Source organism: Bacillus rossius, chromosome 1 (genome assembly GCF_032445375.1).
Source record: "Bacillus rossius redtenbacheri isolate Brsri chromosome 1, Brsri_v3, whole genome shotgun sequence".
Lineage (NCBI taxonomy): Eukaryota > Metazoa > Arthropoda > Insecta > Phasmatodea > Bacillidae > Bacillus > Bacillus rossius.
In genome coordinates, this window is record NC_086330.1 from 292,869,920 (window position 1) to 292,942,008 (window position 72,089).

At 37.2% G+C, this 72,089-nt stretch overlaps 1 long non-coding RNA gene across 1 annotated transcript; it reads left to right on the plus strand.

Moving 5' to 3' along the window:
- Positions 1-38,526: 38,526 nt before the first annotated feature.
- Positions 38,527-43,608, plus strand: LOC134527750 (uncharacterized). The gene is made up of 2 exons (XR_010074264.1): positions 38,527-40,454; positions 42,691-43,608. It is a non-coding gene; the product is annotated as an uncharacterized LOC134527750 (long non-coding RNA).
- Positions 43,609-72,089: the final 28,481 nt, after the last annotated feature.

The window sequence follows — 72,089 nt, forward strand, 5'->3', positions numbered from 1 at the left end:
ACATATTATGTAGGCAAGTTCCCATAGTTTCTACACATATTTATTTTACTGTTCTTTCACTGTGTGCCATGTGAACGATGTATTACTAGTGACAATACAAATACTTGTTGTCAACACCCCTCCTCCCCCTCCCACCCGGAAAAATGTTTGAATACGTGAACACACTTCTGGTTATAACTTCTTGATTAAGTATAGAGGTGTAACGTGTGTACCTGCGTACACTTGCAAAGTATTGTACCCCGGACTTTTCACGGCATACCACCTGCAACACAGTGAGCTGGGCAGGCTTCCCCCTAATAGACGAGACTATTCTTCTTCCAGCTCGTCAGGGAAGCCTGCGAGTATAAAAGGGCATGCGCCCAGACTATCAATAAGCAGAACAACTTGGACATCCAGCCAGCAGGCTGCTTCGCTGCTCCGACACCGCTCGCCGGCCTACACCGTCAATCGCCGCGGAGTTGCTGCCGCCCGAGGACCGACAAGACATCGACTGGGTGAGACCTCTCCGAGTTGTAACCCAGGATATAGACAATTCAAGTGGAAGCGTCGCTGGAGTAAGCATAAAATCTTTCAGAACGAACATTAACTAAAAACGACGGTTCAGCCACAAGGGCAAAGAAGGCGGGCATTAGCAAAGTCCGTGAGGGCCGAGCGAGCGGAAGTATTGACACAATCACGACACTATCAGGACACTATCAGGACACTATCGCGACCAAATCGCTACACAGTTTGGACTCTAACTCTACCGCCGGTAACGAAGAAACGTAGCCGCAAGAGACAGTGAAATTACGCGTTACTACGGGAATGCGGAGAGAGCTTCACATGGTACCGGGGGAAGAGTAACGAAAACCTACCCATAAACATTGACAGCGTTACACGACTAGTTACGTGTATATATTTGTAACCTCTGGTATTAACTATCTGTATTTACATTACGTGTAACATTGAGTAATATTGAGATTAGGTATGTTCCTTGTAACTTTGTAAATGGTATAGCCTTAGTAGTTGAAATTGACGGCGTTTTTATCGTTAGCTGTGACGGGCGCACGGCTCGCCACAATTAAGGGTATTGTTTTGTTTTGTTTAAATGTTCAGGAATCAAGCACGTAGCGTTAATTCGTGCGTTTTGTGTTCTAGTGGGAACTTACCATAGCAGTTCATCTCCACGAGAACCCGACTTGTTTAAGTGTTATGTCAGTTTGACAATCAATGCAATTCCTTTTGGTGTTATTAAGTTTGTCAATAAATTGTTATTGGATCGAATTTAACTTAGCAACTAATTTCATAACCACCCGCAAACGTCCCTTTTTCCTCCTTGTTAGGGTTTTCCTTTGTCCTTAGTAAAACCCGCGACAGAGGAACAACCTTTATATTCCTATGAAGTCCACGGCTTCACTGAAGGGCTGGGCAATAAAATTGTTACTTAGAGGGTTTGAATTTTGTTTCACTACTCGTACTATTCAAATTGGTAAGTTTTTATCACTGTTCTAGATAAAACAAAATGAAGTATGCGCATATTTTAATAAGATTCAAGATGATGGCACCATATTTATTATCCTGTTAAGGCCAAATGAAGTAAAAATTTATGTATAGTATATCATAATATGTATTTGTTACTAAAATCTGACCAGTTTTTTTTTTTACAATTTCAATACATTGTTAAAACACAGGAAGGTTAATCAAATAAATAGTTCATATTGTTGAATTAGGCCTGCCTTATTAAGTTGCATTAGTATAATTTTACTCTGTTGTCATATACCTACTTAATATAAATTTTTATATGTGCTTTGGTTTTTGTGTAATGAACCATTAAAAACCAAAACATCGCAGTTGGCATAGTTTTAAATGTTTTGCAACGTCTGATGTGAACTACTTATTTGGTGATATGAGGTCTATTTTTGTGTTTGAAGTATAATTTTGTTCTGTAGATGTCTAACAATTAGCATTTGTATGTATTAAACAATGGTTTCAGCAATGGTTTTTACATACAATGCCAGTGAAAACAGAAATTGTGCTTTAGCATATAATTTTAAAAGTTGTGCAGTTTCCTATCATAGGAATTTGTGTAGCTATATATGAGGTCTTAATATACTTTTTTTTGTCATGAAATAGAATGTTTGCTTATTAAAATTAAATTATATTTTTCTAACATAACTTGTGTGATATATAAAATGTTCCGGAAGTCAGTAACCATCCAACATGCTGACTGATTCTGAGTGTGATTTATAGGGAAAACCTGAAAAACTGGGAAAAGTCAGGGAATTTTCAAATGGATCAGGAAAATAACAAAATATAGCCCATTTTAAAATCCATACAGTTGAATGATTTCAAAACGTAATTTTGAAGAGCAGTAATTAGATTTTGTTATGCACCGTCAACAGGTGCTGGGTAGCAACATTTGTGGTTTGCAGTACAGAAAAGTTATGTATCATATGTTTGGTTAAGTGATTCTTGTGATTGAATTCACAACTGGGAAAACGAAATTACTTCACAGATGTGTATTGAAATTTTTGTTACATCAAAAATTTCATCTTTTCATATTATAATCTATATTGTGTCCAGTGTTTATGAATGCTATTCCATTATTACAATTGCAAATGCACTTCATCTGTGTTTATGAAATAAAAAATGAATAAAATATACCTATTGAGTCTAGTATTTTTGGTGATGCCTAACATCTCTGGTCTTAAGAGGCAATCAGATGGTTTGGAGCAAGGCTGAAAATAAAGGAAGATGTCGGGAGGGGGGGGGGGGGAGTGGGTGTGGTGGAAGAAACGTCTTTGAGAAAACTTGCCAGCCTGTGATGTCCTGGCGCGATTCTCCAGAAGCAATAATCTTAGAGAGACAAACCATCAGGGATCCAACTGTGATTGCCTTGGTGTGAGTTAATCACTCTTGCTATTTGACCATCGAAATATTTTAAAAAAGACAGGGAATAGTCAGGGAATTTAAAAAAGGAATATAAGTTGACACCCTAACGTAGAACAGAAGATAGGTCAAAGCCACATAGTTGCCTACTTTCAACAGATACTGATACATTTTCTCATGATTAGCATTTGTATATATTGTTACCTGATGACTTCCAATGTGTTCACAGGTAAAGGAACTTACTAAAATTGGAGGTGGAGATATCAAAACCATTGTCAAGAAGCTACTTGAACTTACGTTGTCAAACGAGTTAGCTGACAAGTACAGTTATGTTGGAGGCAAGAAGAAGGAAATCTTTGCTGCACTACAAATTTGCAAAATCATGCAAGGTAAAAATGCTCAATTAAGTAGTGAAATCTTTATTTTGTAACGTTTGAGCAGGCCTACATCTCAACTCAAAATTTTTTTCTGTTCTTTTCATTTATCAAGTATAATTTGTTCAGTGATAAGAGTTATTAATATAGCTGTGCTTAGGATCTACTTTTCTACCACATATAATGCTAATGCTGCTGAGTGTGTCTTAATTTTGTGTTGCTCATGTGAAACGATAATGAAGACTCTTAAATTGTTTGCGGGTTTGTCTATTCTTCTTATGCACATTAACAAGATAAATGCTAATATTAACAATCTCAATTGTACGAACTTTTTCATTACATTTCCTGTTTGACGTCCAGAAGAATAATTTTTAGCCTGTTCATATACCAACAACCTGTAGGTCAGTTAAGAAAAGTTTATGATGCTTGGCCCCAGATATGTTGATTAAAAATGTGTTCATTTGTTTACTTATGCACACATCTTGTTCATTGACATTCACCGATATTTAAGTTATGTATCACATGATTTTTATTGATTAGAAGCTCAAATGTCAGAATACCGTAATCCCTTGCATAAATTAAATCACAATAATTTGTTAAACACTGGCATGCAAACTATGGATGGCAGAGTCTGATACAATTATTAGATGATTCAGTGGTTATGATATAATGCATAGGGCGACGTCTAAACTATGATCTGTGCCTAATGCCCACTAATTTCTTTTTTTCATACATTTGGTTACATTGTCAATATAGGTAGTATGGCAGAAAGCGTTTGTGACTGACATAACCTTAAAATAGTTAATGTTCACTTATGTAAAAGAACTTGCTTTATAGATAATAAGTGAAGTAGCTGATGTGCTGCAAATTATTCTTGGAAAAAAACAAATTTCTGAACTAAATTTAAGTAACTAATAAATATCCTCTGTTTAATGTTTCAAAATACTTTTAAGTGCAAAAATTACTGCCATTTGTGATTTAATTGGCATTTTAAAAATTATTTCATGGAGTGGACTGCACATGGAAATATATATTAACTTTTATTTTCAATCGGTCAGTTTTCCGACACGTCAATGTCAAATGGAATTGACACTTGCTAAAAGTTTCATGCTACGATGTGTTAAGGTTAGTTTTGCAGATGTTGTAGGTCCAGTAGGCCTATACTGGACATCTTTTTTGTGGAAGGGTTTGAACAAATGATACAATGAATTTTCACACCAGACATGTCTTAAACAGAGGCTTAGTGCAGAAATTGTGTTTTTTAATTTATGAGGTAAAGGTAAGTCAATAATAGCTTGAAATTTACAAAAATATATAATACACCCCTCTCCTCCTCCCTTCCACCCCTTTCAACCAATTTCCGGGAACAGTAAGGTGGTGTATCTCTGAACTTTTGATGTCAGTGTTAAACTGAGCAATCATACTTTGCACTGGGGGAACATGCGCATAAATCTCAAATTTTGAACAAACAGTTATTTGTAGTGTAATAAAGTAGCATATAGATATACTAGTATTCTATTAAATTACATTTCAATTACTATTAATTTTCAGTTGTCTGCATATTGATTTATTCTAAATTTGTTGATTACCTTATAATTTCATCGATGTCTTGTCAGTCATAACCCCACATTCACTTTAACATTAGTCTCTACTCAACATAGCTTTCATAAACCATTTCATGGCTTTCATAAAGTCTTTGATGTCTTTTAATATGGCTAAAAATTTTTTTTTAGATGTCACAATAAAACACATTGCCAGTGCAAAAGATGCTGAAATTGCTACATGCATTAAAGGGTGGCTTCGCCATACTAAATATAGAATGCTCAGAAGGCAAAGGCGAGTTTCTCTACTGTGTATAATTTGCATAAACCTTCATTAGTAACATGTGTACCATATTCTACCGAATAGAGGTCAAGGTTTCGTTCTTTGACTCTTGCCTCACCGAGTCGGCTCCTTCTCTTTTCCTCGCTCAAGTCTCTTGTCTTTCGCCGTACCAACTCATCGTCTCCGCTGTGCGTACATAATATGAGCTCTTGTAAGAGAAAAGGATAAATGTGGTTCTTATTGCGTGCTGGGTTTATGAGATAACACTGGAGTCATTTTACAAAATAAAAAGCAGATCTGCAGCGCTAGTTATATTAAGTTTTAGATTTTACCTAATTTTTACACCTGCTTTTTACCAGCTCACGATTCTTTACGATCACTGCCTTCATTTTTTTCTATAAATTTTTAGAAAGAGGCAGATGGATAGCGAAGAGCCATGAAACAGAATCACGGCTAATAAGTTGGGCTAGCGGGTGGTGGGGAGAGCGCAGTTGACATTTTGGGAGTAGAAGAATCGTGGAGAGCAAAGACGAGAAGAAAGAACCATGAACCATGAATCCGCGCCGCATGCAATAGCAGAGTTGGTTCGGCAATAAGAAGACAGGAGCGTTGGACAGGTCTTTTGTGGAGGGCTTGTTAGTAAAATTTTATCAAAAATACAATTATGGGAAATATAAATTATTTCGTATGTTTAAATATTTTCTCATGCCAAAATTTTAAAAATCAGACCACCAACAATTCCTATCCATATGTATTGTTAATGCACTAAGTTAATAGGGAACTTTGTACTCATGTAGAAATAATTTCAGACTAAATTAATTAATTATTTTTTTTAATTTACAGGAAATCACGTTTCATGATGACACGTCTGCAGCAAGTGAAAGCAAGCTTACTTGAAAATGTAAATATGAAAAAGGTTAAAAATTGTGCATATGAACGTATATGTAAATATGTGACAATATAAAAAAAACAATAAATTGCAACCTTACAACTTAATTATAGAATGTTCAATTAATGATGTTCTTGTTTGTATGTACCTCATTTGAATGGGCCCTTTTGTAAAACCATAACAAAAACAAATTTCAACTTGACCCGTTCCTACTTTTAACAAATTTGCAATCCATGTATACCTTGACAATTAATAAACCAAATTTGTAGCTGTAAGCAGTACAATACTGGTGAAACCCTGATCTGAAAAGAGCAGAAAAAATAAAAATGAAAAGGATAGTAAATTAGTGGTAATATTACATTTCGAGGAATGTTTTGCGATGTTATACATGTAAAGTGTGTTAAAAGTTGAATGTTACAAACAGGAATTGCAAAACACAGGCTAAATAACTTGGTGACTCAGAAAAAAGTGTCACTGGCAGACAATGGACATATATAAACTGAAGTTGCCAGAAACGACAGTGGGACGTATTGGAAACAGTAATCTGTTGTGTTCAGGCAAGTACATATAGGGTGTTTGGGCACAAGTGCGTTACGATTACCAATATATAGCTACTTTCAGCTGTGCAGAAATTTCACTAATTAACCAAAACAATCATTAATAAGTTTGATTTCTATAGTTTGTTGATATAATGCTTGGTTTAAAATTTTTTTTCTTGGTAATAACAAATGTACACAGTTTCTTCATCTATTGTTCCAACATCAATATAATTGCAATGTTAAAAATACTGTACCTTGAATCAAATTTAGAATTTCTATGACCTAAAGATTCCACTTAGAATTATGTGACAACCTCACACCTGCAAAGTTGTGGCTAGGTCCTGCTTGCAACGTTGCAGCAACATCCTGCTTGCAACGTTGCAGCAACATCCTGCTTGCAACGTTGCAGCAACATCCTGCTTGCAACGTTGCAGCAACATCCTGCTTGCAACGTTGCAGCAACATCCTGCTTGCAACGTTGCAGCAACATCCTGCTTGCAACGTTGCAGCAACATCCTGCTTGCAACGTTGCAGCAACATCCTGCTTGCAACGTTGCAGCAACATCCTGCTTGCAACGTTGCAGCAACATCCTGCTTGCAACGTTGCAGCAACATCCTGCTTGCAACGTTGCAGCAACATCCTGCTTGCAACGTTGCAGCAACATCCTGCTTGCAACGTTGCAGCAACATCCTGCTTGCAACGTTGCAGCAACATCCTGCTTGCAACGTTGCAGCAACATCCTGCTTGCAACGTTGCAGCAACATCCTGCTTGCAACGTTGCAGCAACATCCTGCTTGCAACGTTGCAGCAACATCCTGCTTGCAACGTTGCAGCAACATCCTGCTTGCAACGTTGCAGCAACATCCTGCTTACAACGTTGCAGCAACATCCTGCTTACATCGTTGCAGCAACATCCTGCTTACAACGTTGCAGCAACATCCTGCTTACAACGTTGCAGCAACATCCTGCTTACAACGTTGCAGCAACATCCTGCTTACAACGGCGCAGCAACGTACCTCTTGCAACGTTGCAGAAGTGGGACATTTAAATGTTGTATCAACGTTGCCACAACGTTCTCTGAACGGCACGTTGCAGCGACGTCGCAACTTTTAATGGCAACGTTGTTACAACGTTTCTGTGTTGTATGGGATATGCGTGGTAATCATTGAAACATTCTTAATGAAACATTCTTGATAATTTACAAATGCATCGGAAACAGTATGTAATAAACATATTTAATTTCCATCTGAATTGGTTTGGTTCTTCCGAGGACAACAAGGTAAATATCAGCGCAGCTCATGCTAGTGCAATTTCCGCCGGCCGGCCGTGCGGGGGCTGACAGGACCATGTGTTGTTCTAATGGGTCTACGTACTCACATTACGATCATCTAGAACATTTAGCTTGGTATTGACGTGACTTTCACCCCAAAAGTACGAAAATTATTAAAATTAGCTGTTTTCGCAATCAATCTACCCAAATGATTTTCCTTAGTTAAATGCATGCCTGCACAGTACGCAAAACACCCAACGGTCTGTAATTCTATTATAACAGTCGCCATATTACATTATGACAAACTGTACATATAGAAACATCAAACTACTTGTAGGGCCACTACACAGCATGTAGCTACCATCACCGCTAAATTTTCTTGATATCTGTTGGAGTGACCTTAACAATGATTAACATTCGATCGATTTTTTAAATAACATTTCAACAAATTAGCACTCCCCTTTCACAATTCTCACCAAATGAACTCAGTTAACTAATCACATACAAGGTCCATCATAATAACAGATGTCAACAAGCTGTTGTATCAATTAAAGAAAAGCCTGTTTTGACAAAACTTCGATTTTGTAACTTCACTATACTGTGTGTTTGTCTTCGTGTTAACATTTACATTACAATAAAAAAAGAAATGGCTTGTCAAGATATACATATACCACTATAATATGTAAACTGTACCGGTTTTATCCGACCTAATAATACAACATAGTTGTTTATGCGGAAAGGTACACGAATGAATACCAATTTAGGGTAAAATATGAAAACAGTATTAAGGATGCTGTACGGGGAAAATTTGATAACTATTCTGTTTTCGTAAGAAACACAATTCATCCTGTATATTATATTATCTTAAATATTTTTTCCTTTAAAGAAAAAGTTAGGATATAGTCTAAAACATATTTTTACCGATTTTACGGTTCCGGTAACCACCCTTAATAAAAATTAATTAAGAGATAAAAAAATATTTTACGGTCAAATATAACATATAGGTATTTAATGACACCAACAAATTCTCACAAAGACATATTTTTGCAGTTAAAAGAATCTGAAATAAGCAAATTTAGCGTATTTTCACTAGGTATATTTTTTTTTTGCAAATAATTTCTTTGTTCCGATTTAATACGGATAAAGGATAATGGTGTAGTATTTCATCCTAAAATATTACATTTTTGCAACTTTTTTTGTTTTAGTTAATCCTTACAACAGAAACAACCAACGAAATTGTGACATTTACTTGCTATTACGCAAAACCTATAAACCATAAAAAAAATTCTTGGCTGAAAACGTTATCACGGGTATAGACTAAAAATTTTAACAATCTAAAGTACAAAAATATTAAACAATGAATTATTGGCTATTAAACGCATTTGGGCCCTAAGGCAGGAACATAAAAATTTTATACAAAGCGTTTGGAAAGTATTTTAATTTAAATAATCAGAAATCCACTTAATGAATTTCAAAATAGTGCTTCGTTAAACGAAGTTAGTTGCTGCTAGACGTAGTTTTGCCAATATTTGTTTACATTCTGTTTCAGGAGTTTGCTGTTTTCTTTGCCCTCATGTGTCGGCAGACGGGAGAATCTTATACACGTGTTATACAGGAATTCATAACACTCACTCTGACATGGGATGTCCAAATCATAATAACTGATTATTAAAGGGCCTTAGTAAACGCAGTAACTACTGCATATCCCAACGCGTCGCACAGTGGATGCTGGTTCCACTTTTGCCAAGTAAGTTAGTATACACGTCAGAAAACATCACAATATATTTTGCTGGCCTGTAACGATTGTCCCATAACCACGATTAAATGACGTTAATCATATAATGATAATGACAAAACTATATACTCATACTCATTACGTGATGATATATTTCGGTTAATAATTATGTACAATTTACTATAGGCAGTACTTTATCTCGATTTGATTTAAGTAGAGTGCTGTTTACAATAAATGCGCATTCTCATGAATTTGTGACATCATAAGCTCGCCGTGTGGTAAAATAAGAATAATAGAGTGTCACATGCATTTTCTATTTTTATTTTTGCCCTGTATAACGTCAACTAAGAAGAGAATGTATTCTGCGAAAATAAACGTAAGCTTACATAAATAAAATTTAATTTTGTTTCAGGCTATCTGGAGAGCCGTAGGGAGATATGGCATGGTGGTAGAATGTCGCGCAAACGAGAGACTCAATCGCGTGGTCAAGATGATAATGTCTTTGCCACACCTACCGGCACATCGTGGAGAACCTTATGACATCTTGGTGCCTCCATACAATGTAGAGGATGGTCTACAGGCTATACGGCAATGTATAGCAAGAGCAAAATTTAAATAATTTGCCTGGTGTAGCAGATTTACTAGCATACATTTCAAGATTTTGGATGATACGAGTATCACCAAGAACCTTTTCTGTTTTCAATGCTCCGAGGTGGACCAACAACACCATGGAGTCATTCCACGCGGAATTGCTGAGGACAATGGGGCCACATATAAAAGTTTGGAAATTCCTGGTTCTTCTGACTGACATTGCCAACAACCAGAAGACCGAATATGAAGCCCTGAGAAGTAGACGTCACATCAGGAGAGCATGAAAACTGAACAAAAACACTAAAATTTTAAGACGTTCAATGGCATTACTAGTAAGGGAAGAATACAACGTCATAGATTTCCTGAGCCGAGTCTCACACACCATAGATGGATTACTTGACGGGTTTAACGCACATCAAGCCAGAATGAGTGATTACGCAATACCTATCCAAGACAATGCAAACGGCAACGCCCGAACGACGAAGAAAATGTTGCAGAAAATCGGGGCAATGAAATAAATAGTGTTAAAAGAAATGGTTGACGATCCACCTGTGCAAGCTCCAGATAAAGCAAACCCGGAACAGCAACAAAATAACCGAGCTAATGCTGCTGGTAGGGAAAATGTTGCAGAAAATCGGGGCAATGAACGAGTATTAGAATAATTGGTTGATGATCCACCTGAACAAGCTCCAGATCAAGCAAATCCGGTACAGCAACAAAATAACCGAGCTCATGCTGCTGGTAGGGAAAATGTTGCAGAAAATCGGGGCAATGAACGAGTATTAGAATAATTGGTTGACGATCCACCTGAACAAGCTCCAGATCAAGCAAATCCGGTACAGCAACAAAATAACCGAGCTCATGCTGCTGGTAGGGAAAATGTTGCAGGATGCAGCTACGAAAATGTCATCAACCATGCACCAAATGCTGAAAATCGGACGTGCCGTATATGTCTGTTGAATCATATAACACACATGACTTACCCGTTTTGCCATTTTGCCTTCGGTGGTGAATGTGTTGCGAGGCTACGGAACATGCATGGTGAAACATTTCGCTGTCCGATATGTCGAAGGGAATGTCAGGAAGTTCTTCAAGTATTTTACGGTTAGTTTTACACTGCACTGACTAAGGGCTCACAGCATATTGAGCTTTACACACACACACACACACACACACACACACACACACACACACACACACACACACACACACACACACACACACACACACACACACATATATATATATATATATAAGGTACCTGAGGGTATTATGGCCCGGCTGGTAATATGGTCTGTTTGTCATTGCGGACATAGTTTCCGTAGGAGCCGCTAGATAGCAGTCCAATATTGTTGGGGAGGCACCCAAGGACAGGTGTAGGCGGAAGGTGGCACCAGTGATTGCGCCTTCTCATTGTAAGCGGCCATTGTTTGACAGTTCTTCGTCGTGGGAATAAAACTGGTTATTTTTGGAACAGTAAGTAACATTAAATTAATGTAGCTAACCAACATATTACTTAAAATTAATTTTTATATTGCTTTACTATTAAATGAAGATTCGAATGGAAGTATAGTAGTTTTTGTAAATTTGATATTATACCATTACGAAGGGTTTTTGTCTATATCAACATTGTGGGTAATACGGCCACGTGTGGGCCATATTCCCTACACATGGGCCATATTTCCTACACTTACGGAAATAATTTCTATAATGCTTTATTTTTCATTTTACTCTTACGGAAATAATTGTTATAGTATTTTCTCTTTGATTTTACACTTATGGAATCGATTTTTATATTGCTTTCCTTTTTTCGTTTGACATTTATGGAAAATATCATAATAATGTTTTATCCTTCTTTTTAAACCTACGGAAATCATTGCTATAATATTTTGTCTGTTTAGACTTGCGAAAATAATTGCTATAAGGATTTCTCTTTCTTTTCAGACTTCAATATGGAAAAAAAAGATGGACTTAAGAAGCGTGGACTATGGAATCAAGAAGGCTTGTCTGAAGCTGTCTGTGGGGTAAAAGAAAATGGTTTGTCTGTTCGTGAAGCGAGTCGCAGGTATGGTCTACCCAGGCGAACCCTTCGCCGCTACATTTTTGAAGGAAAAAATTGTAAATCAAAATTGGGCTGCAAGCCAACCCTTTCAGCAGAGCAAGAACAAGAATTGTGCTCGCGTTTATTTCGTTTATGTGACGTTGGTTACCCATTAACTTCAAAGGTGCTTCAGCTGAATGTTTTTCGATAATGCAGTGATAATGGGATTCCCAACAAGTGTGTCAAAGGCAAAGCTGGTCGCTGGTGGTTGCAGGGTTTTTTTAAATAGGAACCCCGAAGTTGCAAAACGCAAGGCTCAGAGACTGAATCCTGTTCGTGCTGTAAAATTGAATAGGTTCATTGTAACATATCACTTTGAGAAATTGAAAGAAATACTTCTCTGCAACAATTTGTTGTATTTTCTTGAGAAAATTTATCATGTATATGAAAAAGGGTGTAGGTTGCAACTTCACAAAGAACCTACTGTGTTTACTAGAAAGAGGGTTAAACGTGTTCATGTGGTTGCTAAAGAACATGGCGAGAGTGTCACAGTTGTAGCATGTGGTAGTGCTACAGGGTCTGTCATCCCCCCAATGCTCCTATTAAAAGGAGTGAGGAAAAACCCGGTTTGGGAAAAATATTTGCCCACTGGATCAGTAATTGAGATGACTCCGAAAGGTAGCATGACGGCCGACAGATTTGTCCAGTTTTTGAAACACTTTACTCGATTCAAGCCAAGTGGAAAGTGTCTTTTAGTTTTTGACGGAGCCAAGTCTCACTTGGACTATAAAATTTGTGATTATGCTGAAGACAATGATATCCTGTTGTACTGTATGCCATCAAACACAACTCATGAATTGCAACCATTCGACAAAAGTTGTTTTCGAAGCTTCGAGATTTTCTGGGACCAGCATGCAATGCTCTATTTAGATTTACACAAAGAGGAAAGCGATATTTCAAAACTAAATTTTGGGGACGTTTTCACACCAACTTAAGAAAAGTCCATGTCTCGGGGAAATGAGAAAAGTGGTTTCAAAGTTAAGGCATGTTTCCCTTCAACCCAATGATAATATCTGAGGAGGCTTTTGCACCAAGCGCAGCAACTGCATTACCTCTCCAGGTTATCGCAGCTACCCCTCTGCCGAAGTACACCAGTGACATTGTCATTCGAATGCCGTAAACGTCATCGCACTCTATCGACATCATCAACTGACTCTGATTATATGTCTTCCCCAGCAGATTATTACGACATCGGGGATCATGGCAAATCCCTAACTCCAGATTCGTCAGCGAAGTCGTCTTCTCGTAGCTCCTTTAGCGAAATGTTACCAACGCCATTGAGGAAGAGGAAGACAGCTGGTAACAGGAAACCGGCTATGAACTCACGTGGGCTGCTGTTGAGCAAGCAACTTTTTCAAGATATCGAAACCAGCAAAAAGAAGAACGAGACCAAGAAGAACGTCAAGAGAGGCGAAAAACCAGTAACCAAGAATAAACACAATGATTTCAATAAAAATGGAGGAAAAATGAAGGGCAAACCGATTCCAAGACGAACTGAGAGCTGGTACTGTACTGTGTGCGACGAAGACGAGGTGAAATACATGAGGCGTTGTGCAGTCTGCAGTGAATACATTCACGAAGAGTATGTAGGTTTGACGGAGATGGACAGGGATGTGTTTGTTTGCCCTAAATGCCATTTGTGATGTGAATTATTTTTTTTTTTAAAGTCGTTAAGATTAGTGTAATGTAATGTGACTTGATTTTAAATTTGTATTCTTATTGAAATTTTGCATATTTTTATCTATTTTAATGAACTTTTTTATCGCGATATTTTGTTTTATACAATGCTACTTTAAAAACTTGGATCGTTTCGCCAACAAAGTGCGTCATGTTACGTAAAGTTTGAACAATTTTACTTTCTAAAGAAATATAAATAAGTGGGCCATATTATATACATATTTTGGGAATATGGCCCGGAGGTAGAGATTTGCAAAACTGTTATTTCCAAAAAAAAAGCATTATGATTGGAAAACATTGTAATATTTTTTTCTTCTGAGAATTAAGAAACTGTACTGTAATTTTGTACAGTTTTTGATTATTTAGTTTACAAAGATTTCTGTTGTTATAACTGCCAAATATCTTAAGTGGGCCATAATACCCTCAGGTACCTTATATATATATATATATATATATATATATATATATATATATATATATATATATATATATATATATATTTTCTAGCTTTACAAATTCAATTTAGGTAGGGGCTATACATTTGCAGACGTGATTTGTATTTAATGATAAATGTTACTGTATATGAAACCGTACAGTATTCACTGATAACGACCTTGCAAACTTATTTTTGTCGATAAATTGCCCTTGAATTTTTACACAACCCTCGCATGTTGCAGGAACAAACTACCGTACTATGTGCTTTGCATATCATAAGTTTTTACGATAGGGGTAGTATTTATTTAGTTTTAACCAATAAATGTCGGGTTGAGCAATATAAATACTTACGCACAATAGTCACAGCACTGAAATTGATTTCATAAAGTTGCAGTTTATGAAAATAATAGTAATAATAAACCGTATTTATTTGACACAGTTAAGGCATATTTGTTTTCTCTTTCACTTTAATATTTAAATAAGGCGCAAGTGGTAATTTTTTATATACCTACAAATCAAATACAAACGATTTAATTAAATTTAAAAAAACAGTATTTACCAAATAGTTTGCAGTATGCCCATTTAAATACTTCAAAACACTTAATTGCTAACGTCTACAATCCTACAAACCCTATAAAGTAGAGGGTACTGGTAAAAATCGTTTTAATAAAAACATAAGTAAAACTATTTAAAAAATACAACAGAGATAAAAAACGCTTCAGTTAAAATTGCACGTTTGACTTGTTGCCCGGATGAGTACACGTCGTTTTGCCTAAAGTCATTTAGACAAAATTAATTAGGCAAAACGACTTTAGGCAAACTAACTTTAGGCAAAACGAATTTTCGGCATTACTATTTTAGGCAAAACGAATTTTCGGCATTACGATTTTAGGCAAAACGACTTTAAGGAAACTTAAGCAGGCGATTATAATTTTAGGCACAACGACTTTAGGCAAAACGACTTTAGGCAAAACAACTTTAGGCAAAACGACTTTTAGGCGAAATGACTTTAGGCGAAATGACTTTAGGCGAAATGACTTTAGGCAAAACGACTTTAGGCAAAACGACTTTAGGTAAAACGACTTTTAGGCGAAATGACTTTAGGCAAAATGACTGTAGCTCAAGCTAAACAGAGGCTTAGAATTTTAGGCAAAACGACTTTAGGCAGAACGAATTTAGGCCAAATGACTGTAAGGTTTGATCACTGCCTGAGAATGCGGAGTGGTGCTCTGCGAGTTAAGGCAAAACGACTTTAGGCAAAACGACATTTGGATACATAAATTTAATCTCTAAAATATTCAGAATAATACTTCGTTCACATTTGGGGCATAGATGGCGTGACTAGTAGTACCTATATCTCGTAACAACATGTTCAGTACAAGTAAAGGATCATTTAGTTCAGTTTAAACAAAACAGGTGGCGCTACAAGTCATATTTAAAACAATGAGTATGCTGGTTTAATTTCCGGTCACAAGGCTGCGTATAAGTACAAAGGAAAGCAATTTTATGAATATGCGTAAAATGTAAATTGATTATATTATAATGTTTATAAGTAATAATTGTTTATAATACTAGTTCAGTTTAATATATTAGATTCACAGAACTAATTTTATTTTAAGACATGTGAGCTTTGTTTGAAGGTATACATTTTATTTTAATTTTCATATAGGTATATCCATGATTTTGCTGTAGCACATGATGCATATTTATTTAATAGAATGTGCTAGAAAAAACTGTTATCGCAACAGAGATTCGGCAATCCATGGAAATTGCAGACAGCATCGTACTGTGGCCGGCAGTTATCTTGGCGGGGACAGCGCGACCGGAGAAAGAAGAGGGGGTAAGCAGGCGACACGTAGCCGAGAGCCGTGTAGTAGCTGTTAAGAAAATATCGCCCTTCAGTGTATACCCGAAAATGGAAAGCGAAGGTGGCAGCTCGCAGAGGTGCGGTAAAGTGATAAATAGCGGAGAGCGGGAATTAATAAAAACCGTGATGCAGTTTTGTGATGAAGAAGCGAAAAATAAGTGTCGGCTCGAGTCTTTACAGAGACAGACGGCAAGAGCAGCGAAGTACACGGGTGTGAGTGAACGGTCCATAGTCAGGATTCGTAAAGTCAGCAAAGAACGCCACATGACCCACAGACTACGCCAGAAAAAAACAGGTATTTTAAGTATTTAATAAACAATGGAAATATATCTTTACTACGTTACTGTTACGTAGTGTATAGTGGAGTAAAATATTTTGGCAGTTAGGGTGTGTGAGAGTTGGGCGGCTATTAACAAGTAGGCCTAAGGTCTTGATAGCCTATTGTGGAGAAATGATGAGTATGAAGCGTTGACGAAATGACAGAACGGGGAAAACGGGAGTACCTAGAGAAAGTAATAAGAATAGTAATAATAGTAATCAAAGTAATCAATTTTAACTTAATTTTGTTTTTCGTCACCTAATACAATCAATTATCACGGAAAGAGAACTTCACACATACATTAAACAAATCATATAATTTATATGAGGTTTTGAAGGTTATTATATGTATTCTAAAGTGGAAGTACAATGCAAATTGTATTTACATTTATAATAAATAATCAATTATAGGTGCATTAAAATATAAAGCCACACATACACAAGCATTTTTTAAATGCCATTAACGTTGGTAGTCAGGTGTTTCCTAAACCACTGACATGAAGTTAAAGCAGCAAATATAACATAACAAGCTCCATGTTTACTTAAATGTACATCCAGCGCTAAATGGAACGTTTTAGGTACGGAAACCGGAGAACGATAAGGGCTAGACTGGCTCCTGCGTCATCAACTGTGAGATAGCTTTCGCGCGGAGACCTACAATTGCGTAATGTTTTGGTCGTTGGCTTTTTCTTGTAAGACTTTTGTTTAAATTAACTTTGAGAACACAATGAATTTAGAAGCATAGTTTTAAATTTATTTTACATACTAAGTAACCTAGTTTTCCAAAATAAATCGTTTCTGGCTTTCGCTAGTTACTGAGTTAACATTTCAATAAATTTTGGTTAGCATAATAATTAGCAGACACCGTAAGTATATTTAATGGGACAAAGTAAAACGTTGCAGGTTTAGATAATAATTTGTTACTTTTCCTGACAGATGAGTACAAATATTCGAGCACAACCACTGCAATTTACACAATGTTACACTTATGTAATACAAGTACAATTCAACGGATTTTTCACTTTTGGTTTGGTAACCCAGCGCTCTTAGCCAAAAGGCCTTACCGCCCTGGGGCCCCCACGGGCGTGGATACAGACTTACGTAGTGTAGGAAGTCACGCGCCGAATGTTTTCTGTTCTGCTAGTACAAACCTGGCCGCGGACCTTGACAGTAGGGTATCGCTTTCTCTTCGCCCTCCCCTACCCAAGAGACAGGACTAGGGAGCTCAGACGCCAAGATATCTGCCGGGCATAGTACAAAATAGCACGACACTATAACCAAACAAACACCAATTTTATTAATAATAAAATTTTATAGTATAAAGTTTCCCCGGACATGAATTACTTAAGTGAGTAGAAATTAACGTAAGTTAATTTAAAACCATGTTATAAACATAAATTCATTAATTTTCATAATTGAGTACTTATTGCACTAAAACGTTCATGTGAACAGCTGTATACACGCACTGAAACCTCGGACTGCATTTTTCTTGTTTTAGAAAATATCACTGTTATAAACCTGAACGGCCAGAAATTTGTGGTTAATGTGTTTTCCTAACTTAGTTAAATAAATTTTGCACTTGAAGAATAAAAAAAGAATATATATATATATATATATATATATATATATATATATATATATATATATATATATATATATATATATATATATAAAGCAGGCCGGCTGGCCTCATTATTTTACTTTGCGATACCACATGTGATTTATCGTAATGTAAAATAACCCCGAAGTATCTTACAATCTAAAAACTTATCGTTTTACTAATTACATTAATTCTGTTAGGATTATTAAATATTGTGAAATTATACATAATAGGCTTGTTACTATGATCATACTGCATGCCATAATTTAAATATAATACGAGACTGAGATAAGTGAATTATATGTGTGTTAAGGTATATAGTATGTTTGTGGTGTAGTCAACTTATTTATGTAACCCGTGATTTTTTTCTGAAACAGTTTGAGCTTACTGTATATTTCAATTCTATACGCACATACCAGCAGTGTATCTCTAGCCAATGGTTGGTGTCGCTCACGAAAATTTAATTTTTTCTCTGGCCCAATCAGAAATTGGTAACTTTTGCACCGAACTTTCGTGATTCGCTTTCAGACTTTTTACACGGTCAAAATCGTAATTCCATCAATCATGAATAAGAAATGTATTTTTTCGCGAAATATAACAGCCTTTGTTAATTTCAATTTACTATAGTGCTTAGAAATACGTATTCTGAAAATAATAATTTTTTAAATGATATTATACACTGGATTTTCTGTGGTATGTATTTTGTTTTTTTGGTAAATTTTTATATTCATAATTATACATGCCTAGTTGGAAATTTCGCTATTTTCTATTCGTACGTAGCCTACTAGAAGTGTTTTCGTTAAAATCTGGTAGGCTGAATACGCATTGAAAAATACATGTTTTATAAGTTCATTAAACGATAGGATTATTCATGGTTCTATCTTGCCTTATATAAAATACTATCAATGATTAAAATTACTTGTATATTGAATGTATATTACATATTTTACAATTGATATACCTGAGGCTAGCTATATAGTTAATTTCTGTGAATATGAGTAATTAACTAATAATAACAGGTTATAACTAGGTACGCGAAATATCATATATTAATTTTAGGGCAATCTATACTCTCAACGCATGTACAATTATGTTGAGTTTGCAAATGTAGTGGCGTATCTCAGTTTTTTCGCAGGCTGTGTAGACATATGAACAATTGCTAAATACCGCAACAGACAATTAGATAAAATCACATTTTGAGTGATTGTGTAAAAACGGAAATGCAGTTGTGCAACAACAGCTTAAAACTTGCAGAGCATTCATTGAACATAGTAAGGTAAAGTCTAGCCGACCTGTAATTGAACTTGCAAAATTTTCCAGTCTCTACCCATTACATAACTGGTGTATCTGTAAGCACAAATTTTCCATGTCTATATATTGCTAAAGTGAATCGCATGAATGTCATCACCATAGTACAGAGAGGAATGGACGAGGTAGTAAATGGGATTACAGGTCTTGGTAATTGAGATTGCCGAAGAGCAACTGTGGTTATAGTGGAGACAGACGAGCAAAATTCCACATACGTTATCAAGAACAAAATTTGGTGCTAGATTTAAGCTCATTTAATTTATTTATACTTTTTTACGATTTTCCTGATTTTTTTATCTACCCAGGCGCTTAGGACATCCGCTGGCCTAAAAGGAGTGTCGAAAAAGCGGTGGAAAAAAAGGAGCGGGCAGAAGTACACGGGCATGTGTTATACTACCTCTACACTTTGCAGGCTAACTCAAATTCCAACACGAATGCGAACAAAGACAAATTTTTTCAGATGCCAATGAACCATACATCCACACTTGGCCAGCAAACGCGATTCCCAATGCCCAAGTGAACTAGATGAATCAGTCACAAACGAACTGAAAGTGTCTGCTATAAAGAGTATTGATGTAGTTATGGTACACTGTAGGCAGCTATAGTTTACTTTGTGTTGTTTATCAAGAAAATATAAACACCAATATAACTTCGATGCGTGTTCTTGGGTTACTGCTTGCAGGCCAAGTGTAGATGCACACATACCGGGCGTTGGCCCAACTTCCTTTGACTTGTTCCAAAAAAAAAAAAAAAAAAAAGACACCGAGGTGAGCGCCCACGAACTAACACGAACACAAGCCATCACATGCCAACCACCCCTCCATACTTGGCGCTCGCGAACGTTCGTGAACATTCGGGCAAAGTGTAGAGGGGGCATTATTCTTATGATACAACGGAAACAACTTGAACCCTTGAATCCTAAAAAATTAAACAGAAGAAATTAATTTTGCGCAAATGGTCTGGGCGAATAATTTATTATTTTAAACCAAAAGAATATCGCGGAAAATAGCCGCTGCTCTGAAATTTCAGTCAGATAAATGCAGTATTGGAATTTTCGCCTATTTTTAATAAGGCCCTGCTACAATTGCCATGTCTCTTGGTCTCTTTGTCTCATCCTCTCACGAAAATATGCTGCCACAACAGTTATGTCCCGAGTTGTCCAATAGTAAACATTTCAAATACCAACACAAGAGTGCAGTAGTTTTGAGCGACATTTTAATATTTCCTTCTTCATTTGTCTGATGTGTTGTGGCCATTTGCAAAAGTTGGAGGCCACAAATCCCTTTTAAAAAAATTATAATACTAGTAGATCTTTTAGAGGTCACAAAATCACTCTAAAAATATTGATAATGTGAATATTGCCAAGCTTATTCTGTTTGAAAGGTAGCTCGGTAAACTGACATTTAAATGGCAAAGTAATTATGTGACCTATTTCCAATTTCGGTACATAATGGTCAATTCACAAAATTCACTTTGTTTTTATTGTTTGTATACTACTATTTTTCCCGCGCAGTTTGTGATCCTCTGTAGACATTTTACTTTTTTTTTTTTAATTTTAAATAATTTATGTTTGTTTACATTTTTTGCATGTTTTCAAACTTCTTTTTTTTTTAAATGGAAAACTCAATAAGGGACAAAATTATAAAAGTTCGCCAACTACTTGATCACGAAGGGACAAGGGACGAAGGGCAATAAATATGACGTCACAGGGTTTCGTGGACCAATAGGTGAGTTGTGTCCAACGGACATGGCATGGACAAGTCAATTGTAGCAGGGCCTTTACGGTACCCAGATACATTAACCCGCACTGTGACATCGAGTCATTCTGAAAACCACGAGTCTGTTTAAATAAATATATTTTGTTTTTAAAACACGAACCACTAGGACAAACCACTAGGACGAACTTCAGGTGACTATTCCTCTTTAAAATTAGCCACGTCAATGCCAAATATATTTAAACAAATCTTGAAAATAGAATTGAAGTACAAGGTTTTTGCTAGTAACGTCGACATTGGAAGATATATCTCAAAGTTTCCGGATAATGCATCATGGAACGAGGAAATGCAAAACACGAAAACTTCGGGGGCGTTATAAACCAACTTTAATAAAACCGCTTACGGTTAACCAAAAGCTCGCCTTTTCTTTATACATGGCACAATCTGCAATAACCTAATACAATATGTGAGCAAAGCGAACAATTTCTCGAAAACTGTGGCGTGTGAGTTAACATCCAGATAAGTGTCCTATTTGGCTATTTTAAATTGGCACCTAGTCACGAAACTCTAAATTAGTGACCTTTACAAATCGGATAGCTGTCCTTTCCTGGCGTCTGCATTTTATTGTACTGATGTAAATATTCGTTTAGGGAACTTATTCCGGTTAGGCATATTTAAGAATTTTTAAAGGCGTTAGTTTCCCCATTACTGAAATCCGGATAGGTAGCTATCTCGAATGACTAACTTGTGTTGTCCAATGGGAAAAATACGGATACCTGTCCAAAGTAAGTGTTTGGCTCCAAAATATGGTTATTAGACACATTTTCAGTAATACGTATTTGTTTATTCAGCGTTTCGGTTGCTGCCTATAAAATATCGCAGGAACCATTACACAAAATTTAACGTACTTAATTTCTTGGGAGCTATACGCCATACTGGCAGCAAATTTAGTTTTCAAATAAATATAATACAGCAGAGATAACTTTATGAGAAACAAGAAGATAATGCACTCTCTTTTTTTCAAAATTGAACTATTTTAAATGATGTGGCTAATATCAAATCTCCTGAAATGTTTGACACATTTTAACAACCAGTCCACTGTGCTAGAACGAAATTGTTATTTACGTAAATTTATTAATTCACTAGCTTCTGAAACATGAAATATAAAACTTTTACTTCATAACATTAGAACTTCACAGCCTACTTGTGACAAATTTGATAGTCAAGTAATGCAACAAAATACAACACTATAAGTTTTCAGAATATGAGGCAATTATATTAAACTTTTCTGCCAACTATAATGTTTCGTTTATTTATCTACTTTAAACCACCTTTAATTGTGACACCAATGCATTATTTTCCTCTTATTATGTAATCATTATTCGTCTCAAAAATTAAGACTATGCCATAATCTATAAATATAAGCGAAATACCACTGACTCATCAAGAGATCTCCGAAACTATATGTCCGACTGACAGTAATTTGGCATGAATATTCCTTTCCAGTAGGTGTATATAGTTCATCCTGGGACACCGGGTCCAGGGTCGGGAGCCGGGGAGCCACAGCGGCCATCTTGGATGACGTCACTTCCGGCTGCCATTTTGGATAGCGTCACTTCCGGCGACCATCTTGGATTATGTCACTTCCGGCGGCCATCTTGGATTACGTCAAGTCCGGCGGCCATTTTGTTTTCTAGAACATTCCACCATTTTGAGTTTCGTCCGCCATCTTGAAAATCTTTATTTATTATCCGATTTTAATGAAAAAAATTATAATTTTAAGAAAATTAAATAATCAAAATTTTAAAATAAAATTTAAAAAATATTATTTAATAAAATTTTAATTAAAAACCTACGCATCGAACACCCCACTCCTCTAAATTACAAATACAGCATCTAGCACCCCCACCCCTCTGTTACAATAACATCGTCATCGAACACCCCACTCATTCCTGTTACAATTTTTCGTTACATCCACCGTTTTGGAAAATCATAATTATTAACTTAGAAAATCAGGAAAAAAAAATTTATACCATCGTTGTCTGCTGGAGGCAGCCATCTTATTTAGTGGAGACTGCCATCTTGATTTCATCTGATGGGTGTCGTCATCGGTTGTAGGTTTATAAAGTATGTTAGTGTATGTAAGGTCGAGTTACAATTCTCTACCAACATTTTTATGAACCTTATAGACCAAAATCCACAGAATCCACAGTCATTTTGTTGTAACCGACATTTTTTCTTAAAGTCTTATCACTTATAGGTTTTAACTAAAATATATGTTGTCAATACTATCGTTGTGGATGCGTTAGTTAAAGTAATGATAATTTAAAAAACATTTATTACTCCATCTTAGCTGACCAGAAATTTTTCAGAGTCCTAACTCACAAGTAATAATCTCTTCTCATGTTTGTGTACACGTGTTTAAAAGCTGCATGGAAGCAGATATTTTTAATGTCTGCGTTCAATTTCACTTTTATAAACAAGTTCATGTTTGCGTACACGTGTTTTAAAGCTGCATGGAAGCAGATATTTTATTGTTTGCATATAATATCATTTCACTTTTCTGATACCTATTTTAAATAAAATAATAGGAGAATACATGTTTTATATTAAAATAATAAAACAATATATGGGTAAAATTTTATTTATTAAAAATAAAATCTCATGAAGAGAAACACATACAAGAAAAACTGAACTATACAACAAATGGAAAACTATACAACAAATGGAAACTATACAACAAAATAGATATAACAGCAAAAATAGACAACTGTACTGCAAAACTGTAACTATACACCAAAATGGAAATATATATATACAAAAAAAATAAAACGACAAAACAGAAAATAAATACAGCAGAAAAACTAAACAACAGATTATTTACAGGTCATTGTTAACATACCCGTGGGGGACCGTACGTACGCTGTCATCACATATTAGACGCTTATCATCCTCCCATGTGATGGCCAGTTTGTTACTGAACTCGGTATAGGGCACATGCTGCCGAGAGCGAATGGCTCTTACACCCGCCCTCCTTGTGTGGTATGTTACATGAAAACAAACATACACTCAAAACTCTAGCCCTCAAGCTTACTAACCAAAACTGATAGCGATGTTACTAAATAAAAAAAGTTGCAAACATAACCTCAAAACTCTAGCCGTCAAGCTTACTAACCTAAACTGATAGCAATGTAACTAAATAAAAAAAGTTTCAAACATAACCTCAAAACTCTAGTCCTCAAGCTTACTAACCTAAAATGCTAGCAATGTTACTAAATAAAAAGTTACAAACACATTCTCAAAGCTACTCCTTCATGTACAATCCTAAAAATGGTAGAATATTTAAAGTACTGATAAAAGTTAAAGCTGAAAAAGTATTCAATGTTAACTAAACATGTTCAAAACTACTCTAATGCACAACCTAAAAATGCTAGAATATTTAAAGTACTGTTGAAAGTTTAAGCTAAACAATTCCTGGTTACCCGCACATAAGTGTACAGAGAAAAAACTAGCTAGCTACAAAAAAAGCTGAGAAACATATCGAAACATGTAGCATACCTCAGAAAACAACGAAGTGGAGCTGTAGAAGGCGATGTAGTGTTGGCGGTAGGAATCGTGGTAGCAGCGAAACTCACACACAAACTAACTCACTCAAACTCTAAAAACACACTGAAGCTCCGACAGCTAATCCCGGCCTTTTATAGCCTCAGAACTCCTTTTTTTTAGAACAGCCAATAGGAACAGATTATTTCTGTTGTATCCACCAATAGGAACGTAGTACATGGAAGTACCACTGTCTTCGGAAAAACCCAGCATGACTCATACACAGGTCGTGGCAGGTCTGTGAGGGAGTAGAAATGTAACCTGACAGCCAAACATGGGAAACCACTCTCGGGTAAAACCACTAATGACCTAGGTGATTAGAGATTAGGTCGCGAGGCACTGCATGCATCGTGACTCATCACTCAGGAATGTCGTCTCGCAGTGCTGAGGGGGCCCGAACAATATACTTGACCATGCATGTCGTAGCAGGTCCATTACTCCGCGACTTTGTGGCGCCATGAGGTGCTCAAGAATGTCTGAGCCTACCATAAACAGCTCGTCAACAGCCCAAGCACTCGAGCTGCAGTCATGACGCACATGCTACAACAGGTCTGCAACTTTGTGGCACCAAGCTGACACTCGGGTAGACAGGTAGCTAAATACTCATTATAGATATGTAAGGAAATAAATAAATCGGGTATGTTTAATACATTTATTAAAAGTAAGAACACATTACAAAACTAAAACATTAAAAATTTATTCTACATTTATTATCTCCGCAATACTTTTTAAAATCTTTTGCATTTCATTGCGTACAATCCGTTGAACATCCACAGTATGCAAGATCGTTGGTTCGAAGAAAGTATTTGTAGTTTTCAAATTGTTTTTAGCAGGCTTGCGAGGAGTTTTTTCTTTCTGGTACACTTTTCGCACGTTGGAAATTTGTTCTTTCATGGTTTGAATACCAATTTCACTCGTAGTAATACAGTTTGTTGCAGGATTGTAGAATTGTATAGTAGCACATTCAGGCGAATGAAGAGGTAGTCTTCCGTGATTCTTGGCGAACTCAATTACTTGATCGATAGAACTCGGTAGTACAGTTTTTTCCCTCATGTAAAACACAGGGCACTGTCCATAAATTTGACAGCTAACAATATTTTGACAATGTTCGTATGAATTCAAGTCATCGGAAACTATAGTATGAAATAGTCCGTCACATGTTTCCGTATAGCTTTTAAATCACCGCCACTCCAGTAAGAGTAGCTTACCTGGGATAAAGCTTGTTTCACACTGACGTACGGATTAGCAGGATGAAACGTTCTGCATGCTGAGGCTTCCAAACTCGTACTGATCAGTTTTTTACATATACTACTGATCAGTTTTAACATATGACCGGTTAAAACCTGTCTGTATGACTCAGCGTTAAAAATATATGCAAACAGTCGACGAATGCATTCGCAGAAACCATGGTAGTGGTGATGACAGTTACAATCACAATTAATTTCTGTAGAACTTGTTTCTGTATTATGTACATTACTTGAAGAATTAATATTAAAAACAGGACATTTTGAAGAATCACACATTTTAGTTTCGAATATTTTTATTACCGATTTCTCTCCATGTAAATAACCATTATGACAGTCATCATTACACTGTTCGGAGAACAGAACATATCCATCTGAACTATAAGTAACAGTTTTATATCCCTTTAATAAAGTAACATAGTTTGCATCCTCACTGTAGCGTAACATTTTACAGACTGAGACATTATTCGTTAACACACATTATTTAATCATGTCCGTGAAGTTTCTTGCACCAGCCACGACTGTGTGGTGTTGAAAGCATGTCTTCATTTTGTCCGAAATTCGCGTAACACTCGGTGCACGGCAGACAATCCACTTTGTCCGGATCATTTTTCAGGTTGGCAGGTAAGTATTCGAATACCCACTTTATTTGATTGGCTGCATACACCAGCAAAAATTCTTTAGGTAAGTAGGGTAGTTCTTCTGTCTTATCAAGTTCAGTAAGCATACCACACTTTCCAAATGCTAAAATGGCACACATTGTTTTTTCATGACTCATTTTTAGCATCAGATTAGTCCGACACATCCATGGAACTGCAGGAACTGGTGTCGCCATCCTCATCACTGGAGACAGCCCAGCTCAGCTTATCGGCCAACCATTCGTCCAAAGCTTTCGAGTTACACTCTGCACCCTCCTTTTACGTCGCTGGAATTCATGTAATTTATCAGCATACTTCACAACAAGGTATGCAAGCGGCGGGCAAAAAACTCGATTTGTAGGTCGATAATATTAACACTATTTACAGTACCTCTGCAAATTTTCTGCAACCACAACTTCTGCTGACAGTCGGCGACGTAGATTGTTCCAGCTAGTAGCTCTTTAATGGTTCTTCCGATCTTGTGGAATGGAAGTTCGCCTTGATGCCATCAAAGCCCATGTTGAGTGCAGGCTAGTCGAATGTTGGTTTTCTTGCATCGCTGATGTAGGTAATTCCAGTCGTATGGTGGCTTGAATGTTTTTACTATTGTTACTCCGTCTTTACCAGTAAATGCAAGTTCTTTAACAACGAACCCTTTTTGCAAGTTTAATCCTTGCACGTTACACGTCATTCTGATACTGACTCATCTGCGCTGAATTCGCTCCTTATATAGCTTCGGGGACCACTGTTACTTTTACTATCTAAGTTAACAATTGAAGATTCGTTAACATTAGGTTTTTCTGGCATTCCATCTCTCATAAACACTCCTCTAAAGTACTTAATTTTTAGTTTATGAGCATATTTTAGTAATTCTGTGTTTGATAATGCTCGAGACGGTATTGAGTTTATAACTTCTTGTTTTTCCGATGTTTTTTCTTTATTTTTCCACCTCCTTTTGCATATGGACGTAGAAACATCCCCTTTCCGTTTTTTGAACTTATAGCTAGTGCCTCCATCTTCTTGTTGTGACGTCTGGCTTCTTCCAATTTTTTTTTATTGGTCATTGCCGAATTAATTGCCCTAACTACACCGCTTCCTGCACCGACCAATCCTGCTAGTGCGGCAATAGCAGGTAGAAGTGGAAGGAATCCGCCCTTCTTGACTCGTTTCTTAATAGTTTTCTTGACCTTGCGTTTTTTCTTAAGCCCCATACCTAATTTCACTTTTGAATTCATGATTTTTGAAACGGCAAATGAAGCTAGCTTTTCACCTAGTTTAGTATCCCCCGCCTTGTACAAATTCTCTGCTGCCTGCGATAGGATTTTGTCTGCCTCCTGTCGGTCTTTCAGATCTACGCTTTTACTATAAGCAACGTCGTGGTTTTTACAAAAATTATCAAGTTTGTTTATACCTTTATCTCCTCGCCTAAGTCTCTTAGCTAATTTTGTGCCCGGACCACAGTAGTTATAACCAGGAATGTGTAATTCGAATGGTAATTTGTTTATCAAACTATTTACTAATCTGTAACCGAATTTGGACTTACTCTCACAAGTCATTGAAGCTTACTGAGGGAGACATATAAATACAGCTCCTTATATAGCTAAGTACCTCAGTTGCAAACTGAACATTGAAGTAGTTACATCGAATGTGTCAGAATGTTTTACTTGTGTAAATACTGTGGTAAAGGTTTCAGTTTAAAAAATAATGCTTCACGTCATGAAGAAAACGAGTGTTTAAAGACTTATTCCTACCGCTTGTTTCGCTGTCTTAAATGTCCTCGAGAATTCAAGAGAGTAGGTAGCTTGCAAAGGCACATCATTACTTGTAAGGCTAGTACGGATAGGGGAAATATTTCAAACGATAGTACACATATTTTAAACAAAAATCTACATATTTCAAACAAAACTCAGCCTATTTCAAACATAAATCCATATATTTCAAACATAAATGAACATATTTCAAACACCGATCACGTAATAACTAATAGTTTAGGTTGTGGTATGAAAATTATAAAACCTGATTTAACTTTACCTGTGAAAATATCAGAAGTTGACAAAAAATATAGTTCTCTAGAATGTAGACACGGAAGCTTACTACCGAATACTGTAAGATGTATAATTGCAGGACCATCTGGGTGTCGGAAAACGTGCGTGCTCATGAGCTTGCTCGGGCATCCGAATGGTTTGCGTTTTGAAAACATATACATTTACTCGAAATAATTACAACAGCCTAAATATGTGCGACTTGAATACATACCAAAATGTATTGATGGTATAGGATACTATCCTTTTAGCGATAACGATGCAGTCATACCTCCAGAAGAAGCTAAACATAATTCTACAATTATTTTTGATGATGTCGCTAACGAAAAACAGGGTAATATTCAAAGATATTTTTCGATGGGCCGACACTCATACGTGGATTGCATATACTTGTGTCAAACATACTCTAGAATACCGAAACATCTTGTACGTGATAATACAAACATTATAATTTTATTCAAAATGAATGACCTAAATCTTAAACATGTGTACGAAGATCACATTTCGAGTGATATGACATTTAACGAGTTTAAGCAAATTTGTTCTATATGTTGGAATGATAAGTACGGTTTCATCTCGATTTTTAAAGATTTTCCGCTATATAATGGCCGTTTCAGAAGGCAGTTGGATCAGTATATCGTTAGAGATGACTGACTCCATAAGTAAGTTCGGGCATAGTGTCGTGAAAAAAGTAATATTACAGAAATGCGTGATGGGAACTTATCAGCGAATGGTAAAATTTTACGTAATTTAAGACAGCCTGCACTTTCTACCGATGCTAGCACAAAGCAGTATGTGCAGGAAATAAACTCACAAACATTACAAAGTATGAAACTAGTTGTGGACTCTGCAAGTGAAAAACAAAATGAAAATTTTGAGCGTTTATTTACTAACATAAGAAATGTGTTTGATGAAATTCTAAACAAAAAACTTGCAATTGTAATGGATGATATGAATTAGAAAATATTAGCTCTGTGTTTTGATGATGAGTTATTTAGACATTGTGAACACATACGTGAATCATTACTAAAACATAATGATGAAATGAAGCTAGTAGTTGAAAAAAGTTTTACTAATTTACATAAACAGTTCCTGACCGAAAGGAATGCTCTCATGGATAGATTAGAAGAACATATAGTTATTAAACTTTTACAAGATCCTAAAACTTTACCGCAAAAGGGGGGAAAGTAGGCCTCATAAAGGTATATAAATACATGATGATGGAGTTAGCCATCATTTTATTAACATGTCTGAATCAGCGAAAGAGCTGCATAACATAATCAAAAGTATTCGTGATAAATACTTACTCGCGAAGAATGAAAAGTTAGGGTGTGATATTGTTAATGAAAGAATATTCGAACCGATTACTTCACGTCTAGATAATTTAAAACATGAAAAAGTTTCCCCTACACTTGTTAAAACTGAAAATGTTTCTTCTGAAGCGAAAGAAAAGAAACCTGCTAAATCTTACCGTAGAAAGCGACGTATCATACATGTAAACGAAGAAGATGTACCGATTTCATATTTACTACAGCATAAAATATTACGTTCCTCAGAAGTTGAGCCAGAAACTCTTGTTTCTACTTACTTGTCTTCATACTCGTCACGCAAAGGAGATCCTATTTATGGTGTTTTTAAACGTAGCAAAAAGTGGTACATGGGTAAATTGGAAGTACATTTTTTTACCTGGTGATGTCATACAAGAAGGTGGATTTACCACGACTGGGACACCCCGTCTTTATGATTTGCTGTTTCTTAGAGATCCTCAGTGATATACAAATACAGATTTAGAACAATATAAGCTAATGTTAAAAACTACAAGTGCTCATTACAAAAACAACTGTTCGAAAACTAACTCGTTTAAAGACGAGAATCATATAAAGTATGAAATTATATCTAAACTGTTCCCTGAAGTAGGTGTTTCAACAGGATCCGGTTTAGTTAGTAAATTATTTGATAATAAAAGACTATCGTACATATTTTGAAATAATCCTAATGAACTTGTAGATCGGCTTCGCTTGCTGCTTGCTTCTAAAGAAGCAGGGAATACTTCGCATCAAAACGAAATAATATCCATACTTGAAGAATTACAGGAAGACGGATACATCTCGAAATGAGTCGACGAGCTATTGCAAAAGAATTACATAATTCGGCGAGACGTAATTTTCCTAGAAGAAGTGTTCTGACATTTGGGCTTTTAGACTTATTTCAGGCGGATTTGGTTGAAATGATTCCTTATTCTAAAGTGAATGGCGGGTACAAGTATCTGCTTACTGTTATAGACGTCTATTCAAAACGAGCGTGGGCAGAGCCTGTTAAGAGTAAAAACTCGAATGATGTAGCTGTAGCCATGGAACATGTTTTTAAATTAAGTTCAACACCTAAGAACTTACAGACTGATAACGGAAAAGAATTCTATAATAGTAAATTCCAGGCTCTTATGAAAAAACATGCAATAAACCATTATTCCACATTCACAGAGATAAAAGCAGAGGTTGTAGAACATTTTAATCGTACTTTAAAGGAAGCAAAAGGAAGTTATAAGTGGATTGATATGTTACCGACATTATTACATGACTATAACAACAGAAAACATCGAACAATCGGTATGACACCGGCTGATGTAAAAGATGACTCACTCCTTAAAACTGTTTATTCCAATATGAATAAACTAGAGGTAAAAAAACCTAAAGCACAAGTCGGAGAACTTGTACGCATTTCAAAATATAAACATACTTTTGAAAAAGGGTATACACTTAACTGGTCTACAGAAATATTCCGTGTTGTTAAAATACGTAATTACCGTCCGAGATGTTACTACTTGGAAGATTTACGAGGTTCAGTGATACGCGGTGGATTCTACGAGGAATAAATTCAGCCTACCAAGTACCCGAATGATTATTTGGTAGAGAAAGTGTTGAGACGTAAAGACGATAGGCTGTTTGTGAAGTGGTTAGGATTTGATAAAACTGAAAACAGCTGGATAAAAAATACTGATGTTTTAATGTAATGTCATTTAAATAATTTATGTTTAATAAATACATGTTGTAAATAAATAACTTTGTTTTATTTATTTACGTACTGTTTAAACCTTTTTCTCTAGCGTCGGAGCATTTGTGGGTGGTACTTAAAATGACATTTGGAGGCTAGAGCAAGTGGTAACAGGCTCAGGCTATTAGGGTCGGGGAGGGTAGGGGTGTAGGGGGTAGGTACGTCAGAGGTTGTACGTCATGGGGAAGCGCGCGCTTGAGCAGGGCTGTCAAGGAGGGTGGGGAAGGGATAGCATAAATACTGTAGACGGCTGGAAGCTTGCTTCAGTTTGTTGCTAGATGACAATACCTTGAAGACATGTCTTTTGACAGAAGCGATTTCGAGCATAGCTGGGGGAGTGTGGAGGAGGGTGAAATAATCACCATTTATAGTGACGGGGAGGAGGACTACAGCACCATAAGCGAGGAGACCTATCTCCACAATTGGGCTGCCATCGAGCAGTGCCGACGTCAAGGTTACCGCTGGACGCGGGAGGATCCGTAGGGACGGACTCCTGAGCGGGACCGCTCACCGCTGGACCTCTCGTCGACGCGGACGTCGCAGCAGGTTTTTGGACCACCACCGCCACTGATCCCCGTTGCTGCTGTCCGACAGCAGCATGCTACCATTCGGACTGGGGTGCGCGGATCACCACCACCACTCATCCTCATTGCTGCGGCCCGGCAGCAGCAAGCTACTGACTGTGCTGGGGTGTGTGGACCACCGTCACCACCTCTCATCACGGATGGAGAGCTGACTCTGATGATGGAGATTACCAGCCATCGTCCACCACCGACTTCGATGGAGCCAACCCCGACGTCATCATCGCTACCACCATCAACCCCGAGCTAGCTGCGCTCACCTGACGCACTATCACAGTGTGTGTGGAGCACTTCATCACCTTCGGAGAGTGACCGCAGGCAAGTGAGTGTGTGCGGATGTGTCGGGTTGGAAGAGCTGTTCAATACAAGATTAAACAGCATGGAGTTTATACTCAGCACCCTGAGTGTGGAGGTACGACTCCTTAATATGTACATGCGTAAGCGATTTGGAGAAAAATAAGTGTTTTTTTTATAAATATTTTGAGGGTTATGTTGTAAATAGGGTTTAGAGCTAATAAATTATATTTTTTAAATTTATTTATTTGATATTATGTTTCAAGGTGATCAATGCAGCTTTTTAAATACGTGTACGCTAACACGAACTTGTTTAGGAATGTAATTATACGTAAACATTAAAAATATCTGCTTCCATGCAGCTTTTAAACACGTGTACGCAAACATGAGAAGAGATTATTACTTGTGAGTTAGGACTCTGAAAAATTTCTGGTCAGCTAAGATGGAGTAATAAATGTTTTTTAAATTATCATTACTTTAACTAACGCATCCACAATGATAGTATCGATAACATATATTTTAGTTAAAACCTATAAGTGATAAGACTTTAAGAAAAAATGTCGGTTACAACAAAATGACTGTGGATTTTGGTCTATAAGGTTCATAACAATGTTGGTAGAGAATTGTAACTCGACCTTACATACACTAACATACTTTATAAACCTACAACCGATGACGACACCCATCAGATGAAATCAAGATGGCAGTCTCCACTAAATAAGATGGCTGCCTCCAGCAGACAACGATGGTATAAATTTTTTTTTCCTGGTTTCTAAGTTAATAATTATGATTTTCCAAGATGGTGGATGTAACGAAAAATTGTAACAGGAATGAGTGGGGTGTTCGATGACGATGTCAGTGTAACAGAGGGGTGGGGGTGCTAGAAGATGTATTTGTAATTTAGAGGAGTGGGGTGTTCGATTCGTAGGTTTTTAATTAAAATTTTACTAAATAATATTTTTTAAATTTTATTATAAAATTTTGATTATTTAATTTTTTTTTTATTTTAAATTTATTTTCATTAAAATCGGATAATAAATAAAGCCTTCAAGCGTATTTCTACCAAACTGGTGGGTACTCAGCCATCGTATATTTAAGTATTATTATTTTCGTTTCACTATAGCTCTGTGGTGCCCATGGTTCGCTAGCAGGGTTCACTGTTCAACTCCTAGTGCCAGTACAAGGGGACCAAGGAATAATTAATAATAATAATTACTGTTTAATTGTAAAACTATATTATGGTAGTTAATAATTAAATAACAAAAAATGTTTTATAAGGTTTCGAAAAATGTAATCATAAAACGTGGTTTTACCGTAATCAAAACAATGCCGAATGCCTAATTGTCCACAACGCCAAATCATGAAGTGAACTCAACGTCGAATCATAAAGTGAACTCAACGTCGAATCATAAAGTGAACTCAACGTCGAATCATAAAGTGAACTCAACGTCGAATCATAAAGTGAACTCAACGTCGAATCATAAAGTGAACTCAACGTCGAATCATAAAGTGAACTCAACGTCGAATCATAAAGTGAACTCAACGTCGAATCATAAAGTGAACTCAACGTCGAATCATAAAGTGAACTCAACGTCGAATCATAAAGTGAACTCAACGTCGAATCATAAAGTGAACTCAACGTCGAATCATAAAGTGAACTCAACGTCGAATCATAAAGTGAACTCAACGTCGAATCATAAAGTGAACTCAACGTCGAATCATAAAGTGAACTCAACGTCGAATCATAAAGTGAACTCAACGTCGAATCATAAAGTGAACTCAACGTCGAATCATAAAGTGAACTCAACGTCGAATCATAAAGTGAACTCAACGTCGAATCATAAAGTGAACTCAACGTCGAATCATAAAGTGAACTCAACGTCGAATCATAAAGTGAACTCAACGTCGAATCATAAAGTGAACTCAACGTCGAATCATAAAGTGAACTCAACGTCGAATCATAAAGTGAACTCAACGTCGAATCATAAAGTGAACTCAACGTCGAATCATAAAGTGAACTCAACGTCGAATCATAAAGTGAACTCAACGTCGAATCATAAAGTGAACTCAACGTCGAATCATAAAGTGAACTCAACGTCGAATCATAAAGTGAACTCAACGTCGAATCATAAAGTGAACTCAACGTCGAATCATAAAGTGAACTCAACGTCGAATCATAAAGTGAACTCAACGTCGAATCATAAAGTGAACTCAACGTCGAATCATAAAGTGAACTCAACGTCGAATCATAAAGTGAACTCAACGTCGAATCATAAAGTGAACTCAACGTCGAATCATAAAGTGAACTCAACGTCGAATCATAAAGTGAACTCAACGTCGAATCATAAAGTGAACTCAACGTCGAATCATAAAGTGAACTCAACGTCGAATCATAAAGTGAACTCAACGTCGAATCATAAAGTGAACTCAACGTCGAATCATAAAGTGAACTCAACGTCGAATCATAAAGTGAACTCAACGTCGAATCATAAAGTGAACTCAACGTCGAATCATAAAGTGAACTCAACGTCGAATCATAAAGTGAACTCAACACCGAATCATAAAGTGAACTCAACACCGAATCATAAAGTGAACTCAACACCGAATCATAAAGTGAACTCAACACCGAATCATAAAGTGAACTCAACACCGAATCATAAAGTGAACTCAACACCGAATCATAAAGTGAACTCAACACCGAATCATAAAGTGAACTCAACACCGAATCATAAAGTGAACTCAACACCGAATCATAAAGTGAACTCAACACCGAATCATAAAGTGAACTCAACACCGAATCATAAAGTGAACTCAACACCGAATCATAAAGTGAACTCAACACCGAATCATAAAGTGAACTCAACACCGAATCATAAAGTGAACTCAACACCGAATCATAAAGTGAACTCAACACCGAATCATAAAGTGAACTCAACACCGAATCATAAAGTGAACTCAACACCGAATCATAAAGTGAACTCAACACCGAATCATAAAGTGAACTCAACACCGAATCATAAAGTGAACTCAACACCGAATCATAAAGTGAACTCAACACCGAATCATAAAGTGAACTCAACACCGAATCATAAAGTGAACTCAACACCGAATCATAAAGTGAACTCAACACCGAATCATAAAGTGAACTCAACACCGAATCATAAAGTGAACTCAACACCGAATCATAAAGTGAACTCAACACCGAATCATAAAGTGAACTCAACACCGAATCATAAAGTGAACTCAACACCGAATCATAAAGTGAACTCAACACCGAATCATAAAGTGAACTCAACACCGAATCATAAAGTGAACTCAACACCGAATCATAAAGTGAACTCAACACCGAATCATAAAGTGAACTCAACACCGAATCATAAAGTGAACTCAACACCGAATCATAAAGTGAACTCAACACCGAATCATAAAGTGAACTCAACACCGAATCATAAAGTGAACTCAACACCGAATCATAAAGTGAACTCAACACCGAATCATAAAGTGAACTCAACACCGAATCATAAAGTGAACTCAACACCGAATCATAAAGTGAACTCAACACCGAATCATAAAGTGAACTCAACACCGAATCATAAAGTGAACTCAACACCGAATCATAAAGTGAACTCAACACCGAATCATAAAGTGAACTCAACACCGAATCATAAAGTGAACTCAACACCGAATCATAAAGTGAACTCAACACCGAATCATAAAGTGAACTCAACACCGAATCATAAAGTGAACTCAACACCGAATCATAAAGTGAACTCAACACCGAATCATAAAGTGAACTCAACACCGAATCATAAAGTGAACTCAACACCGAATCATAAAGTGAACTCAACACCGAATCATAAAGTGAACTCAACACCGAATCATAAAGTGAACTCAACACCGAATCATAAAGTGAACTCAACACCGAATCATAAAGTGAACTCAACACCGAATCATAAAGTGAACTCAACACCGAATCATAAAGTGAACTCAACACCGAATCATAAAGTGAACTCAACACCGAATCATAAAGTGAACTCAACACCGAATCATAAAGTGAACTCAACACCGAATCATAAAGTGAACTCAACACCGAATCACATAAAGTGAACTCAACACCGAATCACATAAAGTGAACTCAACACCGAATCACATAAAGTGAACTCAACACCGAATCACATAAAGTGAACTCAACACCGAATCACATAAAGTGAACTCAACACCGAATCACATAAAGTGAACTCAACACCGAATCACATAAAGTGAACTCAACACCGAATCACATAAAGTGAACTCAACACCGAATCACATAAAGTGAACTCAACACCGAATCTCATAAAGTGAACTCAACACCGAATCACATAAAGTGAACTCAACACCGAATCTCATAAAGTGAACTCAACACCGAATCTCATAAAGTGAACTCAACACCGAATCTCATAAAGTGAACTCAACACCGAATCTCATAAAGTGAACTCAACACCGGATCTCATAAAGTGAACTCAACACCGGATCTCATAAAGTGAACTCAACACCGGATCATATAAAGTGAACTCAACACCGGATCTCATAAAGTGAACTCAACACCGGATCATATAAAGTGAACTCAACACCGGATCATATAAAGTGAACTCAACACCGGATCATATAAAGTGAACTCAACACCGGATCATATAAAGTGAACTCAACACCGGATCATATAAAGTGAACTCAACACCGAATCATAAAGTGAACTCAACACCGAATCATAAAGTGACCCCAACACCGAATCATAAAGTGACCCCAACACCGAATCATAAAGTGACCCCAACACCGAATCATAAAGTGACCCCAACACCGAATCATAAAGTGACCCCAACACCGAATCATAAAGTGACCCCTACACCGAATCATAAAGTGACCCCAACACCGAATCATAAATGTATTATCCTCAACGGCCAATCCTTAACTGACCACAACTCTGAAGTCTATATTAACTACAACGCCAAATGCTTATCCCGAATCTTGAGTGGGCCACAACGTCAAATTTTAATCCCAAGCTTTTAAACTCTGTTCTGAAACCAAAGTAGGCCTATGCATTTCATTGTGAACAAGTAATTCTGAAGATGTTACAACTTCAATATTTTCTACAAGATAAAATATCTTTCAGCCTAGCAAATAAATAAATTGGTGTCTGAATTTTTAGATCACATTTTTTTTATCTAATTTATTTAAGAAAAATTGTAACATTTAAAAATTTGAAAGCGGCATAGGCTTGCTTTAAAAAATAAGTTATAATATGAATTAAAATGTAAGCTGTATTTCAATATGCGTGTTTACACCAGAACACGGTTAGTTCCTAGAAATATTAAACATTTCACTTGTTAGTATTTAAACTAAGTAGAGCATGTAATAAAATAGTGTTGCGGACAACGATGATGGTATTACTTTGGACATGTTGGAGATAATATTGAAAATACCAAAACAATATTCTTACGTTAATATTAGTGTCTTCAATTTTTGTAAGAAGGGTGCTTGGTGGAAATACATATGTGCAACATGAAGTACTTAAGGGTTTGGTAAGTCTACTTGTAAATAACGTAAGAATAATTGCTACGTAATTTAACGTTAATTTTAAGCGTTGCCATGCAGAATTAAAAGTAAGTGCTCGGTAATATCTAAAAGTGTGCATCTCCTATATGACAGTTCCGCATTTTTCAAAGGTCTATATATAGTAATAAAGAAAATGTTATGTATTTTGGCGAGGTCCTTATAAGAGGTGATGGAGTGAAAATACCATAACTTGTTTGACACTTTTGTGACTCATAGTTCTAATATATTTTTTTTGTTAAATAAAACCAAAATGTAAAGAGATGTAACAGCGATAATATATAAACAGGAAAATAAAAGTCACAACATATTTTTTCACTGTTCATGTTATAATATGTAGTATTTTATACAATATTGTCGCGGGTTGAAATTTTGCAGGGTTGTTGAAATCAAATTTAGGGACTTTACTGACGGGACTCTGGGCTGGCTGCTCTGTTCACTCGTCAGCGCAAGTGGCGTGACCATGTAATTGGGGCACGGGGCCGGCGCGGCGCGCTGCGGGCTTGCAGAATTTTGTTTGTTTGTTTGGCCGCACGCTGGCGCAGCCACGGGCCGCAGTTACTGGGGCGCGCTGTCGTAACAAGCCGCGCGGTGTGGCCTGCACATTGGGGTAGAGGGGGGGTAGTCTTCCCAGATGTTCTAGTTAGTTGTTTAGTAAATTTGACTTCAATAACGAGCTTTTGTTATGGTAGGCGCGGCAGGGCGCGCGAATTTAAGCGCAAGTGAGTGGTGACTCGGGGCTCACTCAGGCGGAGGCTATGCGTCTCACCTGTGGTCACGAGTTGTTAGTTCGTTCGTGATGTAGGAATTCAAGCTTTCGGGCAGAAGCTATGGCCGACGCCAGAGGCCACGAGTCGTTTAATTTAAGTTAGGTCATAATGTAGTCATCTTCAAGCTTTCGGGCGGAGGCAATGGCCTTCGTCACTAGTCGTTTAGTTATAATTTTTAAAATGTAATGTTCGTTCGGATTTTAAGGGCAGGAGAGGCCCCTACGTTAGTTTTAAGTAATCGATCAAGAAAGGCTTTTCGGAAAATGTGAGTATGGACTTATCTTTGTTTTAATTTTAAGTATTAATTATGATTTGAGGTATTCGGAAGGACTAGGGAAGTGTTTAGTGAAGTTCTCTCATTCTCTCTCTTGTAAGGTCGTTCAATCGTTAAGGAAGTAAAGAGATTATTGTTTTAAATTGTAATCCCGCTATTTAAATGTTCTTTAAAATGATGTTGAGTATTTGACTTTAAGAATAAAATAATTTTAATTAAGTATTATGTTATTTTGCAAAATCTCCTTAGTTCAGCTCTCACCAGACATCCTGTACGGGATGACGAACCTATGATCCTAGGTACAGTAAAGTATTTTATGAAGTTAAGACTAGTTGATGCCAAGCGAGTTGTTTCTATGTAAAGAGCTACGATTCTCGCCCCCCCCCTCTGAAGGTGGATCGTGACAGAAATGGTGGAGGCGCCGGGTAGGTTCTATTTCTGGAGAGAGAGAGAGGTAGATTTTTATGTTTATTATTAAGTTAGTTTCAGCTTCTGATAGCAGGTTATTAAGAGTTTACTTGAGGAGAGGATTACGGAATTTTAGTCTATAGTGGAGGAAGTCTTTGAGATTTTTTTTTTGACGTAACAGATGTTTATTTGAGGATACTTGTAAGGATAAAGTTTATAGTGATAAGTTGTTTTAAGTCGTTGAATTTATTGTAGATTTATATCGGGGATTATTACGTGAGGAGAATACGTTATAAGTTAAATGCTTATTAGAGATAATGCAAGTGGTTTAATTTAATTGAAGTTCATTTTAAGATTGTAGGTTAAGAGAATTATAATTTAAAATAAAGTTTTTTGTCGTAAATAGGAATTATTTTCAAGTGAAGTTTGTTTTGTTTTCGTGCGCGTAGGAGACGAGACGTACGAATTAAATCAGTCGAGGGAAGGATAAACGTTAGAAAGGAATTAAAGAGAAAACGAGAGTTTATGTAAAAGAGAGTTATAGAATTTATAGTGATGTTTTGTTTTAATTAGAAAAATGTTGAGAGTTGTTTCAGAACGACACGTCAGTGGACGTGGCAGAGTGAACACGTGACGGGGAGGTGCTGAGACCTAGCGGAGAACGGAGGAACCGCAAGCGAGGGTTGGCGCACCTGATGGAATTCGGTGACGTCACGGGCTCATACGGAGACGTGGACAGGCCGTGACCTTGTTTTGATCAGCTGTACGGTAACTTAGCGATAAGAAAATAGACTATTGGTTAAATAAATTTAAATTTAAGTGTGTTTTAGGAGAAGAGGAACTTTCAGTATGTAAGTAATTTATTTTAAGAAGTGTATGATGTATAGGCTAGAAGTGTTTCGTTGTAAGTTGTTTATGTTTTTGTTAGTTAAATTCTACCTCGGTTTTAAAAATATTTTTTTGGGATTTGTAAACATTATTAAGGAGGTACACTATAAAATCGATAAGCATTGAGAAAAGTGGGAAGGATAGTTTTTGTGTGTAGAGGGAATTTACTCCAAGGGAACAGAGAGACAAAATTAATGTTTTCATTAGGGCGAGGGACCCTAAGGTGAGGCGTTGTGTCCCTGGGAAGAAAGGGAATTGTAGCGCAGACCATAGGAGATGGGCTGACTACGGAATTAAGGGTCAGGAGAATCCTGAGAGTTGTGAGTAGTTTGGGGCAGGAGTTCCCCATGGTAGTACCGAAGTGGCTATCCTGTATGGGATAGGGTACCATTTCAATGAAGTTTGTTGGTGGGGTTAGAGCCCCTGTGTAGTGGGCCTATAGCAGATAGGCACTACAGTGAAATTTTTGGTTATTTTGTGAGGTAAATTCCCTGGAGGTTAAGTAAGATTGGATTCAGTTAGGAAGGAGGGAAATGAGAAACATTGCTGTAGAGAGTTAGTGTACTTGCCTAATGTGAAATTGAATTTTACTAAATTAATTTAGGAGAAAGTTTTGTTCGGTAAATAAATAATAATGGAAGATAGCTAGATAATTAATTAATTTTTTTTGAGTAAGGTGTTTTAAGTAATGAAATAAAATAAGGTGAAGTAATTTGAATAATTGGGGAGGAGTTTCTTTAAGAGTTTAGATAATTGTTTTTGAATTTATTGAGATATTCAGCCAGTGAAGTTTGAGTGTGAGAGATACAGTGAGATTTTAAGGAAATCGGTTGTTTATTAATTAGGACAAATGAGATTTTATGATTAAGAGTCAGTAAGCATAGTTAAAATTTACGACATGATATTTGGTGACAGTTTACAGTTATTAAGGAGAAAACAGAGTAATCTATTTATTTTTATTTTAATGGTTTGAAGATAAGATTATGAATTTTTTTTGGAAGTTTCTTTGGCATGTTGGAATAATTTTTTTTGATTTTTAGAATTTACAGAGAAAATTTAATTGATTTACATTAGTTTGGAAGTATGGAGGTTTAGTGTTCGATTAGCCCTAACTTGATGGTCGGATCCCAAAAGAATGCCGTAAAACCGATAGCCAATTGAGAGGAATGCGGTAGGCGCTTGTGTAGAGAGGGGTTGTGGGAAAACTCCTTGGGACTGATGGCAGATCAGGGGCCCTAAATAGTGTGTGATGCTGTAAAACCAGTGCAGAGAAAGCCTGGTATGCTTAAATTTTTGGGCACAGGTTATGTAAACCTGGGGTTCCATGGGATTTAGTCATGTTAGCTGCTGTGAGACATTAAGATTTCCAGGCTCCATAGTAAATTCAATGTAAATTTTTGTTTTCTTAAAATAATAAATTTGTTTTTAATTTATTTGAGATATTTGATTTGGAACAGTGAATACAGACCCCGAGGAATAAGAGTTATGCTGTGAGAGGAGAAGGTGGTAGGCCTAAAGGGTACAGGCACCACAGAGGTTATTTGTATTGCATAATTTAAATATAAGGAAACTTGAGAATTTGAAATTTTGTTGTTGGTTTGTACACCCATAAGAAGAGTATAGGCAGAATTTTTATTGTTATGAGATGTCTAATTTAATTGAAAAGAAGAAAGTTTAAAGATGCAAGGTAACATTATTATTGTAATAATTGAAAGAGATTAAGAGGTAGAGAGAAATAGGCAGTTTTTGTTTGTAAGTACTAAAGTTTACATATAGAAATTTAGTAACTAAGAATGAATAATAAGTTAAGTCTAGTGTAAAAGTTTTTTTTTAAGTTTGTTAAGTTAAGAGTCACAAGTAAATTTTTTTTTTTAGAGAGAATGTCTTTGATAGGAAGTATTAGAAACTTATGGGAAGTTTAGGGTAACATAAATAATGTAGGTAATGAATAATAAATAGATGGTAGGTCTTAAGTTAGGATTAACATTTGAAGCAGAATTTAATTAAGAAGAAGGAAAATAAATAGGCCTAATGAAAAGAACAAAAAAGGATTTTATGGTAAAGCATTTTTTTTAAGTAATAAACAATGAATAATAATGTTGTTTCAGGGTAATGTGTACTAATAATACAATTTTTTTTAGGACCAAAGAACAGGAATTATGTAATTTAAATTAACATGTATTTTTGAAACTGTTACAGATTCCTTAAGATGAGCTGAGCAGCAGTCCAGTTTACAAGATGACAAGAGTTCGAGAGACAAGATACAAGATCACTGAAACAAGAGCCAAGACTGAAGATTCAAGAGAAGAGAAAGCTGGCAGCCATGGACTTACAAGTGGAGATTAATAAGGTCATGTAAAGTTTTATTTTTTTTTATGGAAGACAGTAACTGGAGTTTTTTTTTGTTATAAACATTATTTACAGAACTTTTTAGGTTATAGTAATGTGATGGAACTAGTGAGTTGTGGTAGCTGTCAAAAAGAACTAATACCTTAAGTTTAATTTTTAAAGTTAATTTTCTTAATTTACAGAGGGATTAGTAGTTTTTTTTAAACCTTATTTAGGTTGGAATTTCAATACAATAGCTTATTATAAATGTGTACGAACAGTTCAAGTTCACCGTACTGATAGGTAGGTCAGATGATCTTATTGATTTTGATGATTTGTTGTTTTGAGTTGATTTTTAGGTGTTGTGAATTAGACAATGAAATAGTTTTGAAAACTTAAATTATTTCAAGCTAAGAAATAGTAAATTTAATTGTAACTCAAAGGACACCAGAATTTAATTTTTTTTTTGAATTAGTAATGTTTGAAAATTTTATACTTTACCAGAAAGGTTATAAACAAACAGATCGGATGGAACAAGGATGCAGTAAATCACAATTTCATTTAGAATTATTGATTAGCTTTTGAGGTTATGAAGTAAAAGTAATTATAGTTTAAAAGTTTGAATAAAAAAAAATGTTTTTTTTTATTTGTTTGAAATAGAAAGTTTAAAAGTTAATTAGTCATGATCTAGGTGGGTGATGGGGTGGGAATTGGCCACTCTTTTTCCCTATAACCTCCCTAACATGGCCTTCTATTACAACTAACAGAAGAAAAAAAAAAGAAGAAAAAGAAGACTTAGTATTAGTTAGAATGTTTTTTCATGAAGATACCTGATGAACTTTTTTTTTATTGTTGGGAAGAATAGTAGCAAGATTAATCAGATGTTTTACTCAGAAGAAGAAGAAGAAGAAGATAAAGCAGTTTTATGACTCGACAAGCCAGAGATTGGTGTTTCCCCTCTGCGCTTCTATTGACTACGTTGTTTACTCTCATGGGATAGCTGGTTCGGCACCATGGAGAGAGATTGGTGGGCATTGTGGTTGCCCCCAGAAGAAAAGAAGAGTAGAAGAGGTTATGGGTGGGTCATGTGAACTGACCTTCAACCCAGTTACTTCGTGGGGACTATTTGCTGTATAGAGAAGATCAAGACTCAAGAGTTAGGGAAAATCATTGGAGGTCATGTTTCCCTTCCTTAAGTTTTTCCTATCAAATTATTTGCCTGATTAGATTATGCTAAGGGTGGGATACTTTATGTTAGCAGTTGAATTAATTAATTTTATTTTTTTGTGTGTTTGCATCCTTGCCCATCGATTGCAGTTTAGTAGTTAGTTTTGTATTTGTCAGGCGTGATGGTAATGCCTGTTGATGATGTTTCAGAATTGTAATCTGTTCGTGATGAGGATGGCACAACTCCGAAGCAGATGTGGGGAGAAGTTGTGAGCTGCCCTGGAAGCCAGTCCAGTAGCTGTTGGAGTTGAGTGGTGTTTGCTGATGGCCAGCCCAGGGAGCTACTCTTCTCGACAACACTGACTTCGAGGAGTTGCACCAACCTTCACGAGATAAGAGTTTAATTAATTGAAACACTGTAAGGACACTTAATTTTTTTTGAAGAACGAAAGAAGTATGGTAATAAACGGAAACCGAAAAAAAAAAAATAATAATAATTATCAAGAATTTGCACATTGTTTAACGAATACTGAGAAACTAAGAACAGTAATTTAATTTGTAAAGAGAGCTTCACTAACAGAACAATTTTTTTAGAATTGAGAACTCGAGCCTCTGAAGGTTCCTGTGAGAACAAACCAGATAAAAGTTTTACATTTAATTTTATGAATACTTGTTGTTTTAAAATAAATCTTATGCAGAATCTAGATGTATGTTCAGACAGCAAGGAACTAAGAAAATTATTATTTTTGTGAAATGAGGAATTTATAGTTATGGTTTAATGGAAAAAGACAATTTGTAATTTTGAGGTAGCTCGATGGGGCTCGAGCTCTGTGAGGGGAGGGTTATGTCGCGGGTTGAAATTTTGCAGGGTTGTTGAAATCAAATTTAGGGACTTTACTGACGGGACTCTGGGCTGGCTGCTCTGTTCACTCGTCAGCGCAAGTGGCGTGACCATGTAATTGGGGCACGGGGCCGGCGCGGCGCGCTGCGGGCTTGCAGAATTTTGTTTGTTTGTTTGGCCGCACGCTGGCGCAGCCACGGGCCGCAGTTACTGGGGCGCGCTGTCGTAACAAGCCGCGCGGTGTGGCCTGCACATTGGGGTAGAGGGGGGGTAGTCTTCCCAGATGTTCTAGTTAGTTGTTTAGTAAATTTGACTTCAATAACGAGCTTTTGTTATGGTAGGCGCGGCAGGGCGCGCGAATTTAAGCGCAAGTGAGTGGTGACTCGGGGCTCACTCAGGCGGAGGCTATGCGTCTCACCTGTGGTCACGAGTTGTTAGTTCGTTCGTGATGTAGGAATTCAGGCTCACTCAGGCGGAGGCTATGCGTCTCACCTGTGGTCACGAGTTGTTAGTTCGTTCGTGATGTAGGAATTCAAGCTTTCGGGCAGAAGCTATGGCCGACGCCAGAGGCCACGAGTCGTTTAATTTAAGTTAGGTCATAATGTAGTCATCTTCAAGCTTTCGGGCGGAGGCAATGGCCTTCGTCACTAGTCGTTTAGTTATAATTTTTAAAATGTAATGTTCGTTCGGATTTTAAGGGCAGGAGAGGCCCCTACGTTAGTTTTAAGTAATCGATCAAGAAAGGCTTTTCGGAAAATGTGAGTATGGACTTATCTTTGTTTTAATTTTAAGTATTAATTATGATTTGAGGTATTCGGAAGGACTAGGGAAGTGTTTAGTGAAGTTCTCTCATTCTCTCTCTTGTAAGGTCGTTCAATCGTTAAGGAAGTAAAGAGATTATTGTTTTAAATTGTAATCCCGCTATTTAAATGTTCTTTAAAATGATGTTGAGTATTTGACTTTAAGAATAAAATAATTTTAATTAAGTATTATGTTATTTTGCAAAATCTCCTTAGTTCAGCTCTCACCAGACATCCTGTACGGGATGACGAACCTATGATCCTAGGTACAGTAAAGTATTTTATGAAGTTAAGACTAGTTGATGCCAAGCGAGTTGTTTCTATGTAAAGAGCTACGATTCTCGCCCCCCCCCCTCTGAAGGTGGATCGTGACAATATAAGTAAATATATTAGAACTCAGAGTCACAAATGTGTCGAAGATTTACAAAACTAAAACCACGTAGTTTCCATTATAACTTAGCCTCAAAAGTTCAAAAGAAATTTAGAGTGAAATCTGAATGGCGTCGCAGTAACATAAGGTCGCTGGCGTATGGCTCTGTTGAAAGAAGTTCAGTGGTTCTTTATCATATTTAAATAACTATATATGTACTTTTATTAACAGACGGTAAAATCTTGGTCTTTCGTTTAGTTTTACCTACTCACTAAACACATTGACTTCTCAAAATGGGAACCAGTGCCATAGTACTCGAAACACCTCCACCTTTATATTATTATATTACTAGCTGACCGACCCGGCTTCGCATGGCTATACTAAAGGGAAAAGACCAAATCTCTCATTGACCGTAATAATAAATGAAATATAATGGCAATTAATTTATTACAATGTTTTTAATGTATCGGAGAGAAAACGAATAGCACAGGTTTACAGGTATTATAGCAATTAACCGAATTAAAAATCTCTGTGACGTAATTATACGTAGAAGTAATATAAACATCTCAGGTTTTTAAATCAAAATAAAGTCGACCATAATATTGCTCCGGGGCTAGGTTAAACCAATTAATTCTTCTCATCACTATCAAAGCTTTTGTGACTTGGTAGGATCGTCAATATCATAGCAAAACAAATACGACCTCCTCTCATTAATTGGAAAATATTCTCAATTATGAATTTGATATAAACCGAAATTAAATTATCTTAAAAAAAATCACCGTGGATTCTCTTCAGGCAGACTGGCTTAAGCAAAGCTAACTACAATAATTAAAAGTGGTTAACCATATCTATTCTCTTAATATAAATTTATAGAATACCATTTCAAAACTACTGTCTTTTACTACACAATGTAGCTTCACATCTCTGAAAACTGTTCTGGGACGATACGCATTCCTAGTAGGTACTCATAATTACTTAAATTTCACAATAAAATGCTTCAGTCGTCGCGCTACGCGGCCTACTTATTTCGCTCCATATTACAACCAAGGTGGCGTACTACGCTATCATTGTAAAGGTGTGAAAACAGGGATTGATTAAAACAAATTATTTAATAAAAAAATACTGTAAAAGTACATCATTGTTACTTTAAATTGCTTAGTACCTGGAACCCAGGCATACTTAAATCACATAGAGTAAACAAATTACAGACGTAAAAAATTTCTGATTAAATAAAAAATAAAAAATAATTTGAAATTACGTCATAAATCATGAAAACTACATATCATAAAATCATACGTTTCATTGCCGAACGAGTTAAACCAAATACAACACAGAGCAATACCGGAAATTCGGCAAGAGTAGCGGAAACTACTTTGCCCAGCGATCCTAGCGGGATGTGGATGAAGTTAGGTGTTTCGCCGTATTCGTTTACATTGAAAAGTCGAAAGTGGAATTCAGAAAATGTGTACTAAAATTACTGTGAATTTACTTCTAACACAAAAGAAAGATTATTAATTACCATTATTCTAGCCTTATTTGGACTTTAAATTATCAAAAGTACCTGAAAAACGCGATTAAAAATCTCGAAAGTGCTATAACAAAGAATTATTTCGAATTATATTGCATCCAGCAATCAAGAGGTAGTGCTAGTAGCGGTGGTTCCACTCACTTTCCTTACGTAAAAAACATAGTGCCCGGTATTGATCTGCATAGCATTTGGTTAAACGTAGGTGTATTTTCTAGCGGTAATCATAATTTTACAAATATTTTTAATATATATAGGATAAATCCAGGAGAGATGGACCCCCGGGTGAGATGGACCGGTGGCATAGTTCACGAACCTGCTAATAGAAATCGCCATGGTTGGTAGGAATGTGTCGTGGCAACTGTATTGCGCGTGCTGTGTTGTTTTAGTTCCTTTGTATGAGTAAATTGAGAAGATATTAAAGAAAATAGAAAACATGTAGGTCAAAAATTTTGTTAATGTGAACGCAGTTGTGTCGTAGAGACAGTATTTTGCAATATTTTTGAACCATCATTCCTTACAACATGTAAACAAGCTAAACGTATCTTTGTAGTGTTCTCTTTAGCTACGCTGGGCACAACAGGGACGTAATGGCGGCCTGGTCCATCTCTCCCTAACGATCGGGATAGATGGACCAAAATAAAGTGGGAGAGATGGACCATCGTGGGAGAGATGGACCATCGTTTTAAATGGGCCTATGTATTATTAATGAGTAGGCTGTAGATTTGTAATGTCGTTTCTACAAAAAAATTAGTCACAAAACATATTGTTAAGTAATTTGTAGGTTAATTTCCAAACTTTTAAGGTAAATTCTTCTCTCCGTTAAGCCTACTTCAAATACAAAAATACAATATAGGATGTATGCGGTAAAGTGAGCACTTTTGAGGCCATAATTACTTTTATCATTCGATCAAATTACTATCTTTCGGCCTCTTTTAAATAAGATATAAATAATCGCAACTACATTCCTTCCTATTGCATTTTTAAAGGGAAGAATAAGAAACAGGAGTTCAGTGATGGCATGCCTCCGGGTTCCATGATTGCAATGAACGTAAAATCTGCTTACATAACCTCTGAATTATTTTTCGAATGGTTGAAACATCACTTTTTGCTGGAAAAGTACTGTTGATTCTTGACGGACACTCCTCCCATTGCAGCAGTGTGGAAATGCTTGAATTCGCTGATGAAAATGATATAATTTTGCTTAGCCTTCATAGTCACACGACAGTGCTGCTGTGCGTGGCTCACTTGTTACTGCGATATGCTCTATGAGTGCGGGTGGATCCTTTGTTCCACCAATGCTCATTTTTCCTCGGAAGAAGATGAGCGATTTGCTGATGAGGGGTGCTCCACCTGGTGCAATAGGAAGAGCTCACCCTTCAGGATGGGTTCAGGCAAACCTTTTCATTGAATGGCTTCAAAACTTCGTTGACAAAACGAAACCCACAAAGGAAAACCCAGTTCTCCTAATCTTGGATGGGCATTACTCACACACAAAAAACCTGGACGTAATCAATTTGGCACGGGACAATCATGTTCTCATCCTATCTTTGCCAGCCCACACTATGCACAAACTTCAACCTCTAGACAGAACATTCATGGGGCCATTGAAATCTTACTACAGTGATTTCATTTGACAAGAGCTATTCCATGGAGAGAAACGTCTGGGACCATTTGACATTACATGTCTGTTCGGAAAGGCCTACTTAGAATGCACGAGGGCATCTATTGCAGTGAATGGATTCCGAGTGACTAGTATCTGGCCATGTAACCGCAATATTTTTTCCAGAATCAGAATTTCTCGCTGCACAACAAGCTGCTGAGATTCTTAATGCACAAAGCCAAACTTCCAGCATCTCTACAGTGTCCAACAATCCACCAACCTTAATCTCTATACCCATGCAGTCTTCACCGATTGCATCGACTGCGGCCATTAGCCCTACTTCTCAAGTTGGCAACAAGTTGGCAACAATTCGTCTCTTATTTCACCTAAAGATATTCAGCGTCTACCTCGACTCAAACATAAATCAAAACGTGGGAGGAAACCATCATCCGCAAATATAATTACTGGGTCCCCGTATAAAACTGCTTTACAGGTGGCAATTCAAGAAAATGAAGCGAAGCTGTCGAAAAAAAGAACAGGTTGAGGAAGATGTGTAGGTGTCTGTCAACCTACAACAACTGAGCAGACTCAGACTCAACCAACTACGTCTGGTCTTGTCTTTCAGCGCCCAAGAACTATAAAACGAACTAAGAAAAGGAGACTGGCATTTAAAGGATCAAGTTCTGATAGTGACTCTTACACATCGTGTGCATTAGATGATGCTAAGACAGAGTCACCCCTTGAAGTCCCAGTGGGAGGAAAGGCTCCAGATACAGAAGATTCTCTATGCATGTTTTGTGAAGGGGCATTTACTGATGACTGCAGGGGAGAATTGTGGGTAAGGTGCGAGATGTGCAACCAATGGGCACACAGTGAATGTGCTGGGGCTGAAAAGGACATTTCCTATATGTGTGATTTTTGTCGCTAAACATTTTATTTAAGTGGACTTTAGATTTTAATTTAGGTATTTAAGTATTTAGGTATGACTATTGTGCCATATAATTGAATTTGAATGGTCTGTGTTGTCTTAATACAATTTAAATATTATGTCGACTATTAGGGTCAGTAGGCATTTTCGCACTTTGCGAAACAACTCATGCCAGATCATTTGTACGTATAAATAAATTTCATTAAATGCAAGAAATGTGTGTATAATAAGTTAATGAAGCTATCCACGCATCAAATAATTGATGGAAGCTGTAAAGTTACACGTAAATTTCATAAAACTAAATGGGGGTCCATATTACCACCTTCTCCTCTATATAAATAAGTCATACAGGAAATTCTATTTAAATGTTTGCTCTGGAAACATTAATCCACGAAATATACTTCTAGGACTCCAAAAATATTAACAGTTATAGCATATTTAAACTGTCGTAGTATCTATCCTATGTTATAAATAATAGCGCAGGAGTGTATAATATTCCTTCAAAAACAGTAATACTTTATACGTAAGGGCCTTCACTAGTTAAGCGTATACGCGTGTCTCCGTAAAAAAATGTTTTGGTAATACGATTTTTTTCCACGAAAGGTGAAAATTGTCATGTTTTACATTTTCCATATAATACATTTACATAGAGAAAAAATTGTGAAAATGGCGAAAAAGTGCATATTCAGAGCCCGGTTACTCAGTTTACTTAATTCGCAGTCAAAATGTACAACATGAAATTAGTTGATTTATCATTTGTCTTTTATCGCATAGTAATACCCCACTGTTACAGATCTTGTTTGCGAATAATTAGTATAGGCGTGGTGCGTTCCGCAGCATTTAATGCATTGCGTAGATGGGACAACTGCGCTCAAATATTCAAGAAGGAAGGCACATTAAAAGACGATATATAGTAATGGTGAGCGACACACAATCTATTTGTCTCGGAAACGAACTACCCATCTTCCTTGAAAGATGCAGGCGATACTTGATGAGCGTCACACTACCTGTTGTCACGAAAACGAACTACCCTTCCTCCTTGAAAGTTGCAGGCGATACTGAACACCCTCCACTCTTGTCGCATAATGTCGAACCTCTCACAATGTTTCGGCAGTAGTTCCAGAATCCACGAATAGAGTTACAAGTGGCTGGAATGTATTTACATACACGATATGGAGCAAGAATATACTAAAATACTTTTAGGCAAAGAGACTTTAGGCAAAACGACTGCTCGGCAAGTTAACTGTCTGTCAAAGAAAGCGAAGTGCTGAAACTTTAGGCAAAACAACTTTAGTCGAAATGACATTAGGCAAAACGACTTTAGGCTAAACAAATTTTAGGCAGTACGATCTTAGGAAAAACGACTTTAGGGGAACTTAAGCATGTGATTGTAATTTTAGGCAAAACGACTTTAGGCAAAACGACTTTAGGCACAACGATTTTAGGCAGAATGATTTTAGGCAAAATAACTTTTAGGCAAACCGACTTTAGGCAAACCGACTTTAGGCAAAACGGTTTTAGCCAATACGACTTTAGGCAAAATTAATTTTAGGCAAAATTAATTTTAGGCAAAATTAATTTTAGGCAAAATTAATTTTAGGCAAAATTAATTTTAGGCAAAATTAATTTTAGGCAAAATTAATTTTAGGCAAAACGAATTTTAGGCAAAACGAATTTTAGGCAAAACGAATTTTAGGCAAAACGAAGTTTAGGCAAAACGAAGGTGGGGAAACACGATTAGGCAAAATGACGCGCCCCCGCCTGAATAAGGACAACAAGGGAGAAAAAGGATTAGAGATGTCGTTCAAGTACAAAGGTCCCTATTTATTCAAGATAAATATAAAAAAAAAATTTACAACAAGAGTAGAACCAATATGAACTACAAATATTTAGTTCCAACAATATCGTGTTTGGGTTTAGATGGCTATTTCTGCAACAGACAAAGAACCATGTAAGTGAGAGAACCTTAAGGGCGCTTGCACACGCTCCGGCACAACCGGAGCCGGAGTTGGCACCGGCACCGGAGGACTCACAGGACACCAGTTCCTTATGGAGTGCCGCACACGCAGTCCGGGCCGGCAGGGAAACGGGTCTGGCTGCCGGCATGCTGGAGTGCAGCCGGAGAGGACCTCGATAATCCGGACTACCTGCCCGGCGCGGAGCTGGGCAGGGGAGTGGGTTGCCGTCACAGCAGGTACCTCAGTCGCTCGCACAATACAAAACACTGGCACAGTGCAGCAAAGACTTGTGAGATGGCAGGGTTCAGGTACGACGCTGTGACGCTGATTGAATTGGTAGAAATCAGACCGTGTTTGTGGGACAAAACCAGCGATAGTTTTAAAGATCGCACAGAGAAGCAGAACGCATGGCTGGAAGTGTGCGCATTTTTGGAACCTAAATTTCATGAAATGGACAGAAAACAGCAAATAAAAATAGGTATGTTTGAGTGATTCAAATTATTTTAATAGATTTAAATTATATTTACACATGATTGTTTCGTTCTTTCCTTACAATGTTATTTCCGATTCATACAAAATGATAACAAAAAAATACTGAAATGTTTAAATATAGTTTACATGAAAAATATTTATAACAATCTTGTTCGTAAGCACTAAGAAACATCTCGTATAATTGTGATTGTGTATTTCCCATTTATTATGAATAACATCATGACCCTTCCTGACTATGCAATAAATTAGAATATATTATTATGGCGACTTGAACAAGCAACACAAACTTAATGTGTGTTTACCAATGAGAGGCGATCAGAGTACCTTTCTTTCTTTAGATAGTCGCATTGTTAAATTTATCTATGCTATGACTTGTAGGTACCACAAAGTTGTCATATTTTGATGTTTACGTAAACTGATAACGAACACACAGATTTCAAAGCACTAAAATTATTACATATGTTTTAATTGCTTTAATTATAAGTTGCTGTAGTGAAAAATAGTGTACACAAACAAATTAAACGTAAATCTAACAATATTATTCATCTTCGGTTCTGTTTATCCACCGACAAAACCACTATGAAGTATATTCATATGTTTTGTTTTTCTGCCATGGTAATGATCCTTGGGGACTGACAAAATAATCTGCAAATCGGTCTCTAATGGCCTCAGTATGTCTTTCTGCTCGTGTAGGTCGAGCTACTACCATATCCACTAGTCCTCTCGTAGTAAAGAGATCGTCATTCTGCGAGCCGTCTCTTTCACGCACTAAGTTGTGTAAAATTACACTTGCCTTCACTATATCTTTAGCAAATTGTTTGGATACATTTAGTGGTCTATGGAAAATTCTCCATTTATTGCTGAGTATGCCAAAGGCACACTCTACATACCTGCGAGCCCTGCACAGACGGTAATTAAACACCCTTTTCTTTTCACTTAGATTTATTCCACCATTTGGTCGCATCATATTCTCCGAAAGAGAAAATGCTTCATCCCCTACAAGCACAAATGGTATTGCTTCATCGCTACTCTCAGTTAATGGACATGGCGTAGGTAAATCTAATTGTCCTGAAGTAAGCAAGTTGTAAAACACAGTATTTTTATAAACAGAAGAGTCACAGTCTTTTCCATACGCACCAATATCTACATATACAAACCGATAATTGGAATCAACCACCGCCATTAAAACTATGGAGAAGAAATGTTTGTAGTTCATGTTCATTGATCCACTGCCAGGGAACTTACACACCCGCACATGTTTTCCATCTACTGCAGAAAGACAGTGCGGGAAATGCGCTGATTTACTGAAGCCTTGGCTTATTGCCCGCCAATGTTCCTCTGTTGGTTTGGGAAGCAGTTCTTCCTTAAGACAGTCCCATAGTGCTTTACATACTTTTCTTACAATTTTTCCAATTGTTGTTGTTCCGAGCCTATAAGCGTAATGCAGGTCTGTGAAAGTAGCTCCACTCGCAAGGTACCTGTAATAAGAAAAAAAATTTTATATATATATTTATACTCACTAGCGAATAATTATGGTATAAATAATTCGTTTGGGATAGGAGCGGGAAAGATACATTTGAAGAAAACTGGCCAACAGTTTCTTATCTGGACAATAAACACATTTTTCAGTATTTACGCAAAGCTTAAAATTTAGGCCGTTGGTGAGGTTATGTGGTTCTGGGGTTAATCACCCTCCTCCTTTTGAACAACTCAATTATCGATGCATGTATTTAAGTGATATATGAGGCGTTAAGTATCGAAACCAACTCAAACCATTAAAAAAAAATTTTTTTTAAAGAATTTTTTCTATAACCTCAAGTAAGTTCTGAACCAATCCACCTTAAATAAACTGAAAAATTGATTCAAAAGTGTGTTTCACATCAAAAGCAGATGGATTCGAGTTCTTTTTTATTGTTCTATCTCCGTATTAAATGAGCAAAGGTCCTAACAATAAGTTTTGACGGTTTTGTGTGATGGAAAATAATTTTTTTAAACTTTGTATAATAAAACTTTAATCGTTATTACTCCTTGAAACATACTTTAAAATAATTGTCTTTTTTTTCATTAAAAAATTGATTGATCTTAGCAAAAGGAAATAAAGGTTCAAAAAACAAAAACGATTTAAAAAAAAAAAACCATTTGATCCAAATAATAAATTAAGTTAAAACTATAAAGTTCTTAAAAGACAAAAACATACCAAAACAATTTTGGACTTAAGTTTTTTTTTAAACAACTATAACCCATAAACATAAAAAAAGTATATTTGTGAGGCGTTTTTCGCATTTCCTGTAAAATTTAGGAAAATGGATTTAGCTGGTTATGATATTAAAAACCTCATATTATAGCATAGTAAAATGTTCTAAAGCAGGAATTTAATGTATAGTACTGTGGCACAAGATATTACATATAACACATTAGGTATTCTGGCAACATTTTTTCTAGCAATAGTTATATATAGGGATAGGAAAAATTCGCGGGTTCAATGACCTGCAGGATGAACTCCATAGTTTTACGTACATTCGGTCAAATGCCACCCACCCATTGGCTGCCGTCTTGTGAGACGTCCCAACGTAGCAGCCTGTGATTCGATAAAGCTTTGGTCGGGCGTTTCTAATTGGCCCAGAGTCATCCAGGTGAGTTGTGAGCCAATAGCAGAGGCAGCACTGAGGTGTAACTATTTGTATGTTAGCCTGTCGCGAAATGAACCCGCGAATTTTTCCTATCCCTAGTTATATAAGATCGTTTTTATTGGATTTTAAAAACGTCGTTAATTTTTTTTTCTTTGTTCACGTAAGATGTGTGCTGAATACAACATATTAAATACCAATAGCTAAACACATAAGTATTTAATTTACATATTCTATTCCATTTCAGGTCAGCTCATACAGGGAAAGTGGCAGAACATCAGAGATGCATTTGTTAAATCTCTAAAAAAAAAGTCAGGTCAAAGTGCAGCAAAACAATACTTGTACAGTGCTAATCTTCAGTTCCTTTTGAAAGTCATCGAGAAAGATGACACCGATTCAAGCATTATGGAACCAGAAGCTCATTCACAAGAATCGCATGTAGAGGAATCACAAGTGGAAGAGACAGAATGCGAGGATGATGAAGAAATCAAACGACGAAAAAGACCTACATGTGATGGCAGGAGTAATAAACGCAGAATTATGAACGATATAGACAGGGAAATCTTGAAATCTCTGCACAACACTACGCCTGACGAGGATGAAGCATTTTTCATTTCTATTACTCCAGCTGTACGAAAAATGTCTGCAGACGATAAACTGGAATTTAGGTTCGCTGTCCTAGGATTGATTAGGGACATTAACAGGAAAGCCAAAAACCCTGAAATTCCTCCAGTGGCACTTTCCCCTGCAAGCACTGCTTCATCACACGCTCATAGCACTATCCCTTGTAATTCTGGTCATAGTTTTACATCCGACTCAGCCCATTTCTCGAGCTTTTCTGAACAGCAACAACCACATGTGCATCAGTACGATCGACAGCAAGACATATTTGGAAATATAACACAGTGAACATTTTATTCCAGTAATGTCTCAAGTGTGTTTCTGCTAGTTTTATTTAAAAATATGAATGTGTTTTCTTTTTCAGTTACAACCTTTTGTGATTTAATAAAAGTTAACAAATCTTATTAAAACTAAAATATTATAATTAATTTTTCCACTGTGCTTTCCATAATATATTATTCCAGTCTCATCATCATATGTATATTCAAACCTTTGGGAGTTGATGAAACTATACTTCAGGACTAATTTATATTTTTAATGCAGCGGCACTGCCAATTAAATATAGTATTAAAATTGTTCTTACCTTAGTGTAACCGCAAGCATTTCCTTTGGAGGAATGCACAGTCTCATCACAGTATCTTGGCTTTGAATGCTGGCTGATATACGCAACAAAAGATAATTAAATGTTTCTGTACTCATTCGGAAGTAGTTAAAAAATTTTATTTCGTCATCTTCAAGTTTCTCGAAAAGAGTATAAAAACTTCCTTCAATATTTCTCACTGCTACTATAGGATGTAGCCAATACCGTCTTTGGTGAAAGTTGCGGCGATATTTACGTCGTAAGCGTAGCAAGTACAATATGTACAACCTCCTGTTCCAAACAGGGCACATGTTTCTACCGCAGATGTTGAAACCAAACTACCGGCTTGCTGGTGCGTGTGCAAGGACATCACTGCCGGTGCCGGAGCCGCTACCGGAGCGTGTGCAAGGACAGCTCCGGGCGCCGGATCCGTTGCCGGAGCTAGCACCGGGAAAATACCGGTGCGTGTGCAAGCGCCCTAACTGCGTAGGGGCATATACATACATAAACTATTCGCAAAAATGTTCATCAAAATACCAAAGAAACATTGTTTTAAAAAAGGCACCTATGGCGCCTTAACAAAATATTAAAAGGCACATATTTAAATAATGACAATAGGGCGACTCGACAAAAGTAGTAACTTGTGCCAACTTAAGCCCTACTAGGTAGAACAACGCTAAAATAACCACACAAACCGGTGGTTTTACCTTCAGAATTTAATAACAGTAGACAGTTACAAAAACTTAACAGCAGTATCAACTTAACGCCAAGTTTTTAAATTACCATTTTTTTATTCCAATTTTAAGACACATCTAACAAACTCCATGTTAGTCTTTTTAGTTAAACTATTGTTAGCCTTTGGATAATAACGCCTGGTCCGTGTATTCGTAATTGGGTAGTTCCCACCTTGAACTTGTTTCCTGGGCACCCGTGGAGAATGGTTTCGTTGCGGCCGTTTCTTCTATGGGTGACAACGCCAGTCCTCAGTCCCCCATTGGACTCTGCGCGATGACAATTCAGCAAAACCCCCAACGCCTTCACCGCCGCTACTGAAGTCGCCCGGACCTGTGACAGTAAGTCCGGTATCCACTGCGAAGTCCATGCTGCCGCAGTCCAACCGAGTCGGCCCTAGTCTTCCAAGCGGCGCTTCCCGATGATATGTAACATACACCAGCAACCTTTAGCTGGTTATCACCGCGTAGGCTTGTGGACCCTGGGGATCCGATTGCCATTCTGCACCTGCCGGTCTCCAGCGTCCGTCGGCGTCTACCTCCCACATCCAATTGCGCCGCACGCACAGAGTGTGACGTCACTCGGGGCGCCTATTTAAACGGACGTGTTCATTTCACGCTTCAATGATTAACAAGCACTGGTAAAGCTCTAAGCACAATTTAAATACATTATTTTGACGTGACAACCTCTAATAAATCGATGAACGCCGGCTGCACGCACGAAAAAGGATGACTCATTGTCCCGTTACGCTCATTGTACGCTTGCACCGCATCTATCTCTCTTCCACTCGGTTGGAACAACCATCGATTTGACTTTTTCGAGGCTCAGCTGTTAGGCCCAAATTTATTTATAGCATATTATTTTGTTTTTATGTTGGCCTTATACATACAAGATTCTGTGCAAAACCAATTTGCGCTATAACTTATAGTTTTCTCATAACTGGCACTCAAAGTTAAAAAATATGGCATTTCTTGTAGAGATTATTTCAGTAGCCGTTCAATGTAATTTATGAAATTTTGGTAATTTGCGAGTTCATTATGCATACTATTGAGTGATGTATTTTAAATTTTTTTTTAAGAAATAATTTATTTGTGTACTTGAGCCAGAAAATGAGAAAATTTAAGTTGTTTCTAGATCCGAAAATATTTGTTTTTAAATATATAAAAATACCATTACGAAATACTAATCTCAATATACTTTCATCTAAAATAACAAAAATGTGACTTTCACTATATGAAAGCTGTGAGCCTCTACAAAAGAAATGTAACCCCTGGAATTCCAAAATATATTGAATGCAACCCACAACACTAGTGGTGCCGCGTTGTCTCGCTCGTCTTTTCCCTCTTCTTGGAAAGAGCACGCGGACTTGGCCCGGTGTTGCCAGGTACCTGTCCCGTCTCTGAGTATCCTCTCTACCTGCTGCTAGACCGGCTGGCTTTCTTCCTTCCCCACGGCAGTGTTAAACGAGTTTACAGGTGTAGTGGTCAGTGGTTTATAGCTTGCGGTTTAATATGTCAAATGTATTAGTGTAGTTAAAATAATTGAACTGCTGTACAATAGTGATTTTTGCTGGTGCGATGGCACCGCAAAAATTAAGAAACGGCAGACGTTATCTAAAAAGTAAAAGGACTAAACGTTCCAAATCAATGAAGGAATACAGAGCTGCACAAAGATTACTTCAAGAAAATGACTGCGGTTCTGAAAAAAATGAAGAAGCAAGTGCATCTGGATGCGATCAGCAAGTTTGCGAGGAATTAAAGTAAGTAATTCTGTGATACTAAGTGTGTACGATTTCCTGGATAATATACTGTTTGTATTCATTATTTTAATCAATATTAGTTTTATTACCAACAATAATTTTATATGAACGATTGATATAATTTATGTAGGCCTACATTCGATACGCCTGGGTTGTAGCTCCCATTGTCTGGTGACTTTCTTTGAAACGAATGCTGTAAAATGTTATAAGTACTTTCATATTATTTTTCCATAAATTCCTAGCACATGCATATTCACCCTCTACGGAACGTTCTGCAAAACGTATAAGAAACACAATATTTATATGTGGAAATTTCCGCGTCCCAGACCACAGTCTCGCTACACGGAACTGAAGCTCTACCCAAATGTCGGGATTATAATCATCAACTCTGCTTTTATAATGCCCGATCATAAACTAAAAAGCATTTGATTCGTAAAGGTGTAAAATTTAGCGCAATAATGCTTGGCGTCTCATGTGGTTTTAGACGTGACCGTAATCTGAATAACGATTGAAGAATATATGTGACCTAAGTTATATTCACGAAAATCTGATAATTTAGCTGGTTTATCCGTTATCGAGGATATGTAAAATCGGATAAAATGTAATTACTCACTGTAAATGCGTGACCAGTTGAGAACATAGTTTGTAGTTAAAAAAAACTTGTAATCCATCGTTCAATCGTAATTGCTCAGGATGTTATTACAACAATGCAACATTGTTACCGGTTATACAAGCAGGGTGTATACTTATATTTTTTGCTATTAACATTTCTCCAACTTGATTATGGTTGCCCAATAAGCTGGTGCGGTGCCATGGTAATACATGCATTCGGGTGGACCTAACGTTTGTTCCTTGGTGTTAATTTTTCCTCATAAAGGCCCGTCTACAATAGTCCTAACCTGTGGGTGGTCTGTGTCCTTATCCTAATGTGAATGACGTTACATTGTCACACGGAAAACTGGTCATTCTACAATTGCGATGTCCGATGCATGGTCTGATGTCCGAAACTAAGTACAGATTTCTAAAGCAGTCACGAGAGCGCAATAAATATAGTGCGCCGAAATAGCTGTTTTTTTCGATTTGTTTTTAAATTGTTTTCATCCCACGTATGACTTATAACCATTTTAAAAATGTTTAAAAATATATCATGTTTGCATATGTGTTAATTATATTTTATCACAAATAAAAAATAGTATTATTTAAAATAAAACTTGGTGTTAATTCGTAGTTTACAATTTTAAATTCATTGTAAAATTGCTAGTTTGCAAAGTTACATGATATATCTTTAAAATAAAATGAATGAAGTATGTATAGTCTACCCACCAGAAAAACGCTATTAAGTTTCGCAAAGCTTACTTTCTTTCGAAATATAACCCAGACATTACTTATTTATATTAACTTTTTAACAAATAGTTTCTAAGCAAACACGACTTGAAAGTTTTATCAATACACAGAAAAATGCAAGAGATTTAATTTTACAATTCTAAACAAGGCGATTTGGTTAGAAGCATTGCTGGTGAATAAATTGTTCTTAGGTTCCGATTGTCAGTTAATTGATTTAACTATTATTTTCATGAAATAATTAGAAACGTAGGTACACTCATATAATAAATAAAACTTATTCTTAGTAACTATCTTCATGTTTATATTATACACTAATTTTACAAAGAAGTAGTTTGCATTTTTGACGAAACAATATTTTGTACTTATTCTAAAAAATTTTAAAGAAGTATTTTATGTTGTTGATAAAAGCGTTTCTCTCGTTCTGCTGCCATGTTTCCAAGGTATATGTAAAATTGTTATTCCCCACGTGAATTGACCACCTACTTTTGTTTATCAAAGTGGCATTGAAAGTTTTTGGAATTAATATTTTCGAGACCCAATGTTAGTTGAACTTAACATATAATTGCCGAAACAAAATTATGACACAAGTTATCAATAGTTCTTGTAAACATTTTTAATAATTAGTGGGCTTGACTGACCAAAACGCTGAAACCTAAACTGACCACAATGCTGAACTGACCACAATTAAAGATTCGGCGTTGTGGTCAGCTCAGAATTCGGTGCTATGACATTCAGAATTTGGCAGAAAAACAAATCGTTTTGTTATTTTCGGTGCGTACATGTGTCATATGTAGATATCTGCAACGAGAGTTGTCGGAGTCATGGTATTTCGGCGCTGTGGTGCAGTCCTTCTGATGTATAACATTGTATTTATAAAAATTAATATGTAATATTTACCTACCCCCTATTTAGTAATAGCATCGAAAATGAAGTAATATTGGATTAAGTTCAATAATAACTATACACATTACTAATTCTCCTAGTATTACCCGTTGTAGGTAACAAAATTTAAGAGTTAGAGCACGTAAGTAACGGATTTATTTTGTTTCATAGTATTAGGTGTCTTACCTTGTGTATTTATAAATACACCTTTTTTCTATCGTCAGCAGACATGTATTTTCCGCATTTTGTTCCATGACATGAGTTAGTCTGGGTTTAAATAAACTGGTCGGTATAGTATATACCACGTATGTCTCCCAGGCCTATACAGTATATGTTAAGTTTATGTTTTCTCTTATGTATAGGCTATGAAAAGTAAAAATAACGTAAAATATATTATTTCAATTTTTATTTCAGTGATGCAGATGAATATGTTCTTCAAGATTTACCAGTTTCTCCCACTACCGATGTTATTCATATTCAGAATACAGATGAAGATGACGATGGCAATTCAGAATGGGAATCGGGTGGATTTGAGATAAACGAACTGGATTATCCACCTCTCACTGTTGAATATAATACAGATCCATTGCCAATCAGCGAAGTGGTCCCTGGACGACGCGTTGTTAATCCGTCATTTTTGCTCCCGCAGCTGGAGTCTATATCTAAACACCCTACAGTATGTACATCAGGTCAAATGAAAATACAGCATGAGTTTCGTACAGGGCTTCACTGTCTGTGGGCGTACAAATGTGACGTATGTGGCGCTGAAGAAAATGTCACGACAGATGAAAAAATTGTACGCAATTGTGAAATTAACACTGCGTTAGTGTGGGGAGCTGTGGCCACTGGAATAGGTCACTCACAAGTAGAGGAGCTTATGGGAGTTCTGAATGTACCTATAATGACGTCAAAAGTGTTCATAAAAGAAGAGAGGAGAATTGAAAAGGTAAAATAAATTTATATTTTATAATTATTTATGGTGAGGATTTGTGAATATTTTGTTTGTGTCTAGGTGTATATACTTTATATATAATCTGTGTTTGCGTGCATCCTATAATTTATTCTCTCAGTTGCAACATGCCATTAACTTTTCTCATAATATCAACCACAGAACAGTGGAAATAAGAACAAAAAAAGACTTAAAATCCGTAACATGAAGACTTGACAAATATATCAGTATGCCTAGTATGTATACGCTTATCAGTTGCTCGAACATAAATTTGAAGATCTGATGAAACGAAAAGATAATCTTTTAAGGAAGTAGAATAACTAAATAACTCTTCACCTGTCAACTTTGTAGATTCCTTAAAGGTTTTTGGTGGCCGTGATCGCTAAGGCGTCATGTCGTTGTGTGGTGCCGTGATACGTGCGTTTGATACCAGTCAATGGCATAGCTCAAGTATAATATGAAAACTGAGTAGGGACACGCGCAGATCAGAACCTACTGCAATTAATAGGCCCCATCGCTTTAAGTCTTTCTGTGAAAAACTGTGCGACGCAAATCTATCCCTCTCACTCCCCCTTATTTAAGGCGCCTCTAAGATTTTGATCTCTTTCGTATTTGGTTAGTTGATAAATTAAAATGAAAACTAATATTAAACTCAGGAAACTAATGTGAAGTCTAATGTTTTAAGTGACTGAAACCGGTAGTTTTAACAGGACCGTAAAAATAACATAGGTTTTCCCTTTATAACCAAGTCTATTTTTGGACAAACTGTAATAAAAATTATAAATAAATAAATATATATATATATATATAAACTGAAATCCACTACGTTGACATCGAAGTTACACCTTACTCACATGACATGTAATGTTTCGTGTAAACATGAAAAATCATCACTGTAACAAATGAATCCCGCAAAAAAATATTAATCATTAATCACGGACCTATTTACAAATTTTATTTACAGTGTTGTTTGCTTGAGACATTTAAAATGGTAGTTATATTTTATTTAGTCAAATTGGTTTCGTGAAGAAAAAAAATTGTTCGAAAAAGGGGGGGGGGGGGGGGGGGGGGAGTTAATTCAAAATCGCATTACAAATCAATGGAAATAGGTATATTATTTTTCAGACCACTTTTACTTTTGCATTTCAGACTTGGGAAGACCATATGGCAGAGAAAATGAGACTTGCTGGAGAGGAAGCGAAAAAAATAGCAATAAAAAAAGGAAATGTGATGAATGGAGTTCCATTCATAACAGTAATAGGCGATGCTGGATGGGCTAAAAGATCCTATGGTCATGGATACAGTTCTGCTTCTGGTGTGGTAAGTAGTATGGTAATTACATCAGACCTACGTAAAACTTTATATTCTTGTTTATAAACAAATTTTTCAGTTTATGAAATATTTAGTTGTACGAACATATTTTGATTGTGGTTCATTACTAGGTAATCCTTAATGCAAAACTATGATGTGTGCATACTCTATGTGCAAAAGTAGAAAAATCTCAGTCGTATTCGGCTATAAATCGGATTTTATTAGGACTCCTTTAACACATATTTTTATCAATTTGTTCGTGTTAAGTTGAATATGATTGAAACGAACCTTGTACAAAAATCTCCCGCTAAATACTCTATTCTATTTCACTGTACAGACTAGACGATTACGTTGTGAGAGGATTATAAATAAATAGAACCAAAACTTCATGCTGAATTAAAGGCAAATGTTACAGTTATAAGCATTGAGTGGCGTTATGTTCGTCTTATATACATTTTGCGAATTAAGTACACGACCGTGTATTTACAGAAATTTACTGGTGAATGTGACAGGTGACTAAAAAATCACGGGAGCTCTGTCCGTTTGGTTCATTGTGCTGAAATGGTTTGCATGTGGCGGAAGGATACATAGCGAGTTCTAAAATATTTCCTCGACTTACAGGGCTTCAAAGATGTCAATATTATGCTAAACCCACTATAAACACAAGCCTAATTTTGTGAGTCCTGTGCTGTAAAAGGTGTTTATACATTGGCACAGACTAAACTAAACCCGAGTTGGTATTTTTATTAAACGTCCATCGTGTAGCGACATTCCTCACGGGACAAGTCGGGTCAATAATGAAAGTATAACTATATGTGTAAACAACGTTTGACTGAAAGCTATCAACTAAATCTGCGGAGAGGGTAATTTAGCATTTTAAAAATATATAATAAGGGTAATACGATCATCTATATCCAGCACCTGATTTTATGGTGTAAAATACACTAGAAAGTTAATCTAAATAATAAGTTTATTGATACATATGACTAAGCCTGTAACAATGGGTTATTTTATAATAAACAAACATTCTATGTTAAAATATAAAATAACAATTTCAGTATGTTATAAATTATGTACATATATATTACGCATGTCAGGAACTGTTAAACGTTAACTGTAGTTCAATTTTTTGCGGTGAATGTGTAATTAATCGTGCTATTGTTGTTGGCTAAGTGTCACCTTTACCAGCACCTATATATATAAAAATGAAACCCGTTTTCCTTGGTCACGGTATCACGCGTGAACGGCTGGACCGATTTCACTAATTTTTTTTTTGTTGTGTTTGCTATGGTCAGGAGAAGGTTCTTATGAAAGAAAAAATTAAGAAAATTGTGCGGAAAATTAGAAAATTTAAGAATAATGAATTCCTATTTCCCTTGGTCACGCCATCACGCGTAAATGACTGAACCGATTTCACTAATTCTTTTTTTGTTGTGTTTGTTACTGTCACGAGAAGGTTCTTATGAAAGAAAAAATTTCACGGAAAATTAGAAAATTTAAGAATACTGAACCACCATATATAAAATTATTTCCAAACTAACCCAACACTTTGTACAATATAAATATTTTTAAAGTAACCTTATGACGTTTGACATAGAATTGACAGAATGTTTGCTGCAAATATCTTCAAAGAGGATGTAAAGAAACTGTATCGTTTAGGAAATATTTATCAACATTAACGTTTTACTACATATTGTACCGGTACATTCGGTACAGAGCTGCTGGCGCAGGCTATTCTGGCTGTGTACATTCTGCCTAGGCCATTGTCATGCCATAATTCGTTATTACTGTGTTGCAGTTTAAAAATAGAAAAACAAATCAATACATTATGTAAACATTTTATATGTTTGTTTTTGTGTGATATACTTGCTTATAAAGAAGAATACAACCGTTTTCTTTAATTTACAGTTGAATTTTCATTTTTGAACTTTTTTAATGTAACTTTATGTCATTTGACATATAATTGTTTTAAAGACTAAGAAGATTTTTGTTTGCTAATAAGTGTTTGTTAATCATGGTAAGTTCACAGCTTCATATTGATTTTTAGAACTTTTTGGTGACTACACAATACTATAATTTGGTATACATGGTTATACAGAAAATGTATGAGAGCTTTTTATTTCAGTTGGATTTTCGTTTTTAACAATGCCACCAACCAGACGTACAAGCTTAGGCCGCAGAACTCGAAATACGGCAAGTCAAAGAAATATACGAGCAAATCAAAGTGATGAGCAACGCGAAGCGCGAAATGAACTTGAACGGAATCGATATCAAGATAGGAATGTTGTGTTTAATCCCCACAGAGCTGCATTCAGTTATAATGTGGCAATTGATTACAGTTCAGAGCAAATTGTTGCTATTGGACAAATGAATATTGTGTGTCCACATTGCAAGGCATTGAAATTTAAAAATGAAGCCCCTGGATTGTGTTGCGCCAGCGGCCAAGTCAAATTCACGCCATTTGTACCGCCACCAGAGCCACTACATTCATTGGTTTCTGGAATTGGCCAAGATTCTTATCATTTTTTGTCTCATATCCAGCAGTACAATAATTGCTTTCAAATGACATCATTTGGAGCAACAAAAGTTATTCGAGACAATTTTATGCCTACTTTCAAAGTAAGTAAGTATAATGGTAAACAATTTTGAACCAGGTGGGGCAAGAGTCACCCACCTGACTGCCTCGGACGTCACAAGACACAATTAATACAAGACAAAGGAGATAAATAAATAAATAAATATAGCAGAAATCTCTTTGTATAATCTGAACAACATCATTAACATCATTAATTAGTACAATCGGTAATACTGAAAAATATTGAGTACATCAGTAATACTGGAATGGCACATTGGTATAAAAAAAGAAAGTGCTTTACATAACATAAAAAACGCAAGTATAACAGATTATAAAGTCAACAATAATTTAACATTTAAGCAAACAAAAATAAAAGACAAATTATAATTACGAGTCGCCCCTGTGTACCTGGTAAGGCATAGTAACGAGCCAGTAAAGACACAAGAAGGTGAATCAAAAAGGGCAGAAGGCCTGAATCATGCTGCCAAACAAGTGGCCAAGCATCACAATTAATCAAAGCAGAAACGGCCGCAAGGCGAAAGGCGCAAAACAAATGGGCATGATGAAGAAATACGCCTTACCAGACACAGGGGCGACGAGAACCAGGACCGCTGCCGGCCGACGAACGAGTGAAGCGGCCTGCTTACTCACGGTAAAGAAGTGGGCGGGACGAGGCGAAGAGAGGAGGGGGGGGAGGGGAGGCAAGGAAAGTTTAGAAGGCTGGAAGAATCTGGAAGGTCGGAGGAGGAGGAGGAAGGAGGGAGGGAAAGGGGAGAGGAAGGAAAGGAGGGGTGGGCGAGTGAAGGGAGGGGAAGGTAGGGAGGAGGAATGAGAACGGACTAGAACAATGTGGCCATTCTTCAACCCCCTTTCCTAAAGTGGCCCTGCCTGGACGCGGAGAACATGACGAACAGACATTGTGTGCTTGAAAGATCGGCGAGGTTCAGCATAGGAGCAGTAGCTGCCGTCGATGGAGCGGGCGCGAGGATCTCGTCCTCGACATGATTTGCTGGAACTGCAGAGAAGTCGTGCTCAAGTCCAGAGAAACTCTGACGAGTCGCATCCTCCTGGCCAGGGAGGAGGGGACTCCAGTCGGAACCGAAGAACGCAGCCGAGGGAGGCTGTCCGAGGTACAGCCCGAAGACAGTTCCATCACCAAGAGCTCCGAGACCGCAGGCGGCTCACGGCGGTGCAGGGGCACTCAGCCGGAGCCATTATAAACAGTCTCAAAAAACACGCAGGAGGAAGATAACTCAGGCCTCCTCAGGGCAACCAGCCATCAGGAGTAGAGAAGCAGTGAAGCGAAGATATCGTCCCAGGCAGGGAGCCACAAAGAAGAAAAAAAAAGGGGGGGGGGGGGTTGATGCAGATGTCGCCCCGCAGAGACGTCTCCCGGCGAGGTGCTGATGATGATAGCGCATGGCTAGGATGACCTGAAAGGGGTAAGGGGTAGGGAACCAGACAAGGAATGCCCATCAAAAGACAAAAAAAAAAAAAAAAAAAAAAAAAAACAACATTAATAATTAGCAAAACACAATGATCCTCGAGGATCACAAGTATAACAATTACAATAATAAAAAGATGTGCACATCATAAATACAAAGCAAAAATACAGGGCTAGCCCTTACAAATTATCCCACAAAAGGCTTAAGATGTGATACATGAGATTTCCTAAACCTATTCTTACGTTGCAAATCCTTTAACAACAATGTGTTAGGTCCTAAAACCTTATTAACAATAAATGGCCCTTCATAAGAGGGCAAGAGTTTACAATTTATTTTGTTTGACAAACTTGGGAGAGTAAATGACTTACACAGTACCTTGCTGCCCACCTGAAAATCATGAATAGTCCTACCCCTATTGTAAGAGTTCGCGACGGCCTGACGGGCCTTCTCAAGATTACAAGAGACAGTATCCAAAACAAGTTCTAACTCCCGAGAGTCCAGACTGGCGTCGACGGGGGGCAGCCCCCACTGGTTTAACAAGGGATGAGTGAGTTCTCGACCCAAAAAAGGAATGGATGGAGGGAAACCGGAAGCTGAATGGACAGCAGAATTCAGTGCCACATTGATAAATTCCAGATCTGAGTCCCACAGGGTCTGATCGGCACGGTAAAAAGATGTAAGGATACCCTTGATTACCTTATTGACACGTTCAACCTAGTTTCCCTGAGGGAAGTAAGGCGAACTGTAGACAGGTTTGACGGCCCATTCAAACAGAAAATCCTTATACACAGAAGATTGGAAGTAGGGAGCATTATCGGAAACAATGATATGAGGAGGTCCAAAAAACTTAAACACCTGGTTTTTGAGAGCATTAACAATGGAAACAGATTTCATGTTTTTAAGAGGTAAGAGAATAACAAATTTAGAAAATATGTCTAAAACAACTAAAAGGCATACATTGCCTTTACGTGAGCGAGTTAGGGGCCCAAAGATGTCGACGTGAATAACGTGCCAGGGTGCCACAGGAGGATCAGCTGAATAAAGTCCCATTTTAGAATTATGAGCTGGTTTCGAAACCTGACAATCAAAACAAGACCTGATATAGTCTTTAACATCAGAATTAAGCTGAGGCCAAAAGAAATGAGCTGAGATTCTTCGCTGAGTTTTATCAATACCTAGGTGACCACCTACTAAGGAAGAATGGAAATAAGCAATTACCATAGGTCTGAGAGAAAGTGGAATAACGACCTTACGTGCCCTACCGGAGGATCCAGTAAAAAAAGAAGACCTTGTTCTTCCATATAGGGAATTGCTTTGTTGGACAGAAGATCATTATGGATCTGTTGGCAAAATGTGTCTTGCGCCTGCTGATCCCTGATGTTAAAATACGACTCTGGAAAAATTTTAATGGAAGACACAAGTTCAGTGGGCAAGGTGTTACGGAGATGTACGGACTCAAACTCATCGGTGCAAAACATACGGGAGAGGGAGTCGGCGACAATGTTGTCCTTGCCAGATACATGGTGGATACAGAACTGAAAACGCGAGAGTCTTAAAATCCAACGTCCCAACTTGCCGAGCTGATGGGGATGGTTGAAAAGCCAACTGAGAGCACGATTGTCAGTATAGAGGTCAAACTCGCGAGAGTCCAAATAACTTTCGAATTTTTCCATAGCGAAGAGACAGGCAAGAGCCTCCTTTTCGTAGACGCCAAGGCGTAGTTCGGATTCGGACAAAGATCGACTCGCGTAGGCGATCGGTCTGATTTTTCCTTCCTCAAGATGACCTAGTACAGCGCCAAGGGCAACTGAAGAGGCGTCCACCTGAAGGGCGAAACGTCTATCGAAATCGGGGAGTATTAAGACCGGGGGTTTGGCCATGCAAGCCTTTAGATTCTGAAATGACTGCTCCTGTTCGGAGCCCCAAACAAAGATGGAACTTTTCTTTTTTAAGGAATTTAAGGGTGCGCTAAGAGTAGCGAAATTATCAATGAAACGTGAAAAATATCCGAGAAGGCCCAAAAATCGTTGAACTCCCTTAACATTTATGGGCCTAGGGAACTGTACAATTGGTGCAATTTTGTCTGGATCCATGAGAAGGGTACCCTGCGAAATGACATAACCTAAAAATTTAACGGAGGTTTTACCAAAGGTGATTTTATCTGGATTGACAGTTAAGTGAGCAGAACACAAACGGGTAAGAACTTCTGAGAGGTGATTAAGATGGTCTTCAAAGCTGGTGCTATAAATGATGATACCATCAATGTAATTGAATACACATTTGTACTTAAGATCCGAGAGAACATGATCCAAAACTCTACTCATCGCCTGACTACCGAAGCTGACTCCCATGGGAATTCGGTTGAATTCAAAATGTCCAAATGGGGTTGAGAAAGCAGTATACTTACGACAACTAGGGTCCAAGAGACATTGATGGAAGCTCTGGTTAAGATCAATAACTGAAAAGTAGTTCGCTTTCCCTAAATGCTGAAGAGCGCTTTCAACCGTGGGGAGTGGGTACACATCATCCTTGGCAATCTTCTGGTTCAAAGGAATATAATTGTGGACCATGCCCCAGCTTATTCCGTCTTTTTTGCGAACCAAAAAAGTTGGAGTGCTAAAGTCAGATGTTGAGGGTGAAATGACTTCAGCTGTCAAGAGCTTGTCAATAATGTCTCGCATAGCCTGAAGTTTAGGTGGAGAAACCTTATGATACCTGCTACGTACAGGATTTTCATCTTTTAAGTAAAACTTGTAAGAAAGGATGTCACATTTTCCTAATTTGGGAGTGATAACATCCGCAAATTTCTGTCTAAGGGCTGAAAGAGCTTGCTCCCGATCGGGGTGACAAGACCCACTACACTGTAAAACAATGGAACTGTTATTCTGAATTCTCAGAGCTATTTTACAAGAAGGGGCAAAGGCAAATGAAAGCTCGCGTCGATCTAAATCTAAAACGCAGCGGGTTTTACTCAAAAAATCAAGGCCGACAATAAAATTAGGCGAGACACCGGGGACAACTATGAATCTCCAATCCCACGAGAAATGCTTGATCTTGAAATGTATGACAACTGATTTGCACGAGCGTAGGCACTCACCATTAGCAACACAAATATTAGCATAGTCCTCTGAGGAGACACGGGAAGAAAGAGCTGGAAAGAGACTAAGCAATTGTTGCAAAAAAGTTTCACTAATCACTGAGCGGGAAGCACCAGTATCCACAAGGGCAGGAAACAACCGATCGCCGATGGACACTGACAAGAAATGCAAAAATGAAGAAGAGGTTTTTCTTTTAAGACGACAGAGCCGGCCTCTTTTCCGCCCCGTCATGCGGAGTTTAAAGGGCAATTGACTCTATAATGCCCCAAAGCTTTGCAGGAGAAGCACTGCCGGCTATTAATGTCTACACGTGGCTGGGTGCAATCCTCGGTAATGTGTCCAAAGACACAACAGTTCGCACACCGAGCGCGTGTATGGGCGGGCTGAGGAATGACCGAGGGCTGCTTTTTATTGCGAGGAGGAGTTACATGTCTGGAGTCACGCCTAGGCGCGCTATAAGATGATGGCCCATTAACCTTATGTAATGCAGGTACCTGCCTCTGAGTGCTCGAAGCACTAGGATCAGAAATCATACTCACTCTATGTCTACCCAACTCGTGTGTACGTGTCCCTGAGCCCGTCCTTACTGTGGAGGGAAATTCTGATTCATATTTACTGATAGCCATGAGACGCGCCTCGACCTCGCTGCCCCATGCACGCAGAGACTTGAAAGTAGTAGGTGGGGAAAGCATACTACACGAACTGAAAACATGAGGACCAAAATTTCCTAAAATAAGCTGCACGAGCTCAGCTTCAGGAGTGTCAATCTCTAGCACAGTAGCAAAGGCCAAAACGCTATCAATAAATTGAGACACAGGCTCGTCAGGTCGCTGGAAGCGAAACACTAGATCACGCTTACAAGCATCCATGACGCGAGGAGGGCACACATCATGAAGAACAGCTAGTTTGAAGGCTCGCAAGTCCCCCTTTTGAACGATAATATCTGTAAGTTTTGTCACATAAACACCACAACACTTCGTCAGCAAGGCCTTTAAAAGGGCGTCGGGGGGTACCAGGGCTAACTTGGCAACACGATCGGCCTCACAGAAAAATTCTAAGACGTGTTTGGGATCGGTACCATCAAGGGTGGGTAAGGATTTCAGGACAGAAAAGAACAATTTTTGAGCGAAGGAGTCTGACGAACTTTCACTCACGTCCAGTGTTGACCGCGCCGCACCGTCGCCAGCCGGGAGCTCACCCGAACTGCGCATAAATTTAACGAGCTTGGTACGCATCCCTGCCACGGTGTCCCCATCTTCCACCTGGAGCTGGTTCTCCTCCAGATATCGGATCAGTTCATCCCGGTGGAGGCGGTAGATCCAGGAAACAGTTGAGCCACTCATGATGTTCAGATTTTCATGAAACACAAGTACAAAGTGATTAACTGCCTAAGCAGAGTAGCGCAGAGTTGAACCAGGTGGGGCAAGAGTCACCCACCTGACTGCCTCGGACGTCACAAGACACAATTAATACAAGACAAAGGAGATAAATAAATAAATAAATATAGCAGAAATCTCTTTGTATAATCTGAACAACATCATTAACATCATTAATTAGTACAATCGGTAATACTGAAAAATATTGAGTACATCAGTAATACTGGAATGGCACATTGGTATAAAAAAAGAAAGTGCTTTACATAACATAAAAAACGCAAGTATAA